The 59,858-nt window shown below is 54.4% G+C and overlaps 2 protein-coding genes across 2 annotated transcripts; both read left to right on the plus strand.

The window, feature by feature from the left end:
- Positions 1–8,703: 8,703 nt before the first annotated feature.
- On the plus strand, positions 8,704–21,768 carry LOC149867875 (C-type lectin domain family 1 member A-like). Its single transcript, XM_090037482.1, has 8 exons — positions 8,704–8,817; positions 8,898–8,987; positions 17,309–17,398; positions 17,821–18,045; positions 18,382–18,530; positions 18,978–19,075; positions 19,864–20,022; positions 20,206–21,768. Exons 1-7 carry the CDS (start codon positions 8,724–8,726, stop codon positions 20,006–20,008), a joined length of 891 nt encoding a protein of 296 aa, XP_089893608.1. The 5' UTR covers positions 8,704–8,723; the 3' UTR covers positions 20,009–20,022; positions 20,206–21,768.
- A 29,704-nt stretch (positions 21,769–51,472) lies between these two features.
- Positions 51,473–54,507, plus strand: LOC149867876 (uncharacterized). Its single transcript, XM_090037185.1, has 3 exons — positions 51,473–52,312; positions 52,945–53,125; positions 54,002–54,507. The coding sequence occupies exons 1-3, from the start codon at positions 51,473–51,475 to the stop codon at positions 54,505–54,507; spliced, it is 1,527 nt and encodes a 508-aa protein (XP_089893311.1).
- The last annotated feature ends 5,351 nt before the right edge of the window (positions 54,508–59,858 follow it).

Below are 59,858 nucleotides of genomic sequence, written 5' to 3' on the forward strand. Positions count from 1 at the left end.
TGGGGCTACCGGACACCAATATATATGCTGAATAGAATCATCCGGTTGCAGGCAGTCTTGGAAGTAATTACTAACCAGACCGCCACTGCTCTCGAGTTGCTGGCCCGACAAAGTTCTCAGATGAGGGAAGCCATATACCAAAATCGAATGGCTTTAGACTATTTACTCGCAGAGGATGGCGGAGTCTGTGGAAAGTTCAACCTTTCTAATTGTTGCCTCCAAATAGATGATAACGGGAAGGTGGTCTTAGAGATTGCCAAAGAGATTAGGAAAATAGCCCATGTACCAATACAAACGTGGGAAACCACATGGAATAAAGACTGGTGGTTTCAATTATTTGGAGGACCCTGGTGGAAAAAGTAGGGTTTGTGCTTTTGTGTGCTCTAACTGGTTTGATTTTTATCCCTTGTCTCATTCCTTGTCTTACTAGATTGATAACCACCATGGTAGAAGGAATGCAGGTCGCAGCAGTCCCTCTAAAAGCACAGACTGTAGCAAAGGTCATGGTCCTCAGAAAAATTCCTCGTAATTATCTTGATATGCCCAAATGAAGTAAAGATCAGAAAGCATCTTGAGGGGGGATATTGTTAGAAATATTATTAAAAATGTATTATCAATAGCTGTTAGCTCCCATCAATAGTGTTGTCCTCTGGATAAGCACAGCTGCTTAGCTCTCCTTGTCTCCTTGGTGGGAGAAGGGGGGGTTGGAAATTGAAGGGAAAACTACCAAAGGGCTCTTTGTACTAAGGTATCACTCTCTCTTTGTTTTGCAAATTTACTATCTCTTTGTTACAGTAAAGCTTATACTCCTTAGCGTTCTCATGCAGATAAGAGTAAATTGCCATTTTTTTTGGCTCTGCCCTTGAAGGCAGCAGAGGTTTGAACTTTTGTAAACCAAGGTTTTTTCTAAGCACGCGCAATAAGCTAATACATATTAAGCCTATCCGCCCCGCATACTTAAGTAGTTAATTATAATATACATGCGATGTATGATCTGACGTATTCACATGCATGTTTGTATGAACCGGAAATGAGTTGTAAGAGTTCCTGCTTCTGTACACGTGCCAGAAGAGAGGGGATAAAAGCCTGCTAATGATTGTTCCGGGGGGGGGGGGGGGGGGGGGGGGGGGGGTGGAGGGCAGAGGGTTTTGATCTTTTGTCTTCTCTCTCTGACCCTATTTGCAAATATATATACCTTTTGTATCACCAACAATGTGTGCCTAAGGATTATTATTCACTGAGCCTCCAAAGAAACGAACCATGATTTTTACATCAGCACAATGAACCCAATTAGCAGGTCACAGGACTCTCTGCTATGTGCCCTTCCCCCCACACAAAGCCCATTGCTAGAGGGCAGTTATAGGGGTGCAGGCCCCCGGAACTGCCCTTTGGAAGATACTTTAAGTACGAGACTGCCTGGGCAGGGGGGAAGCCTCCCCCAGAGGGTGCAACGTATAGACTACACTTTGTAGCTGGGGATGTTTTAAATTGCATTTGGTGTTGTCCTTTGTTTTCTGTAATAAAGTTGTCTTCTGTATTCACACTGCTTGCAGAGAAGGAGTTTGTTTATGTGGGACCCGCCCCCAGCCAGATCCAGTGACCCCAGATTTATGGGTGGGGGCTTGAGCCACAGTGAAAATTATAGGGCTCTGAAAATTTGAACCTGGACCTTGTTGCTGCCAACCAGTGCCTGACAGAAGGGTCAAACCTCCAGCCCCTGCCCCCCCAGTGCCTGGGGCAGCCCCAACCCTGCCTGCACATTCCTGGCCCTGGGCTGACCCAGCACAGCCTCCTGGATGCTCTTGGCCCCACACATCCCAGCAGGGCTCAGCCAATAGCAGAGCTCAGCCTTTCTTCCACCACACACTTACACAGGCCCTTCCTGAGCGACTGCTCTGGTGACTTCCCCGGTACGCAGGTGAGGAGAACCAGACTATGGGTCCCCTGTTTGTCCTTTCCAGTAAGGGGCACTGCTCTGGCCCTTCTCCCAGCCTCTGCACCTCGCCTGTGTCCCACAACCTGGTTAACATTGTTCCAAGGGGCCAGTTCCTTCAGTCCTGCGGGGGAAGCTCCTGAAGCCGTGCTGGGCTGGATGCATTTAGACCCATCCAGCTGGCTAGGAACAGGCTTGTGGTGGGCGTTGGGGCTGGACAACCTGTCTATCTGGAGAGAGGGGATAGGAGCTGTGGCCTCAGCTCTGCACCTGATAAGGCTGAGAGCAGATAAACCACAGGGCGTGGGAGATCTCGTGACCTTCCTGGGCCAGGAAATATCATACATTTCCGGGACCATTGTGGTAACAGCGATGCTCCAGCCCTGCTGCAGAAATGGTGATGGTCTTTAGTGACTGTGCGCACAGAGCTCTGCTCCCGAGTACAGGAGGGTGTGGATGGTGGTGGGGTCTGTCTGGGGGAGGTTGCCCTGTGCCCAGGCACCTGTGAGCAGTAATGGGATCAGGTCCTGTCTTTGAGAGGGCCTTTTACACTCTCCTCCCTTTCAATGATGAGCCCCAGGGCCCAGGAGAGCCCGACATTGCAGCCTGTGCCCTGCTGACCTAGGCCATACTCAACCAAGGGGTGGGGAGCTGCCTGCCCCATGGGTTGTTGCAGGGGGAAGAGCTGTGTCCTGGAGCTCAAGGGGCCCAAGGGGCTGTGGGCTGGCCCAATCCTGAAGTGGGGGTAACTCGGAGGGGACAGAAATCTGGTCTCTCCATCTCTTGCTTCCCCATGCGTAGGGCAGCCCCAGCCCTGCATGCAGCTTCCCAGACTTGAGCTGACACAGCACAGCCTCCCGGATGCTCTTGGCCCCCCACGTGTCTGGCTAGCCTCTACCAGGCCTGTCTGTGCTGGGGAGGGCAGGGCCATGGCAGTTGCAGCCAATAGCAGGGCTGTGGCCCTGGATCTGTTTCAACCTTTGCCTGTGGTTGAGGCCACTTCTGGTTCTAGGTGATGCCGCAGCATTTCTTCTGCTCACTCCAGCATCCCAGCACTGCAGAGCCGCCTGCACTGTGAGCTGCTCTGTGCCCTGCAAGCAGGATGTATGAGGCCCTGCAGTTCTCCAGGGCTCCCCCGGGACAGGGGACAGGTAGGAGCCAGCACCTCTCCCCCACCCAGATCTGCTGCAGCCCCACACCCTGACCGGTGTCTGCACCCCCCAGGCCAGCACAAGGCTGATGACAACTACGAGACTCTCCAAGTGGGCCTAGTGGACCAAGGGCCAGCTGGGCATGGGGTTCACCAGTGCAAAGGTGAATGCAAGGGCATCCTCTACCCTTCCCAGGGCATTCTCAGCCTTTGCTCCTACACATGCTTGCAAAAGGCCTGCCTTTGCATCTGCTCAGCTAACTTCTTGAGGATTGAGATGAGATCAATGGGTCTATAATTCCCCAGGTGGCCTGTGTGTTTTCCAGAGAGGGGCAAATGTTGCCCATCTCCCATCCTCTGGAACGCCCCCTGTGTCCCATGACTTGGTCAGTGTGGCAGAAATGCCACCGTCCGTGTCTCTGTCCAGGAATCTGTCCCTGCCAGCTGGGGACACTGGGGCCGAATTTCTAAGGGACGGGGGATTTTCCTTCCTGCCTACATGACAAAAGCCTGGTGCCCAGGGGGTGGTCCTCTGGTACCTGAGTGGGGGGAGGGAAAGGCCCCTGCCCATCTGCCCAGTTCACCAGTGATGCTTTTTAAATTGGTCGGCTAGTTGCCAACACTCCTGGCTTCTATGGGACTGGGCTGCTGAGGTCAGAAAGGTGATATAAGGGCCTGGTCCAAGAAGAACTCATCCTCCTGCTGGCTGACACCAGCCCGGACATAGTGGGGATTACGGAAATGTGGTGGGACGCAACGCATGATTGGGCGGTGAATGTCAAGGGCTATAGGCTGTACAGGAGGGACAGGATAGGAAACAGAGGTCGGGGCGTAGCGCTCTATATTAAGGAGGAATACACATCCTCGTTAATTAGCAAGGAGTCGGGGAGGGGCACTCTGAAGTGCTTTGGGTTAGGGTACAAGGCAGTCGAGGGGAAAGGGACTTAACGGCGGGGGTCTACTACAGACCTCCCAACCAGGGAGAGGAGCTTGACCAGGAATTCTTGGGTCAGCTCACAGGGGTGGTGAGGGCTAAGGATGTGGTGGTCACGGGGGACCTGAACTTCCCGGACATCTGCTGGGAAAAGCGGACAGCCAGGTCTGACCGCTCACGTAGGGTCTTGGCCAGAGTGCAGGACCTCCACCTAACCCAGGAGGTGCACAGCCCCACCGGGGAGATGCCTTGTTGGACCTGGTGCTGGCCACAGGTGTTGACCTGGTGCGGGGGCTGTGGGTGCTCGACCGCCTGGGCGACAGCGATCATCGCCTGCCGGGATTCACCATCCAGCACAAGGTGGCAAAGGCCTGCAGTAGGGCAGCGGCCCTAGATTTTAGGAGGGCAGACTTCACCGAGCTAAGGAGGATAGTTGGAGAAGCGCTGAGGTCCCAGAGGGGAGGGGAGCCGGGTGTCCAAGGAGAGTGTTCGCTCCTTAAGGAGACGATCCTCCAAGCCCAAAGGAAGGTAATCCCAACCAGGATCAAAGGGAGCAGGAGAGCACACAAGCCTCCGTGGCTCACCAAAAGCATCCGGGAATGTCTCCTTGCTAAAAAGGAGGCATACACCCAATGGAAAGAAGGGGTCATCACCAGGGAGGGCTATTCTGTAGTTGCTCGGGGATGTAGCGGGGTACTTAGGAAGGCCAAGGCAGAGATGGAACTGGGGCTAGCTTCCCCGATTAAGGACAATAAGAAGTCTTTTTTTAAATACATAGGGGGTAAAAAGAAGGTCCCGGGTAACATGGGGCCCCTGCAGGACGCCATGGGAAACTTGGTCATCACACCAGACGGCAAAGCTAACATGTTTAACGATTTCTTTGCCTCCGTCTTCCTAAGTAGGGACCAGAACAGCCAACTCCATGCTGGCCCCCCCTCGGGCCCCAGGGGAGGCAGACCTGGGCCATGGGTTAGTGAGGATTTAGTTAGGGAGCTTCTGGAGGGGTTGGATGTATTCAGGTCAGCCGGGCCGGATGATCTCCACCCTAGAGTTCTAAAGGAACTGGCCGAGGTCATTGCAGGACCCCTGGCACGGCTTTACGAGCACTCGTGGTGCTCTGGTGAGGTACCAGAGGACTGGAAGAGGGCCAACATGGTCCCCATCTTCAAAAAAGGCAGGAAGGAGGACCCGTGAAACTATAGTCTGGTTAGTCCTACCTCAATCCTAGGCAAGCTGTTCGAGAAAATTATGCTGGCACACATCCAGGAGGGGCCAGCAGGGGACTGCATGCTCAGGGGCAACCAACATGGGTTCATCAGTGGCAGGTCCTGTCAGACCAACCTGGTGGCCTTTTACGATCAGATCACCAGATCATTAGACGCAGGGGTAGCAGTGGACTTCATCTTCCTGGACTTCCGGAAGGCTTTCGACACTGTCTCTCACCCCGTTCTCATTAGAAACTGGGGGGCTGTGGCGTCGACACCCACACAGTCAAATGGGTCGCCAACTGGCTGGCGGGCCGCACCCTGAGGGTGGTAGTGGACGGGTCCTTCTCAACGTGGGCAGTGGGGTCCCCCAGGGCTTGGTCCTCGGGCCCGCACTGTTCAACATCTTCATCAGTGATTTGGATGAGTGGGTAAAAAGCAAATTTGCTGATGACACTAAGATGTGGGGGGACGTGGGCACATTGGAAGGATGCAACAGGCTACAATCAGACTTAGACAGGTTACAGGGGTGGGCGGATGTGAATAGGATGGGATTCAACACTGACAAGTGCAAGGTGCTGCAGCTGGGGAGGAACAACCGGCACCATACCTACAGGCTGGGGAACTCCCGTCTTGTCAGCACGGAGGTGGAAAGGGATCTGGGGGTCATCATTGACTCCAAGATGAACATGGGCCGGCAGTTTGGGGACGCGGTCAGGAAGGCCAAACGCACCTTGTCCTGCATCCACAGATGCATCTCCAGCAGGTCCAGGGAGGTGATCCTCCCCCTCTGTGCGGCACTGGTCAGGCTGCAGCTGGAGCACTGCGTCCAGTTCTGGGCGCCACACTTCAAGAGGGATGTCGACAGCATAGAGAGGGTCCAGAGGAGGGCCGACTCGTATGATCAGGGGACAGCAGGGCAGGCCCTACGAGAAGAGGCGATGGGACCTGAACCTGTTCAGCCTCCACACGAGAAGGCTGAGGGGGATCTAGTGGCCTGTCATAAACTAGTCAGGGGGGATCAGCGGGCACTGGGGGAGTCCCTGTCCCCCGAGCACCACCAGGAGTGACCAGGAATAGCGGTCACAAGCTGGCAGAGGGTAGATTTAGGTTAGATATCAGGAGGCGCGACTTCACGGTCAGGGCGGCTAGGGTCTGGAACCAGCTTCCAAGAGAAGTCGTGCAGGTTCCTACCCTGGGGGTGTTTAAGAGGAGGTTGGATGAACACCTTGCTGGGGTCGTTTGAGCCCAGTACTCTTTCCTGCCATGGCGGGGGTTTGGACTAGATGATCTGCTCAGGTCCCTTTTGACTCTAGAAACTATGAAACTATGAAAGAAGGGAAGAAGCCATTTTACAAGCATGGCTCAAGCATCAGACACGGGGAGATAGTCCGATCCATCTGAAACCCTCTCTCTGGAAATGTCCGAGCGAGATCTCTACCATCTTCTGAATGATACTTGTAAGTGTTTCTAGAGAGCTAGTCAGCTCCCAGTGATGCATTTGTGTATCAAACGGCTACATCAGCCAGACTGTTTTGCTCAATGGCCATCCCTTGCTAGAGCTCTACCTCTTACCCTATTCTACCTCATCCTGTCAGGAGCAATAAAGTTCTCCTTTGTGACTGGTGTAGGAGACTTATTGAGGGGTGGGTTTAATTATGCCTAGGAGGCTCCTTGGGTCTGAGGACCAAGGGAGACTATTTTTGACCCCCGACTTGGGGAGGTCCCCCAAGTTCCTGTATTAGGTCAAGTACCTGTAGGACTATTAGGTCTGTGTTTCCCCAAGAACACAAGGCCAAAACAGTCCATTCTCAGGGTGGCAGCATCACACATTATCCCCAGACTCTGAGGTGGGGCTCGAGAGCGGGTCTGCCAGGGCTTAGGCGCCCCTGGGGAGACACGTGGCGTCCGGAAGGTGGATGCCCAATGGCCCCTCTGCCCAGCACTTTGGTGCCCTGGGGTGCAGTTCCTGAGGCCCTGATGAGCTGAGTTCATGCAGACCCATCAGACGCCGTCTGGGGAAGGGGCTTGGTGGGACGATCTCTTCTTGTGGACCGAGTACACGGTTGGGAGAGGCCACATGAGCTTTTGGGGCCAAAGTGCCTTTCCTGTGGGTTGATCTTATATCATTCACAGCATCAACTCAGTGTTGAAGACTGCAGAGAGTGGATTCTCAAAAATCACTTGGTGTGCCTGCTGCTTTAAGAGCTCAGGCAACCTGGGGTAGACCAGGACCAGAGGGGTCCAGAGGCCCAGAGAGGGGCCAGGAAGACCAGGACAAAGTGGGTCCAGAGTTTCAGCAAGACCAGCAAAGTGTGGGACCAGAAGTTCCAGTTGCCCAATGAGGGGCCAGGAGTTGTGCGGTGGGACCAGGAGGGTCCAATGGCCCAGAGAGGGGTAAGGAATAGGGCAATGGGACTACAAGGATCCAGCAGCTCAGTTAGGGGCTGGGAGTAGAAGCAGCCCAGTGAACGGCTGGGAATAGGATGGGACCAAAGAGCACGTAAGAAAGCAGAGGACCAGAGGGGACTAGGATGAGACACCAAAGATGCTGGCAGCCCAGAGGGTGGCTGGGTGAGAGACTGAGCGACTTGGTAGCCCAGAGGGATATTGTCTGAGGGGCCAGAGTGTGGACAGAGAAGAGACTGAGGAATCTGGCAGCCCAGGAAGGGCCTTTGCAGAGAGACTGAGGGGTCTAAGGGCCCAGAGTGGGGCTGAGGGAGGCCAATGGGTCGGGAGGCTTAGAGATGGCTGCATAAGCCACAGGTAGAACTTCCCTGAGGAGGCCACCTGCACGGGTTGGGGCGTGGTGTAGGGGTGGAATGGAGCCATGATATTGGCCCCTAAGGCCTTGACCACAAATATGGTAGCCACTACAATAAGACCAGGGCAGTCTCCTGCACTCTTCAGAACAAATAACGTCATCAGCTAACAGCCCAGGAGACCCAGGCCCTGCTCAGCCAAGGGCTGAGGGCGGCTGCCTGCCCCATGGTTTGTTGCTGCTGAGATCTTGCTTCCCAAGAAAACAAAGTCCATCAGAGCTGAGCCAGCTGGAGCTCCCCAGAGGGGTGGGGGGAAGAGCTGTGTCCTGGAGCTCAGGTTTTGGTGCCCAAGGGGCCATGGGTTCACTTTGCCCTGATCCTGAACTGGGCACGATTCTGAGAGGTTTCAGAGATGGTCCGTCCTACCTCTGACCCCCATGCCTGGAGCAGCCCCAGCCCTGCCTGCAGCTTCCCAGGACTGTGTTAAGATAGCCTGACCTCCTGAATGCTGTTCCCCGCTCACCTCCAACATCCCCGACCACCCCCACCAGGCCTGTATGTGCTGCAGAGGGTGGAGCCATGGGTGCCACAGCCAATGGAAGGGCTGTGGCTCCACATCCGGCCCTACTTGGCCACCCCCACCTGTGGTCGAGGCCACTTCTGCTTCTGGCTGATGCTTCCTTGCTGCTGGGATATGCAGCACCAGTCCCAGAAGCACAGGAGCCAGTCCAACTTCCCCATGGCTGGGACGGATGAGAGCGTGACATACGCTGAGCTGAAGTTCTCCAAGCCTCCCCCAGAACAGAGCGTGACACCCCAGGCACAGGGGCCAGGTAGGAGCCAGCACCCTCCACTACCTGGCCCTGCCCCAGCACCACACCCTGACTATAGCCCTTGTGTCTGCACCCCTCAGACCAGGGAGAGGCTGACGACACCTACGAGACCCTCCAGCCAGGATCAGTGGGCCAGGGAGTGGCCAGACGTGGGGCCCAGCAGCGGAGAGGTGAGTGCAAGGGCATCCCCTGACCGCTCCAAGGCTCCCCAGGAGGGATGCAGAGAGCTGCCGGGGTACACAGCTAAATCCGGTGTGAAACAGGACTGCAGATCCCAAGATCAGATGTCAGAGCGGGCAGGTGTTGGAGGGGCTGTCCTGCCCCAGGGCTGAGGGATGGCTCTGCTTGCTGTGCCCAGGTTGCAGGGCAGAGCAGGGTGTGTGGCTGCCCCAGGTCGGGGGTTTTGCTGGTGGCCACATGGGCCAGGAGGGCGTGTTTCCCCCTCCCCCATTGCTGCAGGCAACAGGGCTTCCTTTGCCTCCCTCAGAGGTGCTGGGTGGCGACTGCAGAGAGGTGCTGGGGTGTGTGGGTGTGAACGCAGGCAGGGACGGAGGTACCGTGCATACTTGCTTGTTCAGACACACTCATGCACTCGTTCATATAGAAGCAGCCCCCCCATGTTCAATGCTGCCACCTTCCCTGCAGCCCAGACTGGGGATGGGGATGGGGATGGGGCTGTGCCAGTGCTTCTGCTGGGATCAGTCCTGCACGATCCTGGTTACAGGGTCTTTCCCCTGCACTCAGGCTCAGCCCCAGGCTGTAGTGGGGGCAGGAAGGGCTGAGGCAGATGTGGGGGGAGCATCTTGTTACTCCTCAGCCCCTTCCTGCCCTTGCAGAGCTGCTCGCTGGCAGTGCTGGGGTGGGAGGTGTCCCAGGCCTAGGCTGACCCAGCACTGCCTCCCGGATGCTCTTGCCCCCCACCTCTCCGGCCATTCCCCGCCAGGCCTGTCTGTGCTGGGAGGGCAGGGCCGTTGCTCACTCAGTCAATGGCAGGGCTGTGCCCCACATCCAGCTGAGCTTGGATGCCTCTGCCCGTGGTCCAGGCCACTGGTCCTGAACGTTTTTTGTCCCAGGACCTATTTGTGAACATCGATGTCCAGTCCCAATCTAGTAAATAATTTAAGCAGAAAACACACAAGTCTTTTGGCCCCAGAATACTTATTACACACTTCAAGTTAAAGCAGCTTGACTGTCTTAATTTGAAAGAGAGAAATCAATATCAACAGAAACTATAAACAGCCATGGCAGCCTGGAGACCTCCGGTACTCCCAAGTGACATTCATCATTGTGCCATTTCTACAATGCAAATTGCTTGTGCCCCTCACTCCTGCCTACAGTTCCCCTGGTCCTCCCTGTGCCCTTCAGTCCATTTTCACAGCCGCCCCCCCAGCCCTGCTGGTGCCCCTCACTCCTGACCTGCTGACTCCTGCCCCAGGCCCTAGCCCCGCAGTGTGTGGGGAAGAGGCTGGGCGCAGGCGGGGGTGGGCACGCGCAGCAGCACAAGCCTGGCCGGACAGCATGAGCAGAAGCCACCTCCATGACCCAGCAGACAGGACCTGTAGTGAGGCTTGAAGACTTATCTCTGCTGCCACTGCCACTGCTGGGATCTCCGCGACACCAGCCGTGTGAGGAGTAACAGACGGTGGGGCACACGTCCCTCACCTCCTCCCACTGCCAGCTGCTTGTGCGCCGGGCCACGGCTCTACCCACACCATGACCAGGCTGCCACCACGCCGCTGGGGCCACCTGTGCTTCCTGCCACCCCAGCTCCTCTCCTGGGTAGAGCCCCAGGCTGAGGGAGGCAGTGGCGGTAGGAGGAGGTGAGGGCATTATGACCTCCATCCATTACTCCTTGCACAGTCTCACTGTCTAGCTTTGCCCTCCTCTGCCTGCTCCAGCCTACTGGACTGTGGAGGCAGCTTCTCCCTGTGTCTGGTCTGGCCAGGAGTCAGCTCCATGCCCAGTGTGGGCACAGATACCTGGGGGCGCGAGTGTCTCTGATAGTTTCATAGTTTCATAGTAGCTAGAGTCGGAAGGGACCTAGGTAGATCATCTAGTCCGACCCCCTGCCTTGGCAGGAAAGAGCACCGGGGTCAGATGACCCCGGCAAGGTGCTCATCTAACTTCCTTTTAAAAATCCCCAGGCTAGGAGCCTGCACCACTTCCCCTGGAAGCCGGTTCCAGGCCCTAGCCGCCCTGACTGTGAAGTAGCGCCTCCTAATATCTAATCTAAACCTACCCTCCGCCAGCTTGTGACCGCTATTCCTGGTCACTCCTGGCAGCGCACGGGGGAACAGGGACTCCCCCAATACCTGCTGATCCCCCCTGACCAGTTTGTAGCAGGCCACAAGGTCCCCCCTTAACCTGCTCTTGTGGAGGCTAAACAGGTTCAGGTCCCGCAGCCTCTCCTCATAAGGCCTGCCCTGCTGACCCCTGATCATACGAGTGGCCTCCTCTGGACTCTTTCCATATCGTCCACGTCCCTCTTGAAGTGCGGCGCCCAGAACTGGACGCAGTACTCCAGCTGCGGCCTGACCAGTGCCGCATAGAGGGGGAGGATCACCCCCCTGGACCTGCTCGAGATGCATCTGTGGATGCATGACAGGGTACGATTGGCCTTCTTGACTGCCTCCCCACACTGCCGGCCCATGTTCATCGTGGAGTCAATGACGACTCCAAGATCCTTTTCCGTCTCCGTGCTGGCAAGAGGGGAGTTCCCCAACCTGTAAGTGTGGTGCCGGTTCTTCCTCCCCATGTGCAACACCTTGCACTTATCAGTGTTAAACCCCATCCTATTCTCATCCGCCCACCGTTGCAACCTGTCAAGGTCAGCTTGTAGCCTATTGCACCCTTCTAGTGCACCCACATCCCCCCACATCTTAGTGTCATCAGCAAACTTGAACAGGGTGCTTTCTACCCCCTCATCCAAGTCACTGATGAAGATGTTGAACAGTGTGGGCCTGAGGACCGAGCCCTGGGAGACCCCACTGCCCACATCCTTCCAGGTCGAGAAGAACCCATCCACTACCACCCTCTGGGCGCGGCCCTCCAGCCAGTTGGCGACCCATTTGACCATGTGGGCATCGACACCACAGTCTCCCAGCTTTTTGATGAGGACAGGGTGAGAGACAGTGTCGAAAGCCTTCCGGAAGTCCAGAAAGACTACATCCACAGCAACCCCTGCGTCTAATGATTTGGTGACCTGATCGTAAAAGGCCACCAGGTTGGTCTGACAAGACCTGCCACTGATGAACCCATGTTGGTTGCCCCTGAGCATGCATTCCCCCGCAAGGCCCTCCTGGATGTGTGCCAGGATAATTTTTTCAAAGAGCTTACCCGGGATTGAGGTAAGACTAACTGGCCTGTAATTTCCTGGGTCCTCTTTTTTTCCCTTTTTGAAGATAGGGACCACATTGGCCCTCTTCCAGTCCTCCGGCACCTCACCAGAGCACCACGAGTGCTCATAGAGCCGCGCCAGGGGTCCCGCAATGACCTCGGCCAGTTCCTGTAGAACCCTAGGGTGAAGATCGTCCGGACCAGCGGACTTGAACACGTCCAGCCTCTCCAGAAGTACCCTAACTAACTCCTCGCTAACCCCTGGCCCAGGCGTGTCTCTCTCGGGGCCCGAGGGGGGCCCAGCAGGGAGGTGGCTGAACTGGTCCCTACTTAGGAAGACAGAGGCAAAGAAATCGTTAAATATGTTAGCTTTGTCATCTGGCGTGATGACTAAGTTGCCCGTCGTGTCCTGCAGGGGCCCCACATTACCTGGGACCCTCTTTTTACCCCCTATGTATTTGAAGAAGGACTTCTTATTGTCCTTAATCCGGGAAGCTAGTCCTATCTCCAACTCTGCCTTGGCCCTCCTGACTGCCCCCCTACATCCTCGGGCGACTGTAACATAGTCCTTCTTGGTGATGACCCCATCTCTCCATTGGGTATATGCCTCCCTTTTAGCAAGGAGACATTCCCGGATGCTCTTAGTGAGCCATGGGGGTTTATGTGCCCTCCTGCTCCCTTTGACCCTTGTTGGGATTACCTCCCTTTGGGCATGGAGGATCGTCTCCTTAAGGAGCAACCACTCACCTTGGACATCTGGCTCCCTTCCCCTCTGGGTCCTCAGCGCTTCCCCAACGATCCTCCTTAGCTTGGTGAAGTCAGCCCTCCTAAAGTCTAGGGCTGTTGCCTTGCTGCAGCCCTTTGCCACCTTACGCTGGATGGTGAATTCCAGCAAGCGATGATCGCTGTCTCCCAGGTGGCCCATCACCCGCAGCCCCCTCACCAGGTCATCACCCGTGGCCAGCACCAGGTCCAACAAGGTGTCTCCCCTGGTGGGGCTGTGCACCTCCTGGGTTAGATGGAGGTCCTGCACTCTGGCTAAGAACCGACGTGAGCGATCAGACTTGGCTGACTGCTCCTCCCAGCAGATGTCTGGGAAGTTCAGGTCCCCCATGATGACCACATCCTTAGCCCTCACTGCCTCTGTGAGCTGACCTAAGAATTCCTGGTCGAGCTCTTCTCCCTGGTTGGGAGGTCTATAGTAGACTCCCACCGTTAAGTCTCTCTCCCCTGGACTGCCTTTTACTCTAACCCAGAGCACCTCAGAGTGCCCCCCTCTACCCCCTTGCTAATTGACGAGGAAGTATATTCCTCCTTGATGTAGAGTGCTACTCCCCCACCTTTCCTTCCTATCCTGTCCCTCCTGTATAGCCTATAGCCCTTGACACTCACCGCCCAGTCATGCGATGAGTCCCACCACGTTTCTGTGATCCCTACTATGTCAGGGCTGGTGACAGCTAGGAGGAGGGCGAGTTCCTCCTGCTTCTTCCCCATACTTCGAGCATTCGTGTAGAGGCATTTGAGGCCTTCAGCGGTTGTGCCCACTGACCCCCTAGTCTCAGCAATGCCCCGTCCCCCATCACTTACCTGTTTCTCCCTTTTGACCATCGGTCTGGGCTCGCTGGCTGTTGCTGGGCCTGGTATCTCATCGTCTCCTCCGCCCTCATCTTCCCCCTCCCCCGACGAGCCTAGTTTAAAGCCCGCCGAAGGAGGTTCACCAACCTGGAAGAGAACACACGCTTACCTTTAGGGGAAAGGTGGAGCCCATCCCATCCCAGCATGTCTCTCATCACGATGTGCCGGTCATGGCTGAGGAAGCCAAAGCCCGCCTCGAAGCACCATTCCTGTAGCCTCCAGTTGGTCTCCGCAATGCACATCTCGTGACGTCTGCCGCGTCCGCTCACTGGCAGGATGGAAGAGAAGACCGCCTGTGCGCCCATCTCCCTCAGCACGCCTCCCAGAGCATGGTAGTCCTCCATCAGGCGATCAGGGGCTCTCCTGGCCGCATCGTTAGTACCCACATGGACAAGGACCATGGGGTAATAATCGGAGGGCTGGATGATGGACTGGAGCATCCCCTTCACATCCTGAATCTTCGCTCCGGGCAGGCAGTAGACCTCACGTGCTGAGGGATCCTGGCGACAGATGGGGCCCTCCGTACCTCTCAGGATGGAGTCACCAATCACGATGACGCGACGCTTCCTCCTCTTAGGCCTCTTGACTCCCGCCGCCCGCACAGGACATTGTGTGCGCAGAGTCTCCTCCCTGGTATCTTCCACTGCTCCCTCCTCCTCCAGGGCTGCCAGGGCCTCATATCTGTTCTCCAGATGGACAGGAGGAACTGGTGCCGCAACATGGTTAATAGCCCTGGCGCGGGAGACCGTCTGCCACTCAGCAGTGGAGGGCTCATCCCGGGCTGCCCTCTCCTCGGTCGTACCACCCTGCAGAGAAAGAAAATACCTATCAATTTCCTCCTCTGCCTCACGGATTCCCCTCAGCCTGCTAACCTCCTCCAGGAGCCCCCGCACCCGTTCCTCCAGGGTCCTAAGGCGGATACCTACAGGACAGGTGCAGGAGTCCCCAGTCCCTGCCCCCCCAGACCTTGCCGGGCAGTTCCCACAGGCCAGGGGGGTGGAGGACGGCAGCCCCCCCGCGGGCTCCGTCTGGGTGGAGGCCTCGGACAAGCCCCGGGAAGGCTGCGCCCCCCGGGCAGGGGCCCTGGCAGCACTCCGTGTCGACACCATCGCAGGAGTTGCTGCCCTTACTAGCAGAGCAGGGGTCAGCCTCTGGGCCCCGCCGGCGCAAACGCCGGCGCGCTCTTACAGACCGCGCCTGTTTGCGTGCTCTGTTCGCGCGGCTCAGGAGCGCGGCTCCCTACTGGGTCGGCTAAGAGGGACCCGGGGGGCTTCCCCTCCGGATCCGGCTCAGCTGCGCCGGCCCCTCAGTCCCTCAGCCCCACTTACCTTAGGGGGATCAGCTGCTGCTGCCCCCTCAGCTGCTCCGCTCGCCGCCGCCACTGCTACTGCTGCACTCTCCTCCGCTCCAGGTCCAGAAAGGAGGCACACGTGTGGGAAGGACACACGTGCGCCTGTGTCCCTCTTCTCCCCACTGCTCCTGACCTCCAATCATGATAGTTTCATAGTTTCATAGTAGCTAGAGTCGGAAGGGACCTAGGTAGATCATCTAGTCCGACCCCCTGCCTTGGCAGGAAAGAGCCCCGGGGTCAGATGACCCCGGCAAGGTGCTCATCTAACTTCCTTTTAAAAATCCCCAGGCTAGGAGCCTGCACCACTTCCCCTGGAAGCCGGTTCCAGGCCCTAGCCGCCCTGACTGTGAAGTAGCGCCTCCTAATATCTAATCTAAACTTACCCTCCGCCAGTTTGTGACCGTTATTCCTGGTCACTCCTGGCAGCGCACGGGGGAACAGGGACTCCCCCAATACCTGCTGATCCCCCCTGACCAGTTTGTAGCAGGCCACAAGGTCCCCCCTTTACCTTCTCTTGTGGAGGCTAAACAGGTTCAGGTCCCGTAGCCTCTCCTCATAAGGCCTGCCCTGCTGACCCCTGATCATACGAGTGGCCCTCCTCTGGACTCTTTCCATATCGTCCACGTCCCTCTTGAAGTGCGGCGCCCAGAACTGGACGCAGTACTCCAGCTGCGGCCTGACCAGTGCCGCATAGAGGGGGAGGATCACCTCCCTGGACCTGCTCGAGATGCATCTGTGGATGCATGACAGGGTACGGTTGGCCTTCTTGACTGCCTCCCCACACTGCCGGCCCATGTTCATCGTGGAGTCAATGACGACTCCAAGATCCTTTTCCGTCTCCGTGCTGGCAAGAGGGGAGTTCCCCAACCTGTAAGTGTGGTGCCGGTTCTTCCTCCCCATGTGCAACACCTTGCACTTATCAGTGTTAAACCCCATCCTATTCTCATCCGCCCACCGTTGCAACCTGTCAAGGTCAGCTTGTAGCCTATAGCACCCTTCTAGTGCACCCACATCCCCCCACAACTTAGTGTCATCAGCAAACTTGAACAGGGTGCTTTCTACCCCCTCATCCAAGTCACCGATGAAGATGTTGAGCAGTGCGGGCCTGAGGACCGAGCCCTGGGGGACCCACTGCCCACGTCCTTCCAGGTCGAGAAGAACCCATCCACTACCACCCTCTGGGTGCGGCCCTCCGGCCAGTTGGCGACCCATTTGACCGTGTGGGCATCGACACCACAGTCTCCCAGCTTTTTGATGAGGACAGGGTGAGAGACAGTGTCGAAAGCCTTCCGGAAGTCCAAAAAGACTACATCCACAGCAACCCCTGCATCTAATGATTTGGTGACCTGATCGTAAAAGGCCACCAGGTTGGTCTGACAAGACCTGCCACTGATGAACCCATGTTGGTTGCCCCTGAGCATGCATTCCCCCGCAAGGCCCTCCTGGATGTGTGCCAGGAGAATTTTTTCAAAGAGCTTACCCGGGATTGAGGTAAGACTAACTGGCCTGTAATTTCCTGGGTCCTCTTTTTTTCCCTTTTTGAAGATAGGGACCACATTGGCCCTCTTCCAGTCCTCCGGCACCTTGCCAGAGCACCACGAGTGCTCATAGAGCCGCGCCAGGGGTCCCGCAATGACCTCGGCCAGTTCCTGTAGAACCCTAGGGTGAAGATCGTCCGGACCAGCGGACTTGAACACGTCCAGCATCTCCAGAAGTACCCTAACTAACTCCTCGCTAACCCCTGGCCCAGGCGTGTCTCTCCCGGGGCCCGAGGGGGGTGTACGCCCCTACGCATCATCTATGCCCTCCTGTGCCCCACAGACTTACTTGTGGGGAGCTGCAGAAGCTGCTCTCACACTGCCTGGCTGCCACGTGCATATGTGCAAACACGGGTGTATGTGGGACACCCAGCCTGATCACCCTCCTCCCAGTCCCCCAGCGCCAAGGAGCCCCAGCCTGCAAGTGGAATCCCTCTGTTTCCTGTGTTTTTCTCCTTTAAAGGAGTATACCCATGATTTTACACATTTTTCAGGCCCCTTTCATATAGTCTTGCAACCTGATTTATGTTGTGGGCCACTGGCTGAGAAACACTGATCAAAGCCACAGGCACAGCAGGACACGGGAGCTGCAGGTGCCAGGGCTGGTCCCAAGGCAGCTCGTCTCTTGCAGAGCCCCGGTGGAGCACGCGGCCCCTGCCCCTGGTCCTGCTGGCAGCCTTCCTGGCCCTGCTGGCCACCACCATCGCCCTGGGGGTTTTCTGTGAGTAGGGGCCCACAGGGATGGCAAGGGGTGCGGGGTGGGGGGAGATGGGCAGGCCTTGGAGCATCATGGGGACACGGGGCAGCTTTGCCTGGGGGCATGAACTGTGCAGGGGGAAAAGGCAGCTGGGGGGAAGGGGCAGGTCCCCAAGCCAAGGAGGAGCTGTAGTGACTTTGGAGATAGCTCTTGTGTGTATCTGCACTGGGGGGTGTCATCTAGGGACACCCAGTGCTGGGGCCAGTGCCCATGAGAGGGGGCAGTGCAGAGGGGGCCTGGCTGGTGCCCTGGTGCCAGGCTGCCTTCAGGTGCTGCTGCCTTGGGAGACTCCCACTGGCTGCATGGTACCCGTGTCCAGAGGGGCTGGGTGGAGGTGTGACTACTGGGGCCCGCCCATGTCGTGGCCACAGCACCTTTGCCTGCAGGCTGGCAGCAGTGGCAGCGGCTGGGGAAGGCAGATGCAGAATTGACGAAGATCCAGGAGCAGGCCCAAGAGAAGCTGGTACAAGCAGTGCAGGAGAGGAACCACAGCCAGGCACAGCTGCATGAGACCAGGGTGGAGCTGGCACAGGTGAAGAAGCAGGCCCAGGACCTTGGGCGCAAGCTGAATGCATCTTTGAGAGCCCGAGGACAGACCTGCCAGGTCAAAGGTACCCCAGAGTGGGGCAAGGAGGGGAGTGGGACACCTCCAGGGTTGGAGGTTCGGGCTGGATGGCCCTTCCTCACCTGGGCAGCGCTGAGCCCAGGCCCTGTGTAGGGTGGGTGGGGGCACTGCTGCGGGAGGGAACCTGGGTGTCCTCGCCTGGCTCTCCGGACCTTCTGACCTCCCCTCCCCTGCTTCCCTGTGGCCTGGGCACTGCCGGCCTCCCACCACATCCAACCCAGGGCTGGGCTGTGGGCAGCCCCTGGGCTCTGTAGCACCCCGGCGGTAGCCTGTGGCATTGGCACTGATAGAGGTGCGGGTGTGAGCGGCTGCGTGTGCACAGACAGCTGCTTGAAGCCCTGGGTGAGGCACTGCGGGAAGTGTCTGCTCTTCTCCAGTGAGAAGAAAACCTGGACAGAAAGCCAAGAGGCGTGTACTGGTCAATTCTCCCAGCTCCTCATCCTCCGGGACTGGACCTGCATAACCATGCAGGTATGGGGCCACGGGGTCTGGGGGAACAGTGGGGAGGTGGTGCCTGGTGGAGGCTGGGATTGAAAACCTGCCTGGAAGTGAGATGCTGGGGGCAGGACGGGGCAGGACAGCCACCCCAGGGGCATTTCCCTGGGTCTGGACACAGCTAAAGCATTATGGAGGGGCTGGTGCAGCGCTGGCTGCCGGGGTGGCCCATCTGTACCATCTCTGTCCACTGTGTCCTGCAAGGGGCTGGGGCCAGGAACAGCTGGAGCTGATGTGGGGGTCCTCGATGTGTGCAGCCACCCAGGGCAGGGGCAGGAGCTGCGGGGGCTGCTGCAACCAATGACCCTGCCCCGCTGCTCCCCTCCTGCTGCCCATCCATGGGGAGTATGGCCTCAGCTGCCCCCTGTCCTCCAGCCCTGGGCCAGGCCTGGGGCTGTTTCTGACGGGTCGCTTCCTTCTCAGAAATTCCTTTCCAAAACACATCCCGGGTACTGGATCGGGCTTCGGTATAACCAGGGCACTGAAAGATGGACTTGGATCGACGGGACTCTGTACCAAGGGTGAGCTGCATCCGGGTCCTCGGCCTGTGATAGCGCTCAGCTCCTCTGACACACAATGTGCAGGGAGTGGAGTCAAGATGGGGCTGCGCTGGGTGGGAGGACAGGATCCGTGCAGTGCGGGCAGGGGAGGCTGCCAGGAGTTGATCCCGGGCTGCGCCTGTGCCGGGAGCTGCCTGCACGGACTGGGCTCGGCTCTGGCAGCCCCGCCGCAGCCCAGCTATGATCAGGGGGCCGCTCAATGCTGGGGCCGTGCAATGCCTTTTTGGTTAGGGGCACCAGACAAACCAACAAACCCCTGCTCCCCCCATCCCCCCCCCACCTCCCACCGCCGATTTCTTCCTTTATGTTTTAATGTTTTTTCCTGATGTCCTGAATGCATTTTTGGGACATTACCTGGGACGTACGCACAGGCAATTGACGTAATGACACATGTCAGTTAGAAGCATCACGTCAGACGCAAACAAAGCAGACATATAGCTTGCTATTTATCTAGCTGCACAGTTAAAAAATAGGTATACAGTTTTAGCCAGAATGACAATCGCACATTTGTGGGTTATATAAATGAACAGGCTAAAGGTTGGTCGGGCCATGGCTTGGGTGGCCCAGCCCGTTCTGTGGCCTATGGCTGAGTGGCCCCGTGGGCAGGGGGAGTGGGGTCGGACCCGGGCAGGGCGCTGCATGGGTCAGACTGGCTGGAATGGGGCCTGAGCTGTGGCTGCAGTAAGATGGGTGGGGACTTGCAGGGGCTGGGATGGTCTGGGGTGCTTACCTGGCCTCTTTCTTTGAAGAGGTGACACACTTCAAGGTTCTGGTTCTTATGGAGTAATTAGAAGGGGCAACATAGAGAGAGCAGGCCATGGAGATCTCAGTTGGGTGTGTGAGAAGGCAGCCACTTACACCGAGAGAGCTGCAGAGGCTGACCCCGGCTTATGAGGACAGGAGTCTCTGTGAGTACGAGAGTGTCTGCCCACAGTGGTGCCCTCGCTGTACCCTTGTGCCCAGGGACTCATGTGCCCTTCTCCTCCCCTGGCAGCGAGAGCCCTGCGCCCCTATGCATGAGCCTGGCTGGGGGAGAGGGGCAGCAGCCCCAGCTCACCCCGCCCCTTGCCTCCCATCTCCCCCCACTCCAGCACGGCCGCACCTGACGCGCTTCCCTCCCTGCTCCCAGCACGCAGCGTTGCCTGCTCTCCTGGACCTGTCCCAGACTGGCTGCCCCTGCCCAGCCACCTCCACCTCCAGCACCTTCATCCTGTCCATCCCACTGCCCTGACCCGTGCAGGCTACTTCGTCCAGCTGCAGCACGCTGCAAATTCCTCTTGAGTCTGGCACTTCCCGAGACGCCCAGGACGTTCTCCGTAGTGCTGCCCCCAGCCGTGTCTCACCCACTCTGTAGCTGTGTCCATGACCTTTCCTCCCAAGGGCAGCGACGTGCATGTGTCCGCACTGACTTGCATCCTGTCATCTCCAGCCTGGCTTTCCAGTCTTTTTGAGGTCTGTCGGCATTGCACTCCAGTGCCCTGCAGCATGTTCACAGCCCTTCCCAGTGTCATGTCATTCATAACTTGCTCCAGAAGCTTTCTGTGCCAGCATGCAGACCGTGAATGGACACACTGAGCAGCCCCAGGCCCAGGACAGACCCCTGTGGGGCTGCACTTGAAGCCACTGGCTGTCCTGACATGGACCCTGTCAGAACTACAGATTCCTTTGCTGGAGGTGATGAAGCCAGTTGTCTGCCTACCATATGGGAACTTTGTGCAGCCCACGATTTTCCGCTTGGTTTATGAGGAGGTTGTGCATGAGCTTGTTCAAATGCTTGCTGAATTGCACACACACAACACCCACAGCAGGACCTTCATCCACCCCCACAGTTACTCTGTCGTAGCAGGAGATCAAGCTTGTTGGACATGATTTGTTGGTTGGGACCAGCCTTTCCTCTTCCACATGCTTGCAAATGGTCTTCCTTAGTATCTGCCCCCTACCCCTACCTCAGGTAGCTTCCTGGGGATCGAGTGGAGGGTGATTGTTACCTTTTTTGTTGGATTTGTGGTTAGGAGAGAGATTGATTGATCAATGAGACCACTGTAGTCACAACTTGATAGCTGCATTAGGATAAAGACTTACTGGTACTAATGAAGATAATGCTTATGCAGCCTTGGGGTTGGAAAGAGCAGGTGTGCTACCCAGGTCTCTGCTTCCTTGGGGACTCTCACTGAACTGTTTGGTGGTTTTTTTGATAAGGTATAGGAAACATTCAATTTGTTGCTTGCCCCAGGTCCAATATTTATGAATGGTTGAGTTGACATGTTAATTATTGATCTGTCATTGACTTATTTAAATATCTTTGTTTCACTGGGACCTTTTGAACAGGATGGAAACAGTTTGGAGTGGTCCTGGGAGAGGGGTCAGGGGATCAACTAGCTAAGGCAGTTTATTTGTAGGTGTCTGACCCCAGTCTGTTAATCATCTGGTAATCCTTACTGTAATCAAGATAATGTTCATCAATTGTAAAGTATATTTTTTGTGATAGCAGAAGGACAGATTTCCCATCTCCTTTATGGCTTGCCTTTTGACCCTTGCTCTGTTATCTACTAACTGTGGCCTGACAAGGTGGCTTCACTCTTTCCATCCTCCAGGCTGCCGTTTGTGTCTAGGATCATTTGAACATGTTAGCAAAAATAAAATAGACCCCTTATAGCACAATAACTATTAATGCATTTGCTCACCTGATGTTTTAGGATGTAATTGTAACATGGTGTATATAGGATACAGGTTCTCTGCTTCAGATTCCTGAAGTTTTGATTTAGGTTCCTTGAAAACAGCTAAGCCTTCACACTTTCCCTGCAATTTGGTCATGCTTTGGATAGCATGTGTTTGATGGAGTAATAGTGATGTTGGTCACCCATACATGGCAGGGGATTGGATTTGATGATCTGCTCGGGTCCCTTCTGACCCTACTAATTATGAAACTATAGCTTATGCTGCACAGGCCTATGCCTGACTACAGTGACTGCTCTTTAATCCCCCAGGTCCCCTCTTGGCTTTTTGAGAGAGGGGCCCCATGTCGCCCTTCTTGTGTCCTCTGAAACCTCATCTATGTGCCACAACTCTCTCACTGTCATTTCCAAGACCCCTGAGGTCCCCTCTGTCCAGCCCTTTGGTGTCCTGGGGTGCAGTTCCCGAGGCCCTGCTGACCTGAGTTCATGCAGACCCATAAGACGCTGTCTAGGATGGGGCTTGGTGGGGCAATCTTTTGTTGTGGACCAAGTCTGTGGCTAGGAGAGAGGCCAGATGAGCTCTCGGTGCCCTTTCCACAGCAGCTGCTGCCCCAGCTCAGTCCCAACGACCATGGAGACCAGACCAAACACAACGTATTGCAGGGGGAAGACAAAGTCGCGACAGTTTTATTACTGCCTCTCTCTCACCAGACAAGAGCTAGGGGCACAGAATGAAACCCTCAGGCTGGAAGTTGAAAACTGACACAGGGAAGTTCTTGTCCCCGCAGCGCCTCTTTATCGTGTGGAGCTTGTGGCCCCTGGTGCAGTGGGAGCCGAGAGCGCAGCCAGATTCACCAGGGGACTGGACATGTCCTTGGAGAAAAGGGACATCAGTGGGTGGCAAAGACCTGGCACAATCAAAACACGTGTGCTGGAGACAGAGCTAAGGGAGCAGGGCAGAGTCCCAGACGGCTTGGGCTGGGGGACCAAATGTTACCGGAGAACTACATTTCCATTTGAAGGCAGAAGCTGTAAGAGGTGAGACTGGAGTGTCTGAGAAGAGACAGAGACACTGAGTGAATGGGAGTGGTGCTGTGCTATAGGGGAGGGCAATGCTATATGGGACTACGGTCTGGGCACAGAAGAGGGGAGAAGGAGGTTCAGATTCACCTATAAAACCCCAAGCAGAGGGGATGTGTGTGGGGGACCTATGGATCCCCCAGAAGGACTCTCTGATCCCCTGGCTGTGACGAGACCTCTGCCTTTGGGGTTATGTGAGACTTTCTGTTTTCTTTGTGGCTTCCTGTATAACATTTCCAATCAGACAAAGCTGTGAGTGTGGTCAATGTGTCTCGCTGGGCCCTGTCTCAGTTTAAGGGACATTTCTGTTGTTCTTGGTTGTGGGCTTGAAGTTGCAGGTTGCTGTGCTCAATGAAAGCCCTCTTCAGAGCATGGGCTAACCTTGTTCATGCATCTATGAATTCAGTGCCATGGCTTAAAGTCTAATGTTTCATAGTTTCTAGGGTCGGAAGGGACCTGAGTAGATCATCTAGTCCGGCCCCCTGCCATGGCAGGAAAGAGTACTGGGGTCAAACGACCCCAGCAAGGTGTTCATCTAACCTCCTCTTAAAGCCCCCCAGGGTAGGAGCCAGCACAACTTCTCTTGGAAGTTGGTCCCAGACCCTAGCCGCCCTGAGTGTGAAGTCGCGCCTCCTGATGTCTAGCCTGAATCTCCCCTCTGCCAGCTTGTGACCATTATTCCTGGTCACTCCTGGCAGTGCTCAGGGGAACAGGGACTCCCCCAATACCTGCTGATCCCCCTTGGCCAGTTTGTAGATGGCCACCAGGTCCCCCCTCAGCCTTCTCTCATGGAGGCTGAACAGGTTCAGGTCCCGTCGCCTCTCCTCGTAGGGCCTGCCCAGCTCCCCCTGATCATGCGAGTGGCCTCCTCTGGCCCCTCTCCATGCTGTCCACATCCCTCCTGAAGTGCGGTGCCCAGACCTGGACGCAGGACTCCAGCTGCGGCCTGACCAGTGCCGCACAGAGGGGGAGGATCACCTCTCTGGCCCTGCTCGAGATGCATCTGTGGATGCACGACAAGGTGCGGTCGGCCTTCCTGACCGCGTCCCCACACTGCCGGCCCACATTCATCTTGGCATCAGTGATGACCCCCAGATCCTTTCCTGCCTCTGTGCTGATGAGAAGGGAGTTCCCCAGCCTGTAGGTATGGTGCTGGTTCTTCCCCCGCAGGTGCATCACTTTGCACTTGTCAGTGTTGAATCCCATCCTATTCTCGTCTGCCCACCCCTGTAACCTGTTTAGGTCCGATTGCAGCCTATTCCTCCCTTCTAGCGTGCCCACGTCCCCCCACATCTTAGTGTCATCAGCAAATTTGAACAGGTGCTTTTTATCCCCTCGTCCAAGTCACTGATGAAGATGTTGAACAGTGCGGGCCTGAGGACCGAGCCCTGGGTGACCCCACTGCCCACATCCCTCCAGGTAGCTCAGTGACTACTGGGCAGTGGCTAAGTCCGGTAGCTCAATGACTACTGACCAGGGAGTGAGAGACATAGGAGCAGTGTGGTCTATGGGTACTGGGGCTGGTCCCACAGTACCTTGAGTCTTGCAGAGCACTGAAGGAGCACATGGCCCCTGCCCCTGGGCCTGCTGGCAGCCAGTGTGGTCCTGCTGGTCACCACCATCACCCTGGGGGTCTGCTGTGAGCAGGGCCCCACCAGGCTAGCAGGGAGTGTGAGTTGGGAGGAGATGGGTGGGGTGGAGGCAGTGTGGGTGACAAAGGGGCTTCCTGGGCCTGGGGTCAGGGTAGCTGGGGGGTGGGGAGGAGCTGTAGTGACTCTGGAGATGTCCCCAGGGGTGACCTGCACTGGGTTGCGGGGGGTCTTCTGAGGAGACACAGCACTTCAAACAGTTCCCATTGGAGGGGGCCATGTAGATGGGCCCCGGCTGGGTCTCCAGCATCCAGCTGCCTGCCCAGGTCCTGCCAGCCCATGCCCTTGCCCTGTCTCTGCCTTGGGAGACTCCCACCAGGTGCACCATCCCCGAGGGCCTGGGGGGTTGGGTGGAGGTGTGAGCATGCAAACCTGCCAGGTCACAGGTACCCTAGGGCAGGTCAGGGCTGGGAGTGGGGCATCCCCATGCCTGGTGGTTCAGGGAGGACAGCCTTTCCCCAACAGGCAGCACTGGACCCAGGATCCATGGAAAGCAGGTGGGGACATCGTTGCGGGAGGGAACCTGGGGTCCTTGCTTGGCTCTCCCGGACCTTCTGTCCTCCACCTCCTCTGCTGCCCCATGGCCTGTGCACTGCTTGGCTCCACCACATCTGCACCACGGTTGGGCTGCTGGCAGAGGTTATTTTGGACCTCTGCTTGCTTCATTTGATTTCTCCCCCCCTCCTTCCCCACCGCCACTCAAGGCTGCCACCTGCCAGGGGTCTGAGGCAGCCACCCTCTTTCTCTTCTGGCCCTGACGGGCAGAGCTCCAGTGCCCTCGCTGAAGCACTGATTTTGTTCTATGAAACTGGAAATTTTATATGTAATATTGTATTTTTAACAAAGATAATATTACAAAAAGATGATATTACATGACTGTAAAGAAATAAAAACAATCCCCTCCGAGTCTGTAGGGAGGGAAGAATCACAGATGCAGAATGACCCAACAATGGGGAGCAAGAGGGGACCAGCCCGGTCCACGAGCAGCTGCTTCATCAAGCTCAGCCCCACTGACGCAGCACGAGGGTGTGGTGGCCGCTGCCAGGGACGAGGGATGGACACGGGGCCTGCTGGACATCTCTGGAGGGAGTGGAGCTGAGAAAGCTAAGTCCCAGGAGCCTGGAGGGGCTCCAATGTTTAAGGAAGAGCTATGAAGGCTGGGGCAGCGGGAAGGCAGGAAACACCGGCAGGAGGATGTGCCAGAGGAATTGGCTGTCAGAATCCCTGGCAGCGCATGCCCAGTTTGGTTTACTTTAGGGTTTTTTAAAATTGCTTTAAAGCCCAGAAAGCCCTGGGGGAAAGTGGAACTGGGGGCTCCCTACTGGTGCCAGACAGCTGGCAAGAGAATTAGGCTCCCGGCTAGCTAGAAGCTTAGTAGTGGAGGGCAGAAGGCCTATCTCGATTTAAGTGCCATTGAGGCCCTCCCTAAACAGACACAGAAATGCGGTGTGCATCCCACACACCTGGGTTGTGTGTGCAAGTGTGGTCCCTGGACATCTGTGTGTGTGTGTGTGTGTGTGTGTGACCATGCACATGATAAGCCTGGGGGTGGGTGGGGGAAGGCTGAGACTGTAGGGGAGTCTTTTACGCTGGTGGGATGAAGGTGGTGGCCAGTCCCAGTTGCAAGTGTGGCACTGCTGCACAAAACGGTCAGTACATATACTGAGGCATGTGCCTTGCTCCACACCCAGGCACTCTGGATTCAGCTCACTTCACTGCAGTTTTTCAAATGCAAAAAGTCATAGGAAGTAAAAATGGGCTGCAATCTGGGCGTGGAGGGGTTTCCAAAATGTTGACAGTCAGAGGGAACAAAAGTGGCTGCAGCCCAAGACTTTGCATTTATGTTATTTATCCGGGCATATCACTGGGCACCCAGTGCCTGCCTGTCCTCCCCACATGTGGGTTCTGTGTGTGACTCCCTCTGCATGCATGTGTGTGTCTGTGTGCCCCTGTCTACATGTGTATGCCTGTGTCTGTTTGTGGCCAGGGGTCAGGATGCCTAGCTTCTCTCCCCATATGGAACAGGGACTTAGACAACTGCAGTTTTTGGGAGGGGAGAGGGTTGTGGGGGGGTGAAAGCAGGGGAGCCCAGATGCCTGGGTTCCTTGGGAGGGGAGGGGAGCTGGGGGGTGAGAGCAGGGGGTCCTGTAAGGCAACATAGGGAACATCAGAGGCCAAGCGTGACCCCATAGTCAGTCCCCTCACACAAGTCCAGCATCCTGGGGAATCACCTCTGTCTCTATCCATCTGTCTGTCCGCACTTCTGATATCTGTGTAAGACTCCCAGGGAAATTCCACTTCTGTCCTCCTCCTTTCAGATTTTTTTTTAAAGTAAAATTTTTTATGTTCCAAGCCAAATCAGCCAAAACTATTCCAAATCCATGAGTCATTCAAAAATCATGTGGTCCTAATATCGGCAAACACCTTCCACCCCACCTGGGGCTTCAGACGTTTCTATATTACTTGATAGACATCCTATGTGCAAGCCAAAGCCGAGAAACTTGGAGATCAGATGCCCCCAAGTTTTGCTTGCCTTCAGCTGTATGACTGCGGGAATAAACTAGGGAGGAGTCTCTTATTTCCATAAAATGGGCATAAAGCCAAGATCTTCCCATGGGAAATGGACATGGCAGGTTAACTATACATTACCTCCACCTGGAAATTACCCCATGACAAAAAAGCATCTTTTTTTAGACATCTGTGTAAGCACAAAATGACTAGGAGTGGGGCTTAGCAGCTGTTTGCTACTTTCAGATGGAGAGCAAGGTGCCCCGTGCTCGAGGACCACAGAGAGAGCAAGCGAGCCCCTAAGTGTAGTGTGTCAACTTCTTTGTACCCACCCCCATGTCCTACTGAGCCCAGCACCCACCCCAGAGGCAGCCGCATCTTGGCCCTATTCTTTCAGCCTCAGAAAAAGGGGTAAAGGGGCCAGAAGAGGGAATAGAAGATAAGGTCAGCCAGTCACCCTTCATTCTCCTCTGGAAGAGGAGGGCTCATCCTTGGGGTGGGGGTGGTTTCCCCTCCTCCTGCAGTGCCTGGGCTCACACCCCTGACTTCCCTGGCAGCAGCTTCTCTTTCTACTTCTTTCTCAATTGAAAAAACAAACCAAAAAAACCCAGGAGGTGGCTACAGGTTTCATGGTTGGGGGGGAGCTGCCAGGAAGGGTCAGGCCTTGACCAGGGCAGCCCGGTACTGGGGCTTGGTGGGAGCAGGGAGCCCACACCCAGGGGGGCAGTGGGAGTGTGAACCTCAAGTAGGCAGGCAGGGTGTGGGTGTGAAGGAGGCGGGGGGTATGGGCATCCGCCACATGTTCCCACCCCCCACCTTGGCGTGCAGCTCGTGCAGGTGGCGGCAGGAGTGCTCGGGGTGCTCCTGTGGCAGAAATGCCACCGTCCGTGTCTGTCTCCAGGAATCTGTCCCTGCCAGCCGGGGACACTGGGGCCGAATTCCTAAGGCAGGGGGGATTTTCCTCCCTGCCTAGGTGACAAAAGCTGGTGCCCAGGGGGTGGTCCCTCTGGTCACCTGGGTGGGGGGAGGGAAAGCTCCCTGCCCACCTGCCCAGTTCACCAGTGATGCTTTTTAAATGGGTCGGCTAGTTGCCAACACTGCTGGCTTCTATGGGACTGGGCTGCTGAGGTCAGAAAGGCGATAAAAGGGCCTGGTCCAAGAAGAAGAAGGAGAGAAGCTGTTTTACCAGCATGGCCCAAGCATCAGGACACAGGGAGAGAGTCTGATCCATCTGAAACCCTCTCTCTGCAAATCTCTGAGCCAGATCTCTACCGTCTTCTGCATGGTACTTGTAAGTGTTTCTAGAGAGATAGTCAGCTCCCAGTGATGCATTTGCGTACCGAATGGCTACCTCAGCCCGACTGTTTTGCTCAATGGTCATCCCTTGCTAGTGCTCTACCTCTTACCCTATTCTGCCTCATCCTGTCAGGAGCAATAAAGTTCTCCTTTGTGACTGGTGTAGGAGACTTATTGAGGAGTGGGTTTAATTATGCCTAGGAGGCCCCTTGGGTCTGTGGACTAAGGGAGACTACTTTTGGCCCCCGACTTGAGGAGGTCCCCCAAGTGCCTGTACTGGGTCGAGTACCCGTCGGACTATTACCCCCTGAGGACACAGGACTGAGACAGTCCCTTCTTGGGGTGGTGGCATTACATGTTACCCCTGGACTCTGCAGTGAGGCTCGAAAGCAGGTCTGTCTGGGTTTGGGCGCCCCTGGGGAGACACGTGGAGTCCAGAAGGTGGTCGGGCGCAGGGAGGTGGGCGGCTCAATGCAGGAGCGCCCCCTACTGGCCCGCCACACGTGGTGGGAGCCGTGGGATACAAATACCCTGCTGTATTAGAGGCTTAATTTGGAAGAAGGAATAGAGTCACTGAAAACCCTTGAGCAAACAATTATCCATTTGGTATTGGGTCGACTGGACAGTGTAGATAGCCAGGATGGCAGACAACTACATCCAAATGACCGTGCCCGAACTAAGAGACCTGGCGAAAGGGAGAGGTCTTCATGTGAAGAAAGGGCTAAAGAAGAAAGAGCTGATTAAACTCCTGTGCGACCATGACTCAGCCACAGAGCCCCCTTCAAGCACACCAACTCATGAGCCCTCCCCAGAATCACATCCCCTCCCACCAAGTCCGCAGCCCTCCGAGGGATCACCCCCTACAGAGCAATGCTGGAGGTCCCAGATGTGGCTAGAAGCTGAGGAGCGGAAGTGAGAGATCAAGCGCAGGTATGAGCTGGAACTGAAAAATCTGGAGCAGGAAGCCCGGTGTGAAGAGGCCGAGCAGCAGGAGAGAGAGGGAGACAGGGAACACCAGTGCCAAGAGGAAGAAGCCAAGCACAAGCGTGAACTAGAGGTACTCCATCTGCAGCCCAACGGGGGAGATGCGGGCCTTCCACGAGTGCCCGGGGAACACCCCAAACCGAACTCCCCAGCCTTCTCTCACTGCCGAGTCGGAGAAAATCCTGACGTATTCCTCAGCATCTTCAAAAACAAGCCCGATGCTGGAAGGTGCCAGAGGAAGAGTTCAGGATGCACATGGCTGCTCTGGTAGGAGGCGACATGGCGGTGGTCCTGAACAGCCTGCCTGTGAAGAAATCAGATGACTGCAAGACCTTTAAGGAGGCAGTGCAGCTAAGGTTTAAGCTGGGTCCAGAGTTCTTCCACAACCGGTTCCATACGACTGTCCCGCAGCCGGGAATGTCCATACACGAATTTGCGACCCTGATATGGGACTCGCTCCAAAAGTGGAAGAAAGGGGCTTCAGCAGATGCAGTGGAGAAGATGGACATGCTGATTGGACTGGAACAGTTCTGTGTTCAATGCCCAAGGGGGATTAAAATCCTTGTCCAGGACAGAGGGCCTGAAACCCTGTGGGAGGCAGCTAAAATTGCAGATGAGATGTTGCTACACTGACAGGCACAGGGGCTGAACCAAAAGCCCTCCTACCCAAGGAAGGCACAGATGGGGTTCCCCAAGGGAGGGTATAACCCAAAAGGGGGAAAAGGACCGTCCCAGACTGAGCGTAAGGAGGCCCCAGATCTGACCAAACCGCCTAATTTGGGAAAGAGAAGCTGTTATGGTTGTGGGGAACCAGGTCCCCTCAAGCCCAATTGCCCAAAACCAAGCAGCCAACCCAAGCCCGTCCATCGTGCAGTTGATGTAAGCAGAGCGGCAGGGGACCTAAGCCACTCTGAGGGGCATGCTTGTTGCTACAAGATCACAGAGGTGACGGCTTCTCACCGAACTGAAATAGTGGTGAAGGGGAGAACCGTTGTTGGGGAGGTGGACTCTGGGGCTGCCGTGACACTAATCAGCACCGATCTGGTTGCATCCACTCACCATCAGAGGGATGGGGTCCCAGACCTTCGAGGTACCTGTGGCCTGCCGCCCCGTCGAGTGGAGAGGTTGCAGAAAGTGCGTAGACCTGGGGGTGCTGGAAGAGGCCCCTGTACCCGTTCTAGTGGGGCAAGATATTCTGGGCCTCGAACTCCTTCAACGGTGGGGGACGAGCTCGTGGAGCCCTGACATGTGAATGAGGTGACCCACCAGCAAAGCTGAAAGGCTAAAGGGGGAGGGTTAGAAACTCCCCAAGAGACAGCCACACCTGCTGGGGGTCATGTGGCCCCAGCACTCGTTCCTGCCTAGGCAGGGGGTTGGACTCGATGATCTGTTGAGGTCCCTTCCAATCCTAGCATCTATGAATCTATGAACTCCTTAATCTACACCCAAGAAAAGCTTGTTATTTGTGAATGATGTGCCACCGCCTGTGTCTCTCGCCAGGAATCTGTCCTGCTAGCTGGGGACACTGGGGCCAAATTCCTAAGGGAGGGGGGATTTTCCTCCCTGCCTACATGCCAAAAAGCCTGGTGCCCAGGATGTGGTCCCTTTGGTCACCTGAGTGGGGGGAGGAAAAGGCCCCTGCCCATCTGCCCAGTTCACCAGTGATGCTTTTTAAATTGGTCGGCTAGTTGCCAACACTGCTAGCTTCTATTGGACTGGGCTGCTGAAGTCAGAAAGGTGATAAAAGGGCCTGGACCAAGAAGAAGAAGAAGCATGGCACTAGCATCAGGACACAGGGAGAGAGTCTGATCCATCTGAAACGCTCTCTCTGGAAATGTCTGAGCCAGATCTCTACCATCTTCTGCATGGTACTTGTAAGTGTTTCTAGAGAGCTAGTCAGCTCCCAGTGATGCATTTGTGCATCATAGAATCATAGAATCATAGAAGTCGGGTCGGAGGGACCTTGTAGATCTTCAAGTCTGACCCCTGCCTGGGCAGGAGAAAAACTGGGCTCATACGACTCCAGCCAGGTAGGCATCATGGCTCCTTTTAAAGACCTCCAGGGTAGGAGCCAACACCACTTCCCTAGGAAGTTGGTTTGAGATCCTAGCTGCCCTGACCGTGAAGTCATTCTTACAGATGTCTAATCTAAACCTCCTCTCCAACAGCTTGTGGCTGTTATTCCTTGTTATACGAGGGGGCGCTAGGGGAAACAAGGTCTCTCCCAAACCCTTCTGGTCCCCCTAGTGAGTTTATAGACAGTTACCAGGTCCCCCCTCAGTCTTCTCTTGTGGAGGCTAAACAGGCTCCGGTCCCACAGTCTCTCATTGTAGGGCCTGCCCTGTTGTCCCCGGATCATGCGAGTGGCCTCCTCTGGACCCTCTCCATGTTGTCCACATCCCTCCTGAAGTGCAGCGCCCAGAACTGGACGCAGGACTGCAGCTGCGGCCTGACCAGTGTTGCATTGTTGCAAATGGCTACCTCAGCCAGACTGTTTTGCTCAATGGTCATCCCTTGCTAGTGCTCTACCTCTTACCTTATTCTACCTCATCCTGTCAGGAGCAATCAAGTTCTCCTTTGTGACTGGTGTAGGAGACTAATTGAGGGGTGGGTTTAATTATGCCTAGGAGGCCCCTTGGGTCTGAGGACTAAGGGAGACTGTTTTTGGCCCCCATCTTGGGGAGGTCCCCCAAGTTCTTGTACTGGGTCGAGTACCCATAAGACTATTAGGCCTGTGTTTCCCCGAGGACACAGGACCTAGAGAGTCCCTTCTCGGGGTGGTGGCAGTGCACCTTACCCCCAGGCTCTGCAGTGGGGCTCGAAAGCGGATCTGCCCAGGCTTAGGCACCCCTGGGGAGACACATGGAGTCTGGAAGGTGGACAGGCGTAGTGAGGCTCAATGCAGGAGTGCTCCTACTGACCCACTACATGTGACACATTCTATAGTGAATTTCATTAGCTATATATGTTTACTAATTAATATGTCAAATATTATCCTGCATTAAGTACAATACCTCAAATGAAGATCAGAGGAGGATGGGATTATGGGGCAAAATACCTCTTGCAGCACCCCAAACTTCTTGTTAATGCACCAGACACTTTCTCTGGCCTGAAAACTCTGGGCTTGCTGCAGTTGTCACCAGAGCTAGCCGGGCTTTCCACTGTACATTATTCCCTCGTCTGTGGAGCCTATCCACTCGATCCACCCAACTGTTTCAAGAGCAGTGTTAACTACCTTATCCATAGAGTCATAGATGTTTGGGTTGGAAGGGATCTTAGCAGATCTTTGAGTCTGACCCCCTGCCCTTGGCAGGAAAGAGTGCTGGGGTCAAATGACCCTAGCCAGGTGCATGTCCAGCCTCCTTTTGAAGACCTCCAAGGTATGGGACCTCCCCTGGAAGCCCGTTCCAGATTCTGGCCACCCTTACCATGAAGAAATTTTTCCTGATGTCTGACTTGAATCTGCTCTCCATCAGTTTGTGGCCACTGTTCCTAGTTACGCCAAGGGGTGCCCTGGTAAACACAGCCTCTCCTATTCCTTGCTGCCGCACCTTATGAATTTGTAGGTGGCTACAAGATCACCTCTCAGCCTTCTCTTGCGGAGGCTAAAGAGATCCAGGGCCCTCAATCGCTCCTTGTAGGGCTTTGCCTGCAGGCACCTAACCTTATGAGTGTCCATTCTCTGAACCCTCTCGAGGTAGTTCACATCCCTCTTGGACTGCAGCGCCCAGAACTGTATGCCCTACTCCAACCACAGCCTGACCAATGCCACATCAAGGTGAAGCAGTACCTCCCTGGACCTGTTCATGATGCACCTGCCAATGCATGATTAAGTGCGGTTAGCTTTACTGATCGCTTCATCACATTGACGACTCATGTTCATCTTGGAGTCAACAGTGACTCCGAGATCCCTTTCTGTTGCTGTGCTGTTGAGAAGGTCATCCCCCAGCCTGGAAATGTGTTGGTGATTCCTTCTCCCCAGGTGCAGCACTTTGCACTTGTCCTTATTAAATTGCATCCTATTCTGTTCCATCTCATTTCCAACCTGTCCAGAGCCTCCTAGATTCGTTCCTTACCCTCTGGTGTGCTAACTTTACCCCATAATTTTGTATCATCTGCAAATTTGGACAGAGTGCTTTCCATGCTCTCATCGAAGTCACTGATGAAGACATTGAATAGCACTGGCCCAAGGACCGAGCCTTGTGGGACTCCACTGCCCACATCTTCCCATGTTGATACCAACCTGTTCAACACCACTCTCTGGGTGTGACCCTTAAGCCAACATGCCACCCAGGTGACTGTGTAATCATCTATGTCACAGCCAGCACACGGCTTGTGGTGTGTTGATCCTAGGTTCTCTCTTGTGGCATTGATCACATTGACGTGCATGTTTTCTATCTTAAATATCACATAGATGATGTCAGCAAATTAACACACCCTCTGTTGCATGGTGGAAAGATGAAGATACCCCTACCCCACACTGAGCTGAGTGAAAGAGTGACTGGTGGGAGTTGATACGGGGGGGGAGGGGGGGCACAAAGTACCTCCTGGAAGGTTGTGGGGCCTAATGCCTGAGGTGCCTGGTTTCTGTTCAGATGGTGCGAGTCCCTCAATGGTCTTTTTTCTACTTTCAGTTAAAAAATATGATGTTCAGCTTGCAGCAAGTTGAGCAGGGGGAGGGGATACAGCAGCCAGGCCCAGCACCCTTCCTCTGCTTCTACCTGTGGGAGTGGGGGGGGCATGGAGGAAGGGGCGGGCGGGGGGAGAAGGCAGAGGTCAGGGTACTGGGGCTGAGAGGGGAGAGGAGTGTATGTGTGTGTGTGTGTGTGTGTGTCCTGGAAGCCTGGGTCCTGTGCAAGTGTGTGTACATATCTGAGAAGCATACAGTCTGCATGTGTGCATCTGCATGTGTGTGTGCATGTGTGGGTGCATGTATACATGTCTGGGAAGCCTGCGTTCTGTGTGTGTGTGTTTGTGTGTGTGTGTGTGAGTGGGTCTGTTTGTGTCTGTGTGTATACAAGTATGCAGGTGCTAGAAGCCTGCAGTGTGTGTGTGTGTGTGTGTGTGTGTGTGTGTCTGTCTGATTGTCTGCCCAGGAAGACTGGGTTTTGTGTGCGTGTGTGAGTGTGTGCACGTGTGCATGTGCATGTGTCCTGGAAGATGAGGCTTTGTGTATGTCAGTGTTTGTGTGAGTCTGCTGAAAGACCGGGTTGTGTGTGTCTGTGTGTCCATGTATCCTGGAAGACTGACTTGTGTGTTTGAGTCCTGGAAAAATGGGTTGTGTGTGTGTGTCCTGAAAGACTGGGATGTGTAAGTGTGTATACCTGCGTGTTTGTGAGCTGGAAGACTGGGTTGTGTGTGTGTGTGTGTATGTGTGTGTGTTGGAGGACTGGGTTCTGTGTATATGTGTGTGTGTTCTGGAGCACTGGTGCATGTGCATGCGTGCACATGCATGCATGTGCTAGAAGACTGGGGGAGTGTACTGGAAGACTGGTGTGTGTGGGTGTGTCCGTGTGTGTATCCTGGGAAATTGGGATGTGTGTTTCCTGGAAGACTGGGGGTTGTGTATGTGTGTGTGTGCGCGCGTCCTGGAAGAGTGGGTTGTGTAGTTCCTGGAAGATTGATATGTGTGTGTGTGTGTGTGTGCGTGTGTGTGTGTGTGTGCGCGCGCATGCTGGAAGACTACATTATGCATGTGCATGTCCTGGAAGACTGGGTTGTATGTGTGTGTGGGTGTGTGCCTGGGAAGAGTGGTGTTTGTGTGTCCTGCAAGAGTGGTGTTGACATGTGTGTGTGCTTGTCCTGGAAGACTGGGTTGTATGTGTATGGCTGTGTGTGTCTGGGAAGAGTGGTATTTGTGTGTCCTGGAAATGTGTGCGTGTGTGTGTCCGTGCGCATGTTGGAAGACTACATTATGTGTGTTCATGCCCTGGAAGACTGGATAGTATGTCTGTCTGTGTGTGTGTGTGCACACATACCTTGGAAGAGTGGCATTTGTGTGTCCTGCAAGACTGGTGTGTGCATGTGTGTGTGTGTGTGTCCTGGAAGACTGAGTTGTATGTGTGTTTGTGTGTGCATACTGGAAGACTACATTACGTGTGTGCATGCCCTGGAAGACTGGGTTGTGTGTGTGTGTGTTTGTGTGTGTGTCTGGGAAGAGTGGTATCCTTGTGTGAATTGAGAGTATGAACTGAGAAATATGAGCCACTGACCAGGTCTGAGACTAACGTTGGATTCAGCCACCCCAAGGCTGTCCAGAAGGGCAGTTTTGAATGCAAGGGGGCCCAACTGGAACCTCGTGACCAGTGGACAGGTTTACCCTTTCCCCACCCTCATAATGAGCCGTGTCTAACCGTGAGTAACTGCATTGTGTGCTGTTATTGCAGTGGAGTCTTGTCTTTGGACTTTAGCCACACAACCCTGTCTTCCAGGATATGCACACATATAACAGTCTTCCATCACACACACAAACACAACCACTATTCCAGGACACATGTACACACATGCTATCCCTTCTTCCAGGACACAGACACACACACAAACACACCTACAACCCACTCTTCCAGGACACGGACACACACACCCACACCAGTCTTCCAGGACTTATCCAGAATGCAGTCTCTCTGGGCATGTGTGCACACATGCACAGCGGTCTTCAAGGCAACACCCACACACATACACACCAGTCTTCCAGGAGGCATACAGACATATAAACCACTCTTTCAGGACATACACACATAGAACACATGTTTCCAGTACACACACACACACGCACGCATGCACGCACACATGCACCAATCTTCCAGGAAACACACACACACAAACACACCCACAACCCACTCTTCCAAGACACACAAACACCACTCTTCCCAGACACTCACACACACACACAATCTTCCAGGACACCCCCCAATCCTCCAAGTCTCCAGGACACCTTCCCCACAGTCTTCCAGGACACACACACACACGCGCACGCGCACATCTTCAGGACACACAAATACCATCAGGTTCTCGTCCGCCCATTTGCTGAGTTTGTCCAGGTCAGCCTGGATCACCCACCTATCTTGTGGCGTGGATGCTTTGCCCCAAAGTTTGGTGTCATCGGCGAACTTGGCCAGTCCACTCCTGACTCCAATGTCCACATCGTTAATGAAGATGTTGAACAGGATGGGTCCCAGGACAGAGCCTTGAGGGACCCCACTGGTCACAGGGCACCACGATGAGTGACTGCCATCAATCACAACCCTCTGGGTCCGACCACGGAGCCGATTCCCCAGCCAGCGGATCGTGGTGGAGCCAAGGCCACAACTGGGCAGTTTGGCCAAGAGGTGATCATGGGATACCAGATCAAAAGCTTTTTTGAAGTCAAGATATATGACATCAACCTCTTCTCCCTTGTCCAGGTGATAGGTCACCTGGTCGTAGAAGGAAATGAGATTGGTCAAACAAGACCTACCCGCAACAAACCCGTGCTGGCTGTCCCTTAGGATGTTAGCCTGGGCCAGTCCCTCAAGGATGGCCTCCTTAATAAACTTTTCTAAGATCTTCCCCAGGATAGAAGTCAGGCTAATGGGCCTGTAGTTAGCCGGATCCACTCTCCTCCCTTTCTTGAAGATCGGCACCACATTGGCCTTCTCCCAGTCTTCGGGCACTACACCAGAGCGCCAGGAGCTCTCGAAGACCCGTGCCAGGGGCTGGGCTATGACGCTCGCCAGCTCCTTGAGTACCCTGGGGTGCAGACTGTCAGGGCCGGCTGACTTGAAGGTATCCAGCTTCTCAAGGTGTTCCTTCACGAGGTCAGCATTGATGGAGGGTAGGGGATCCCCCTCACCCAGATCTCCCTGTCCCATAGCAGGCATGGGCGTCCCATGTGACTGATGAAAGACTGACGCAAAGTACTTATTTAATAGGTTGGCTTTTTCCTGGGCATCAGTTGTCAGTTGCCCCATCTGGTTTAGCAGGGGTCCAACATTGCCCTTGCTTTTCCTCTGGCTCCCCACATATCTGAAAAAGGACTTTTTGTTGTCCTTGATGCTTGAAGCTAGTTGGAGTTCAGTTGCAGCCTTGGGTTTCCTGGTTTGCTCCCTGCAGGACCGGACCAGTGCAGAATAATCCTCCTTGGAGGTGAATCCCGTCCTCCATCCTTTGTAGGCTTTCTTTTTTAGCCGCAGGAGGTCCGCTAGGTGTCTGGAGAGCCAGGGGGGCTGCTGTGCCTTCTTGCTGCCTTTCCTCCGTGTTGGAACAGATTTAGCTTGTGCACTGAGGATCGCTTCCTTGAGAAGCAACCACTCTTCTTGAACTCCCATCTCCCTGGGGTCACGGTCCCTGAGGGCCTGACCGACTAGCCTCTTGAGCTTGTCAAAGTCGGCCTTCCTGAAGTCAAGGACTTCTGTGTTGCTGACTGACTTGCCAGCTTTCCGGCGGATGGTGAAGGTGATCAGCTCGTGGTCGCTGTCACCCAGCTTCCCATCGATCACTAGGTCGCCGATTAGGTCGTCCCCCGTAGCCAGTACCAGGTCGAGCAGCGCTTTGCCTCTCGTTGGCCCATAGACTTTTTGAGTCAGGTAGAGGTCATCCACGCACGAGAGAAAGCTTTGCGCCCGCTCAGATTTTGCTGAGTGATCTTCCCACGAGATGTCCGGGTGATTGAAGTCACCCATGACCACCAAGGTCCTGGAGCAAGTGGCCTCAGTCAGTTCCCGGGCGAACTCCTGGTCAAGCTCAGGACTTTGAGTGGGAGGTCTGTAGTAGACTCCCACCGTTGTGTCCCCTGTGCTGTATTCCCCATGAATTTTTAACCAGAGGGTCTCTAGCTGTCCATGCCGGCACCAACATCAGCTTGCAGGGACATGTAACTTTCCTTCACATAGAGAGCTACACCCCCGCCCCTTTTGCCAACACGATCCCTCCTGTACAGGGTACAGCCCTCTATCCCCGTGGTCCAGTCCTGGGTGGAGTCCCACCAGGTCTCCGTTATCCCAATGACATCGTATTTCTTTGCACTGAGCAGGAGGACGAGCTCGTCCTGCTTGTTGCCCAGGCTCCCGGCATTAGTGTACAGGCAGGCAAGTGTGCCCTTGGGGGCTCTTGCCTTGCCCACAGATTGTGCCAGGGCTGGGGCAGGGGTGGGCTCCCTTAAGTGCCCCCTTAAGTGCCTTGGTCTGCTGGCTTTGCAAGGGTCGCTCAGTGGCCCAGCAGTGGCGGTAGTCCCCCCATCCCCCAGCGGGCTTAGTTTAAAGCCCGGTGAAGCAGGTCAGCCAGCCTGGCTGAGAAGAGCCTCCTCCCCAGGGGAGAGAGGCGGAGGCCATCTCTTCCCAGCAGCTCGCTGCCTCTCTCGCCAAAGAGCGGGCTGTGGTCATGGAAGCCAAAGCCTTCCCGATGGCACCAGCGCCGCAGTCTTTGGTTCACCGCGTGGATCCTCCTCTCCCTCCTCAGCCCATAGCCCGAGCCTGGGAGGATCGATGAAAACACCACCTGAGCTCCCAGACCCCCAAGCCCCGCTCCCAACTCCCTGTAGCACCTCATGACCTGGCTGGGGGTGCTCCGAGCTGTGTCATCGGTGCCCACGTGAATAAGGAGCATGGGGTAGTGGTCTGTGGGCCGGAGGAGCTGCGGGATCCTCTCTGCAATGGCTCGGATGTGGGCCCCCGGGAAGCAGCAGACTTCCCGGGCTAAGGGGTCGGGGCGGCAGATTGCCCCTCAGTGCCCGCAGGATGGAGTCTCCCACAACAAACACCTTACGCTTTGTCTTGGGGAGAGTGGGGCCAGTAACTGCGGTCGAGCCTGGGATGCCTGCGGGAGCCGGCAACTGCGTGGGCTCTGCTGGGGCTGCAAGAGGTGCGAACCTGTTGCTAAGCTCCAGCGGGGCGGGGGGCCTTGGTGCGGCGGGCCTTGGGGCCCTTGACCACCTCGGTCCATGCCCCTGACTGGGCAGAGCGGGAGGTCCCAGAGTCCTCCTTAGTCGCGGAGGGAGACGGAGCTCTCCCCTGCGGCTCCCGGGGGAGAAGGGCCTGGCAGGAGGAGTCTGTCTCCTGCTCGCAGTCCCTGATGGCACCCAGTCTCTGGACTGTGGCCTGGAGCTCCTCCCGCTGGTGCGCCAGAGACCCCAGTAGGGAGCAGACCCCGCAAGGGGAGGTGGCCATGCTCCCAGGCCCCAGAGCCTGAGAAAGGGACAGGCAGCCCCCGCAGCCAAGAGCCAGGGGCTCCGTCTGCGTGGAGCCCGGGACCGTGGGCTCCGTCTGGGCGGCCGTCTCTGAGGTGCCCGATGGGGGGGCCACAGACCCCGAGGGGACCCTCGGGGTGCGGCGCGTGCCCATCCGTGTCATGCCTCTGCCTGGGATTTGGGGGGCCCTGCCCTACAGGAGGGGGACTGGTGAGTACCCCACTCTCTCTTGTCACTCCCTGGGGGGCTGGGCCAAGTAGGGGCCCGGGCGGGGGCTTGATCCAGCCTGGCACGAGGCAGTGGCCTCCTCCCAGGGAGCGAGGAGTTAACCCCTTCCCACCACGAGCCCGCTTACCTCCGGCTGTGCTGGGGGTTGGCAGGGGGCTCGGTGGCTGCTGAGGGGGTGTCTGGGGGGCTTTGGGGGAGCGGGGGTGCAGCGGACTTCACCCGCGCGTCTCTCACCGCTCCGGAGCCTAACTCCAACTAGCTTCAAATATCAAGGACAATAAAAAGTCCTTTTTTAGATATGTGGGGAGCCGGGGGAAAAGCAAGGACAACATTGGATCCCTGCTATACCAGATGGGACAACTAACAACCAATGCCCAGGAAAAAGCAAACTTGCTAAATGGGTAATTTGAATCAGTTTTTTACCAGTCCCATGGGATGCCCCTGCCCACTATGGGTTAGGGAGGCCCGGGTGAGGGAGAATCCTTACCTTTCATCAATGCTGACCTCATAAAGTAACACCTTGACAGGCTGGATACCTTGAAGTCAGACGGCCCTAATGGTTTATACCCCAGAGTACTCAAGGGGCTGGCGAGCATCATAGCTCAGCCCCTGGCATGGATCTGCAAGAACTCCTGGTGCTCTGGTGAAGTGCCTGAAGACTGGAAGAAGGCCAATGTGGTGACTATCTTCAAGGAAGGGAGGAAAGTGGATCCGGCAAACTACAGGCACATCAGCCTGACCTCTGTCCTGGGAAAAGTCTTGAAAAAGATTATCAAGGAGGCCATCCTTAGCAGGCTAGCTGAAGGCAATATCCTGAGGGATACCCAGCACAGGTTTGTTGTGGGTAGGTCTTGCTTGACCAATCTCATTTCCTTTTATGACCAGGTGACCTATCCCCTGGACAAGGGAGAGGAGATTGATGTCATATATCTTGACTTTAAAAAAGCCTTAGATCTGGTATCCCATGATCACTTCTTGGCAAAATTGGCCAACTGGCCAACCCACTGGAGGAGGCGGGGTGCAGAGGGAAAACACAGTGGCCCCTTTCCACTGCAACAAGAATTTCTCCCTGTCATTTCACTCACACTAAGTCATCCCCACTGCGATTTGAACTCAGATGTTCCACACAGGGGTCAGAAAGACTACCACACAGCTACCAGTGCTGGTACTGTGCTAACCTGCTAGGGGTCTTGACTGTCCCATAACCCCTGCCTCATATTGAGCTTCCTGGCCTTTTGCTGGAGGAGCTGGAAGTAGGGTTGGGAACCTCTCAGGTCACTGCTCAGATCCTTGCTGGAGCTAGGGAGTCTCTCCCGCTGGCTGCAGCCTCTCATAGGCAATCCTGGATTCCAGTGGGGAGTCTCTCCTGCTGGCTGCTCAGGGTCCAACTGCTGCCTGCAGGTCCCACTCCTTCAGGGTCTTCTGGGGCAACTGCTCCCACTCTGCTGGCTCAACTCTTGCCAGCTCTTTGAAGCTCCTTCCTTGTGGTCCCTCGCTGGTCTCCCTGAGTCAGCCATGCTGCCCCTTTTATCTCCCTCCAGGTGACCCAAGGGGCCAATCAGGGGACATGGAGGGCCAGTCTCTGGGGCCTGATTGGTGAGGAAAGGGACTTTCAAGTCCTCCAATAATCTTTTACCCTTCATAAACCCCTGGGCCAAATCACTACCAGCCTCCCATCACATAAGTAAAGAGCACCCTCAAGTGCCTCATCTCGAAGCTGTACAGGCCTAGATCAACCCAGGGATTTCCAAGAGGGCTCCAGAGTGTTACCAATGTCTCAGTCTGGTTTGGGTTTGCAGAATCTGTTGTGAAAGTGGAATTTCTCTAGCATTGCTCCATAGTAATGAAACAGATGGAAGCCAAGAGCTGGCACTGGCTGAGGGGCCCTGAGTTGACCAAGGCTAAGAAACCCCAGAGGTAAAACTGACTTCTCAGCCAGGAAGAGTTTTTCCAAGAAAGGGCTTTAAAATGCTTTGAGATCCTATGGCTGAAATCCCATGAGAGGAATCTGCAGCAGAGGAGTGGAAGACTGTCATCTCTGGACCCAGGCAGCAAGATCCAGCATCTGGTTCCCCCTTGCATCTGGGGAACAGGTACAGGGCCCTGGCAGCCTTGGTGGAGGAGGCAGTGGAGGAACATTCTCTAGCAGAAGTGGATGGAGAGGAGGTGGTCCCTGCAGCCCCCACTGGGCAGGCTGGGAGACCATTGCTCAGGCAGAAGAAGAAATGCTGAGTTATTGTGGTGGGTGACTCAATGCTGAGACTGAGGGACCTGACCCTGTTCAGCCTCAGCAAGAGGAGGCTGAGGGGGGACCTGGTGGCTGCCTACAAACTCATCAGGGTAGATCAACAGCAAATAGGTCAAGCTCTTTTCTCCCCAGCACCACCTGGGGTGATGCGGAACAATGGGAATAAACTGATGGAGAATAGGTTTAGGTTAGAGATCCTTGCTGAGGTCTCCACCTCCCCTATAGCCTCATCTGGAAATCACTGGTTAAGTTTAAACTTAAGTTGAACCTTGCTTACAAGGGCAGTAAAGCTCCAGGAGCTTTACAAGGTATCCAAGGCTAGGAGATACACTGCCCTAGGGGGATGTTTTCTTTTTAAAGAGTTGTTTATGCTATAGCCCAGGGGTTTATGATTTATGTTATTGTTTAACCAGTGGCTTGCAGATGAGGCTATAAGGGAAGGGGAGCCCTTATTAGAGTCAGGAGGGGCACTTGACTGCCTTGAGCCCTGCCAGGGGCAGGTTCAGGGCCAGAATAATTATTGAGTGCAGAGCAATGTCTGAAGGGGTGCAGCCACGTGGGGGCCAGGGGTCTGGCACCAGAGGGGGCAGCTATACAGGGTCCTGGCATACAGGAGCCAGGAGCTCAGTGACTTGAAGGAACAAATGAAGCTAGAACCTTAAAGCCAGTTCCTATTCAGTGGTGGCAAGGCTGAGGAGGCCAGGGCCCCAACACAGGGACAGCATACTGGTAACACCTACGAGACATGGGGTGTGGTAAAGGGGTGGTTTGGAGCCACTCAATTATCCCATAAGGTTTGGGTGCCCAGCTGGGCACAGTGAACTAGAGGGGACCAACCAGGGGCCATCAAGTTGTGGCAGAAGAGATAGGAAGGTGTCTAGGGGTGGAGCAGGGCATGGTCATGAAGCCCCCAGGGGAGATCACGGCTACCCTTAAGGACTCCAGAATGTTACAACGATCAACCCTTTTGCTGGTGGTGATGGAGCCAGTTTTCTGCCCAGCATGTAGTAGCTTTGCGCAGGCCATGCTTCTTCAGTTGTTTTATGAGGAGGTTGTGCTAGACCTTGTCCAAAGCCTTTCTGAAGTGCAGACACACATCACCTACAGCAGGTCGGAAATCCACCCCTGCAGTTACTCTGTTGTAACAGGAGATAAAGCTTGTTGAACATGATTTGTAGTAAACCCGTGTTGGCTGCTTGGGACCTACTTTAACTCCTCCATGTGCTTGCAAATGTCCTTCCTTAACATCTGCCCTACTACATTCCTGGGGAGGGGCTGTACATTACCCTTCTCCCATCCTCTAATACCCCACCTCTGTCCTGTAAATGATTCAGTGTCATCACCAAAGGCCCTGAGGTCCCCTGTTCCCAGCCCTTTGGTGCCCTGCGGGGAAGTTCCTGAAACCTTACTGACTTGAGATCATGCAAAGTGTGACCAGGCCCTTGGAGCACCTGTGACTTTAAGAGAGGAGGCTGTGGCAGAAAGCCACCTTGGTTTCTCCCCAAAATCTCTGCCCTGCGACAATGTGATCAAGATGGGCCAGCACAGAGGAGTCACACCTCAGCCTGTCTCTTTAGGGAACCTGAGCTGGCTGCAGTCCTGAGGGCAGGGGGAACCTGTTACCTCTGCCCACATGACTGGCATCAGGCACCTGGGTGAGGGGCATCTACCTGGGGAGCTGGAATCTGCCCGGTAACAGGTGATGCATTTCGAGTTGGTTGGCGGAGAGCCAACTGGGGCTGGCCTCCACTGGACCAGGTGAATGAGGTCACAGGGGCTATATACTTTTGGGGGGGAAGGAGGCGCACTCTCTTCGGCCATGAGGTGAAGCAGCAGCAAAGCAGGGGACACAGAGAAGCCTTGCCATCGGGACCTAGCTCTCTCTCACCCCAAGACTCTGGAAGATGCTTGTGAGTGAGCTACTCGAGATCTGATTAGATATCTAGCTGGCAGTAACACAGATGCGTGATCAAAAGGTTATCTCAGCCACACTGTTTGCTCTTTAGGATTTCTAAGATATTGCTCAATCCTGTACCCTAGCTTCCCCTACCCCTCGTAATCAATAAAGTTCTCCTTTTTGACTGGTGTGGGAGACTTATTGAGGGGTGGGTCTAAATTATGCCTAAGAGACCCCTTAGGTCTGCGGACTAAGGGAGACTTTGCTTTGTGCCCCCTGACTTGGGGAAGTGCCCCAAGTGCCTGTACTGGGTCGAGTACCCGTCGGACTATTAGGCCTGTGTTTCCCTGAGGACACAGGGCCGAGACAGTCCCTTCTCGGGGTGGTGGGGGCGGCACGTTACCCCCAGACTAGCGAGTGTGCTCTTGGAGAGGGGTCAGCCAAGCATAAGGCGCCCCAGGGAGGCATTCGGAGCCGGGACGGTGGTCCGGCGCAGGGAGGTGGGCGGCGCAACGCAGGAGCGCCCCCTACTGGCCCGCTACAGAGGCTGTCTGAGGAGCAGCCAGCTGGTGCATGGGGGGAGGGGAAGAGCTGACTAGGGGGTCAGCTGGCCAGAAAGGGGTGCAGCTTGAGGTATATGAGCCCAGAAACCAGTTCTCAGGTAGTCTAATCCTGGGTGCCAGGGGGAGAGGAGCTCCTGGGCATCAGGGCTGCAGCAGGGCTTCATATAACCATGGAGCTGGGTAAAGAGCCATAAGTCCAGGAACAGACCAGACCCTGGAACAGACAGGCCTGGGAGCAGGAATGCATGAGCCTTAGCCTGGAGAAGAGCAGCAGTGAGCAGAAGGCCAGGGAGCCTGAAGCCTGACTAATTAATGTGCAATGTCTGAGAGGGGCAAAGCCAGCCTTCGAACTGATTGGCCTTGGGAAAGAGGCTATAACCTGAGATGCCTTGTGGTGAACAAGCATGGGTAGTTGTGGAAGGGGATGAAGAGGATGTACAGAGATACCAACTGGCCCAGAAAGACAGGAAGAGGGGCCAGAAGAAGAGATAGTCCTGTGGACTGCACAGAGAGAAAGAGCTTGAGCCCAGGAAGGACTAGGTACTTGGGAGACGGTCTGGTGGCTGTGGGGGGACTAGGAGGGTCCAGTGCCTGGGAGGACTAGGGTGCAACAAGGGAAGTTCCAGTACCTGGGGCCTGTCTAAGGGCAGAGTATGGGGGGCAAAGGGCCCAAGCACAGAGGCAGGGTGGTGTGGCAGCAGTGCTAGAGATTTCAGAGGTCTGGAAATCAGGAGGGGTGAGGCCTGGATCGGGGAGCCCATTGCTCATGAGGGGCAGATGTTAGCAGTTCACCTGCGTGTCATGGGAGTGGGTACTGGGGAGGATGGAGCCCACAATATGAGCCCTTAAGGCAGTGACCACAAGCACTTGTGGTCCTAAATGTTAGACCAAGCTTGGGAAACCCTGGGGCAGCCTTCCCTTCCTCAGAAGGTAATAACACAAAGGTGCAGCAGGCAAGTAAGAGGGAGAGCATCCCCAGGGGATCCAGGATGGCACAGGCTGAAGGGCAACCAGGGTGCAGTATTACTACCCCGGGAAGATTACTGGGAAGGGGCTTTGTGGGGTGATCTCTTGTGGACCAGGTCTGTGGCTTGGAGAGAAGCCAGTTGAGCTTGTGGTCCCACAGTGTCTTACCTGTGGGCGGCAGCCATAGCAGCAGCCTTGGCTCAATCCTGATGACCTCAGAGATGAGACAAACCACAGTGTATTACAGGGGGAAGAGGAAGCCACTAGGCATTTATGACTGACCCTTTCTCACCAGGAAACAACTAGAGAATGAAACCAGTAGGTCAGAAGTTGAAAACCAAAAAAATGAAATTATTTTCTTCCCAGCACATCATTCAGTGTGGAGCTCATGGCCATCAGTCGTGGTGGGAGTGCAGCCACATCCTCGCAAGAAAGGAGCATCAGTTGTTGGCAAAGAAGTGGCACAGTCATTACATGTGTGTGCTGGCGACTGAGCTATGGGAGCAGGGAAGTGTCCCTGACTGCTTGGGCTGGGGGGACCAAAGAAAGCATTTCCATTGCAAAGCAGAGCCTGTAAGAGGTGAGACAGGAGTGCCTGAGAAGAGACAGACACTGAGTGCATGAGAGTCAGGTTGCTATAGGTGTGGGCCATGCTATATGGCACGAGGCTCCAAGCACCCAGGGGGAGAAGGAGGTGCAGATTCACCTATAAAAGCCCAAGCAGAGAGGAGGCCTATGGGATCTCCACTCCAAAGCCTAAGATGACCTGCACATCCTACATAAGGGCTCTTTGAACCCCTGGCTGTGAGGAGATGATCTGCCCTCAGAATGACATCAGAGCTATGCGCAGCTTCCTGTTGTCTTTGTGGCTTTTTGCTGTCCTTGTGGCTTCTTCTATTGCATTTTCAGTCAGACAAAGTTTTATGTGTTGTCACTGCATCTCACCGGACCATGTCTTAGCTTAGGGGAAGCTTTGTTTTGTTCACGGTTGTAGGCTTGAAGTTGCAGATTGCTGTGCTCAATAAATGCTCTTTTCAGAAAATGAATGGTCCTTGTTTAAGCATCAATGAATTCAGTGCCATGACCTGAAGTCTAATGTTCATAGATTCATAGATTTCTAGGGTCAGAAGGGACCTATTAGATCATCAAGTCTGACCCCCTGCCTTGGCCAGGAAACAGCGCTGAGTAGAGATGACCCCAGCCAGGTATTTGTCCAATCTCCTCTTAAATATCTCCTAGGAAGGGGAAAGCACCACCTCCCTTGGAAGCATATACCATATCTTGACAAGCCTGACTATAAAGAATTTTTTCCCGATGTCAATCTGAATTTGCTCTCCTTCAGTTTGTGGCCATTATTTCTACTTACCCTGATGGGCAGCCTGGTAAACATTGTATCCCCAATTTCCTGCTGTCCCCCCCCAATGAGTTTGTATACAGCCACAAAATCACGTTTCAGCCTCCCCTTGTGGAGGCTGAAGAGATTCAGGACCCTCAATTGGTCCTCAGGGTTTTTTCTGTAGGCCATTAACCAGATGGGTGGCCCTCCTCTGAAACCTTTCCAGGTTATCTACATCCCTCCTGAAGTGCAGAGCCCAGAACTGGACGCAGTACTCCAGCTGTGGCCTGACCAGTGTCACATAGAGGGGAAACATCACCTCCCTAGACCTGTTTGTGATGCACCTACTTATGCAAGAAAGAGTGCGGTTAGCTTTACTTATTACTTCACCACATTGGTGACCCACATTCATTTTGAAGTCGACTACAACTCTTAGATCACTTTCCACAGTTGTGCTACTCAGAACGGTGCCTCCCAGGTTATGGGTGTGTTGATGATTTTTCCTCCCCAGGTGCCACACATGACACTTGTCCTTGTTAAACTGCATCCTATCCTTTTCTGCCCACTTCCCCAGTCTGTCCAAATCTTTCTGGATTTGCTCCCTGCCCTCTAGTTTTTTACCTCCCACCATGGTCTGGTGTCATCTGCAAACTTGGAGAGGGTGCTTTCTACTCCCTCCTCCAAGTCACTAATGAAGATATTGAACAGCACCGGTCCCAGGACAGAGTCTTGGGGGACTCCGCTGCCCACATTTCTCCAGATAGAAGCTGACCTGTCCACCACCAGCCTCTGGGTGCGTCCCATAAGCCAATTTTCTATCCACCAGATAGTGTGATAATCTACATTGCAACTGTTTAGTTTATTTATAAGGATTGTGTGTAACGCTGTGTCAAAGGCCTTTTAAGAATCTAAGCAAATAACATCTGTGGCAGGAAGCCACCTTTGTTTCTCCCCCAAATATCTACCCTGTGACAATTTGATTAGGATGGGCCCAGCAGAGGAGACACCTTTACCCTCTCTCTTTAGGTAACCTGAGCTGGATACAATCCTGGGGGGGGGGGGGGGACGACGACCTGCTCCCTCTGCCTATGTGACTGGTACCTGGGTGAGGGGCATCTACCTGGGGGGCTGGGATCTGCCCAGCAACTAGTGATGTATTTCAGATTGGTTGGCTGACAGCCAACAAATGCTGGCCTCCATGGGACCAGGTGAACGAGGTCACAGGGGCTATATAAGTTAAAACTGCCCAGAAGAAGGGGGCAACAGCCATGCGGGGGACTCAGAGAGGAGTTTTACCATCGGAAACTGGCTCTCTCCCCCATAACTCATGAGCAAGGAACGGCCTCCCTCCAGAGGGGATCTCCAACAGCCTCGGGATGATGCTTGTGAGTAAGCTACTCGAGATCTGGGTAGATATCTAGCTGGTAGTAACTCCAGTGTGATCAAAAGGCTACCTCAGCCAGACGGTCTTGCTCAATGGGATTTCTATGATATTGCTTGATCTTGTACCCTATTCTTACCCTACCCCTGGAATCAATAAGGTTCTCCTTTGTGACCAGTGTAGGAGACTTCTTGAGTGGTGGGTCTAAATTATGCCCAAGAGGCCCCTTAGGTCTGCGAACTAAGGGAGACTTTCCTTTTTGGCCCCCTTGACTTGGGGAAGTGCCCCAAGTGCCTGTACTGGGTCGAGCAACCGTAGGACTATTAGACTTGTGTTTCCCTGAGGACACAGGGCCAAGACAGTCCCCTCTTGGGGTTGTTACCAGATTTGCCACTACTTTGGGGTGTGCTCATTTATTAGGGCTAGGGTCTTGGTAATTCTATCAATGTGCTGCTTGTGTTACTAGTGTTTCTATTGTCAGCAAAGCCCGAGTTAGATGCCCAAACAAGAAAGGATAGCTTGGTCTTGTGTCGTGGGCACTAGCCGTGATAATATGAGTCAAGAGACAAAAGAGTGCCAGTAGAAAATTTATTGCTTCTGCAGAAGGGTAGACTCTCGGTCCTTAAGACAGGAGCTACGCCTGAGAGGGGTTGAACCCTCTATATTTATATGTTTGTCTTACATATGGTATAATGAGGTTAGTCATCATTACATATTTTTCTGTTAGTTATAATTATCTCTTGCGATTGTCATCATCGTAAGGGCATCTTCCTCTTTTCCACTGAGGGTGCCTTCCTCTTTCCAGTCGGGTCAGGGTCACCTTCCTTTTTCCAGTTGGGTCAGGTCAAGCATCAGAATAGATGTCTTCTGTATTAGCACTTACATTTTCGTAAGATTATATTTAGTATTAGTATTACACATCTTAGTCATAGATGCTTGGATTAAAACTGCCTACTAGTCAGTTTGTTAGACAAATATTTAAAATACTGAACTTATGAACTTATAAACTACTCATGCTTGAACTTATGACTTACTCAATTAAGCAAGTTAGCCTATCTTTTATATCACTATATGGAGCTGTATCTCTCCCTTCTGCAAGACCTCACCCCCCAATGGAGCTATCTTGCAGGACTCAGTTCAGTGGGGCTGGGTTCCTCCAGTCCCCAAAACAGTCATACACACAAACACACGCAGATTAACATGACACGCCTGACCTGGCCAGGTTGATCAGTGTGGACAGGCTGACACCCTCATATGCCAAGAATCAGTTAACCAGAGCAACAATAACCACAGTCAGACACAAGCACACACTTAAACAGAAGACCTCTGAATCTGGCTGGGTGTCCAGATGACCCCCTCCTGGGCCAGCATTCAGTTCGTTAGGGCACGTCTGAGCCAAACTGGGTCAATCAGCCTGTACAAGCTGATCCCCTGATGTATTTCGAACTCAGCACGTCCCAATCTTTTAGTCTCTTGATGAGCAGACCCCACAGTATTTCTGGGCTGCACAGGGATCTTTAGCTTAGGTAAGAGGGCCGTTGCTACAGAGCAAGTGGGGAAAGAGAAGTAAAGAAGGCAAAATATACCCAGTTACCACCACTTTGACTATAAAAGTTATTTATTGCTAAGTAGATGAAATATATATTGACACTAGTAGTGACAGACATGCAAAGGAAAAACAAACACAAACAGTCACAGTATACCCTGGTTTCACTCAGTATTTGGGGAAACTTAGCTCAAGCTTAACTAATACAGTTCAGGTTCAGAAATCTGTGCTTAGAGGGAGAGAAGAGAAAAGAGAGAGGGAGCTGGGATCTCACCAGCCCAAGGCACGCGGGTTGCAGAGCCGACGGATCGAAGTTCTCAGCACGATCCTTGAAGGGAGACGATCTTCCTCCTGCCGCCTCTCCAGAAGAAAGCGAGTGGTGTCAGCACACACTGCTGCTTCTTTTACAGATTTTTATACCCCCAGTTCAGTTTCTTTCAAGTATTCTCAGTAGTGTAAATCAAATTGTCCTCTCTATTGAGAAGGGGTTATCTGGGTGGAACATCTCAGGAACTTGATTGATACTCAGGAAACACCTACTTGGAGCCAGCTTGATAGCAGATATACTTGATGGGATCTCTCTTGGTGTCTTCAGAAACAATAGATTGCAGCATCAGGGTTTTTGGATTTTTACTTGCTGTGAACAAGCCTCAGCTTAGCATGACTTTTCCAGATCTTACTATAGTCTTTTAACAGACTTCAGGCAATTACTGGAGTGTTCATAACCTGTTGCGAAGAGGACTTCCACCCGTCGTCTCGGGAAAAGTATGACAACACTTGTGGACAGGGCTCCCATGAGCTGGACCCGGTGATGAACCCTGTACCATTGTTCAAATGTTGCCCATACCCCCTCGGACTCAGTCTATTGCCTCAGCGCTCCCTAACCCGGCAACCGAGTTGTAGCCAATTAAGTTTCCATCGGCCTCCCATAGCGGGACCGGGGAATGTACGGCCCGAGATGCCCAATAAACTTACTTTTGCTTAGAGGTGTGTGTGTGGGAGGGAGGGGGAAGGAAAAGTCCTTTGTAAATCCAGATTAGAACTGGTCTGATAAATGCTGAGCTGGGTGTGGGGGTTGATGAGCATTTGGAGCACAGATTCCCATCATGCAGTGCTTCCCTGCTTCGCTGATCCCAGAATTCACTGCAGTCTCTGCTTCAGGCTGTCTGTTCTCCATCTCTCATGTAAATGAATGGTCATCTGTTCCCATCTCAGATGCAAATGAGACCTAGGCCAGTTGTTTCACTTTTGTCACCCTTATCTGGAGGGTTTTAGGTGTGTCTCGCACTGCATCTTAATCAGCTGCATCTAAATTATGCCTAAGAGACCCCTTAGGTCTGCGGACTAAGGGTGACTTTGCTTTGTGCCCCCTTGACTTGGGGAAGTGCCCCAAGTGCCTGTACTGGGTCGAGTACCCGTCGGACTATTAGGCCTGTGTTTCCCCAAGGACACAGGGCCGAGACAGTTCCTTCTCAGGGTGGGAGCGACGTTACCCCCAGACTAGCAAGTGTGCTCCGGGAGAGGGGTCGGCCGAGCATAAGGTGCCCCTAGGGAGGCATGCGGAGCCTGGCAGGTGGGCGGGCGCAGGGAGGTGGGCGGCTCAACGCAGGAGCACCCCCTACTGCCCACCACATGTGTTGGGAGGGTGGGATATGAATACCCATCTGTTTTACTGAGGTGGGATCCCTGCACTCGCCATACATGGTGGCAGAGGTGGGATCCGAATAACGCTGCAGTTTTACAGGCATAATTTGGGAAGAGTAATAGAGTCACTGAAATCCCTTGAGCAAACAATTTCTAATTTGGCATCGGGTCGACTGGATAGTGTAGGTAGCCAGGATGGTGGAGCAGTACACCCAAACGAGTGTGCCTGAACTGAAAGAGCTGGCGAAAGAGAGAGGCCTTCATGTGAAGAAAGGGCTAAAGAAGGAGGAACTGATTAACTTCCTGTGTGATAATGACTCAGCCATAGAGCAAGCTCCATACACGTCAACTCCTGAGTCCTCCCCAGAATCCCAGCACCGCACGCCAAGTCCACAGTCCCCAGAGGGATCAACCCCTACGGAGGAACGCTGGAAGTACCAGATGCGGCTAGAAGCTGAAGAGCGGGAGCGACAGAGCAAGCTCAAGTATGAGCTAGAATTGAAAAGGATGGAGTTAGAGACCCAGATAGAATTGAAAAAGACGGAGCTGGTGGAGAAGACAGCACAGCGCAAGGCGGAGGCCCGAGAGGCAGAGGCCAAGCGCAAGCACGATCTTGAGGTACTCCATCGGCAGACCAAGGGGGTAGATGCGGCCCCTCCGCGAGCGCCCAGGGAACGCCCCAAACTGAACTCCTCAGCCTTTGCTCGCTACCGACCCGGAGATGACCCCGACGTATTCCTCAGCATCTTTGAAAGGCAAGCCCGACGGTTAAAGGTGCCCGAGGAGTACATGCTGCACATAGCCGCTTTGGTAGATGGTGACCTGGCGGTGGTCCTGAACAGCCTGCCCACAGATGCAGTTGAGGACTATGATACCTTTAAAGAGGCCGTGTCTATAAGGTTCAAGTTAGGACTGGACTATTTCAGGAAAAAATTCTGGAATCTCGTCCCGCAGCACGAGAAGTCAATGACTGATTTTATGGCCCTGTCATGGGATGCACTCGTTAAATGGGCAGACGGAGCCAAGGCTGACACTGTAGAGAAGTTGCTCCTTCTCATGGCACTGGACCAATTTTACTACCAATGTCCAAGGGAGATTAAAACACTAGTTAAGGACAGGGGCCCCAAAACCGGCCATGAGGCCGCTGAAATTGTGGATCAGCTGTTGCTTAATGGTGAGGGGTCAGACAAGGAGCCTCCCTACTCCGAGAACGAACATAAAGGGGTCCAGAGAGGGGGGAAGGGAGGGCCAGGTCCAAAAGGGGAAAAGGGGCCGTCCCAGACCGAGCAGAAGGAGGCCCCTGATTCAACCAAACTTCCCAATTCGGAAAAGAGGGGGTACTATAACTGCGGGGAGCCGGGCCACATCAAGCCCAACTGCCCAAAGTTAAGCAACAAGCCCAAGCCCATCAGACATGCAACAGCTGTAAGCAATGAGGGGGGAGACCCGAGCCCCTCTGAGGGGCGTGCCTGTTGCTACAGGATCACAAACCCAGGGGAGGTGATGGCCCCCACCGGACCAAGATAACGGTCAATGGGAGAACCCTTATTGGGGAACTGGACACGGGGTCCAGAGTGACATTAATCGATGCCAACCTAGTTTCACCTGCAGATATAATCCCAGGGAAAACCCTTACCATTCAAGGGGTGGAGTCTCCACCATTCAAGGTACAGGTAACCCGGTCACCCATCGAGTGGAGAGGCTGCGTGATGTGCGTAGAAATGGGGGTGCTGGAAGGGGCTCCGGTCTCCATGCTGTTGGGACGGGATATCATAGAGCTAGAACTCCTGCACCAGGAAGTGGACCAGGCCCTAGATCTAGAGCCGTACTGCATCAACGCGGTGACACGTCTGCAGAGCGAAAAGGCTAGACGGGGAGGTTTAGAAACTTCCCAAGAGACAGCCACAGCATTGGCTGCAGTGGGAGAGGCCACTGTGGAGCGCGATCGCACACCAGACCCTGAGGGAACTAGCAACCCCGAGGGTGGGCTAAGTGACAGTCCCAGGGAGGTGTCTAGTCCGTCAGTGGCAGAGGAAGGAGAGACTCTCAGGGAGGAGTCCAGGGAAGCCCCTGAGGGTGAAGATGCACTCCCCGCAGGAGCCCCCGAACTCTCTGCTGATGGCTTAGCCGGGCGAGAGGAGTTCAAGCAGGAGGTTCTGGTGGACCCCAACCCGGAGGACCTCCAGCAGATGGCTCAGGAGCAAGAGACCAAGTTCACCCCAGAGAAGAGGGAACAGGTGATCTGGGATAAGGGACTTCTCTACCAGTTGTGCGTGCCAAAGAGCCGCGCCCAGACCTGGGAACCCCGTCGCCAGATCATAGTACCTTGCAAATACAGACAGCGATTGCTCTCCATGGCTCACGATTTACCGTGTGCTGGTCACATGGGCAGGGAACGGACACGCCAGTGGCTGCAGGCAAACTTTTATTGGCCCCGAATTGCCCAAAATGTGACGGACTATTGCAAATCTTCCAAGATATGCCAGCGGAAGGGCAAAAGTGGGGACAAGAGAAAGGCTCCCCTACAGCCTCTCCCTGCTCCCGTGTGGGACAAGATCAAGGCCATAAAGGACTGGCCACCTCCACAAACCAAGAAGCAAGTCAGAGCCTTCCTCGGCCTGGCTGGATATTACAGACGGTTTGTCCTGGGATTTTGGGCGACGGCGGCTCCCCTGCATGAGCTGAACAAGAAGGGCAGCCCTGACCCCGTGGTCTGGAGGCCAGGGTGCCAAGAAGCATTCAACACCCTAAAGGCCGCCCTGGTCAAACACCCGATCCTGAAGGCACCGCTCTCGGATGAACCCTTCTACGTCGCCACGGATGCCTCCGACACGGGACTAGCAGCCGTGCTCCTACAAGAGCACCAAGAGACACGGCACCCCGTGGTGTACCTCAGCCGGAAGTTAATTCCTCGGGAGCGAAACCTGTCGTCTATGGAGAAGGAGTCTCTGGCGATCGTCTGGGCACTGAAGAAGCTGAGGCCCTCTCTATGGGGGCAGCAGTTCACCGTCCTATCGGACCATGCTCCACTGCAGTGGTTAAAGGCGGTGCAAAACTCCACTGCCAATCTTCAGCGATGGGCCTGGCAACTTCAGGAGTTTGACTTCACCATCGAGCACATAAAAAAAAGCCAGAATGTGGTCGCAGATGCCCTGTCACGAAAGGACTCGGGGTCGTGGGTCGGGTGGACTCAGACCTGCTTGAGAGCACTCGGGCGGGGAAGTTCCTGAAGGTGCTGTTATGTGTTATATGTTTTATTGTTAGGATCAGTATTATGTGGTAGGTAATTTCTCTTTAGGGGTGAAAGGTGACCCCTCCAAACTAGCACGCTTGTCTCCATACCTCTGTGAAGCTACGGATCCAAGCTTTATAAAGAGGGAGGGGAAGTGTGGCAGAAAGCCACCTTGTTTCTCCCCAAAAATCTCTGCCCTGTGACACTGTGACTAAAATCTCTGGGCTGCAACCATTTGATTAGGATGGGCCCTGCAGACAGGGGACCGCACCCTGGGCCTGTCTCTTTAGGTAACCTGAGCTGGCTGCAGTCCTGAGGGAGGGGGGAAACCTGCTCCCTCTGCCCACGGGACTTGCATCAATTACCTGGGTGTGGGGTTTCTACCTGGGGAGCTGGAATCTGCCTGGTAACAGGTGATGTATTTCGAATTGGTTGGCTGACAGCCAGCTGGGGCCGACCTCCACTGGACCAGGTGAATGAGGTCACAGGAGCTATATAGGTTGGGGGGGGAAGGAGGCGGGCTCTCTTCGGCCATGAGGTGAGGCAGCAGCCATGCGAGGGACACAGAGAAGCCTTGCCATCTGGACCTAACTCTCTCTCACCCCAAAACTCATGATCAAGGAACTGCCTGCCTCCAAAGGGGAACTTCACGTGCCTCTGGAAGATGCTTGTGAGTACGCTACTCGAGATCCGGTTAGACATCTAGCTGGCAGTAACACAGATGCGTGATCAAAAGGCTACCTCAGCCACACTGTTTGCTCTTTAGGATTGCTAAGATATTGCTCAGTCCTGTACCCTAGTTTCCCCTATCCCTTGTAATCAATAAAGTTCTCCTTTTTGACTGGTGTGGGAGACTTATTGAGGGGTGGGTCTAAATTATGCCTAAGAGACCCCTTAGGTCTGCGGACTAAGGGAGACTTTGCTTTTTGCTCCCAGACTTGGGGAAGTGCCCCGAGTGCCTGTACTGGGTCAAGTACCCGTAGGACTCTTAGGCCTGTGTTTCCCCAAGGACACAGGGCCGAGACAGTCTCTTATTGGGGTGGTGGCGGTGACATTACCCCCAGACTAGCGAGTGTGCTCTGGGAGGGGGGTTGGCCGAGCATAAGGCGCCCCCAGGGAGGCATTTGGAGCCTGGCAGGTGGTCGGGCACAGGGAGGTGAGTGGCTCAATGCAGGAGCGCCCCCCACTGGCCTGCCACACTCCTGTGGGGCTCCACTCAAAAACTATTCCTGTCCTGACATCGGCCTGGTCAGAATTACTGATCCCTTTGCTGGCAGCTGTGGAGCCAGTTTTCTGTCCCCCATGTAGTAATTCTGTGCAGGCCAAGAGCCTCCACTTGGTATATGAGGACATCATGTGTGACCTAATCCAAAGCCTGGCTGAAGTGCACACACATGACACCCACAGCAAGCCCTCCATTCACACCTGCACTTACTCTGTCATAGCAGGAGATCAAGTTTGTTGGACATTGCTCCTTGGAACCGGCCTTTCCTCCTCCTCATGCTTGCAAATGGACCACCTTAGTGTGTACTCCATTAACTTCCAAGGGATTGAGGCAACAAGTCTATAATTCCTTAGGACCACCTATTGCTTTTTTTTTTTCTAGAGACAGACCCCATTTTTCCCTTCTCCAGTCCTCTGGCACTTATCTGTGTCCCATGACTCAGTCAATGTCATGGCCAAGGACACTGAGGTCTCTTTGCTCAGCCCTTCAATGCCCTTCTGTGCAGTTCCTGAGGTCCTGCTGACCTGAGTTCATGCAGACTGTGAAAGGCACTTGGAGCACCTCTGACTTTAAGAGAGGAGGTTGCCTAAGGAGCAGCCTGCAGCTGTGGCAATTGGGGGTGAGGGGCATTTATAGGAACTCAATGGCTATTTGAACCAAAGACAATAAAAAGTTATTCTTCAAATATGAGGGAAATCAGAAAAAAAAAAAAGTCACTACCAGGAGTGACTAGAAACAATGGTCACAAGCTGGCAGAGGGTAGATTTAGGTTAGATATCAGGAGGCGCGACTTCACAGTCAGGGCGGCTAGGATCTGGAACCAACTTCCAAGAGAAGTGGTGCTGGCTTCTACCCTGGGGGTCTTTAAGAGGAGGCTAGACAAATATCTTGCTGGGGTTGTTTGACCCCAGTACTTTTTCCTGCCCAGGGGTTGGACTTGATAATCTTCTCAGGTCCCTTCTGACCCTACAAACTATGACACTATTCATATCACATTGTTAGAATCAAATTTCAATTCAAATGAACAGTTACTAGACAATCATTGACCATCACAGCAGGGAGTGCTGGCTATACAGTCTATGCACTTGAAAGCCATTAAGAGACCCAATTTTCAGCCTATCTTATGCATGACTAGAAGGCCATAATATGCCTGTTTAAGCACTACTACATCATTGCAAATCCACTGAGATTTATCTAAAGTGTTGTTGCAGAAGCCATAGTGTACAATTGACCTGATGTTGTTTGTACATTTGACTTTGTAAAGATGTTACTTTGTACCTGAAAGCCCCAGTTGTGTTTCAAAAACTCCCAAAAGAGTTTCCTTTGTGGAACTGGGTTTTCGGTTGTAGCCTTGTTCATCTTAGGACGTAGGCAGGCAAGATACTTTGGGGAGAGGTGGTATCTTTTAGGGCTGTGTTAAGCTTTGGGTGGTGATTTGATTTGGAGGAGATTTGGCTCAAGTCAGGGCTGAATCTCTGAATCTGAATTGAATCAGGTGACCAATTGAAGGGCCCAAATCGATTTGAAGCTCTCTGAATCTTTGGAAAAGATTTGAAGAGCTTTGATGATTTGGATAGTCCCAAGTGCCTGCAGCAGGATCTGCAGCTGTACTAGGATCTGGTAAGTAGGGGTGAGAAAAGCCCAGGGATTCACCAACTCCTGCAGTGGCCATGGGGCTTCAGGGGGCTCCTGGAAGAGCCCCTGACATGGTGCGGGGCAGCGGGGATCAGCCCCCCCAGCAGGAATGGTGAGTGTGGGGGGTTTTCTTTTTTTTTTTTTTCTTAAAGGGCTATAGCTGGGATGGATGGGGCAGCATGGGGGGCCTGGGACAGTGGAGGGAGGTTGGGGGGCTTGTGCAGAGCCCCCCACACAGTGGGGGGTAGTGGTGGACAGTGGGGCTAGCCCTGTCCCCATGCCCAGAAGCACCCAATGAGTCAGAGCTTTTATTTTCTAAGTGCTGGGAGCTAGGGTGGGTGGGTAGCCATTGTAGGGCTGGGAGAGCAGGCTGGGGATGGGTCTGGGTAATTTGGAGATTTGTCAGCAGCCGAATCTCTGAATCGGATTTGGCCGAATCAATTCGGAACAGTGATTCAAATCACCAGAACGAATCACTGTCCCCCAAATTGGCCAAATCGAATCTGAAGTGAATACTAGCCACTTCATACAGGCCTATCATCTTTAATTAGACCAACTTAGTTGGGAAAAAAGTTCTTTGCAAGCTTTCAGGTGCAATAAACCTTCTTCAGGCATGGGAAGTCTCTGCTGTTTTGAGACTCCAAGGAATTAGAGAAGCTAAAAGTGTGACAGGATGTCAGTGAGAATGTAAATAGGTAGAAATTAGGAAAACAAAAGGTAGAGCAGGGAAAGGATGAAGAGAAAAAGTGGGAGGGGAGCAGAACAAGCCAAAGTGAGTAAGGGAGACTCCACAGCAGTTGTAATTCAAGGTAGAAATGAGGCTATGAAAAAGGAAATAGCTAGAAATTAGGAAGACAGAAGGCAGAAAAGGAGGGGAGGGGAGGGGAGGGGAGGGGAGAAGTGTAGAAGGGCAGGTCTGGCAGGTACCTGGTGAATCTGACATCAGGCAGGTTGGAATTTGTCATAAAACCAGTGTCTATATTGAGTCCATGTTTTTTTTTTTTTAACTGTTGCCCTGTGGGGTGAGGCCAACTCTCAGGATCTCCCTGTTCAAATCTGCTGATTACACTAAGATGTGGGGGATGTGGGCACGCTAGAAGGGAGCAATAGGCTGCAATCGGACCTAGACAGGTTACAGGGGTGGGCGGATAAGAATAGGATGGGATTCAACACCGACAAGTGCAAAGTGCTGCACCTGGGGAGGAACAACCGGCACCATACCTACAGGCTGGGGAACTCCCTTCTTGTCAGTACAGAGGCGGAAAAGGATCTTGGAGTCATCACAGATGCCAAGATGAACATGGGCCGGCAGTGTGGGGACGCGGTCAGGAAGGCCAACCGCACCTTGGCATGCATCCACAGATGCATCTCGAGCAGGTCCAGGGAGGTGATCCTCCCCCTCGATGCGGCACTGGTCAGGCCGCAGCTGGAGTACTGCGTCCAGTTCTGGGCGGCACACTTCAGGAGGGATGTGGACAGCATGGAGAGGGTCCAGAGGAGGGCACTCGCATGGTCGGGGGCAGCAGGGCAGGCCCTACGAGGAGAGGTGACGGGACCTGAACCTGTTCAGCCTCCACAAGAGAAGGCTGAGGGGGATCTTGTGGCCTGTTACAAACTAGTCAGGGGGGACCAGCAGGCATTGGGGGAGTCCCTGTTCCCCCCGAGCACTGCCAAGAGTGACCAGGAATAGCGGTCACAAGCTGGCAGAGGGCAGATTCAGACTAGATATCAGGAGGCGCGACTTCACGGTCAGGGCGGCTAGGGTCTGGAACCAACTTCCAAGAGAAGTGGTGCTGGCTCCTACCCTGGGGGTGTTTAAGAGGAGGCTGGATGTACACCTTGCTGGGGTCGTTTGACCCCAGTACTCTTTCCTGCCGTGGCAGGGGGTCGGACTAGATGATCTGCTCAGGTCCCTTCCGACCCTAGAAACTATGAAACTGTGATCTCGATAGTGCTCTGTTAGACAGGAGGGTGTTACACTATTGCACATATACAAACACACAAATCAATTAGGTGTATACACACACACACACACTACCAGCTCAGGCACATACACATCCAAACCAGCCTAGGCATATGCATATGTAGCAGCACGGGGCCCTAGGGGTGGCCATGAACTCCCCTAGTGCCCCGTACCGTGCCAATGTGATATTAAAAGCACCCTCACATCTCACCCGCCACGTCTTTGATGTCAACAATGTAAGGGGAGGCTGCCGTTAGTCCTCTCTAACACGGTGTCCTGATGTATCCCAGTCTTTGTTCTATCTTAGGTGACTCGGTGCACCCCAGCCTTAGGGGCTATGCGTGGCTCCAACCATCCCTATACCATGCCCCAAGCCTCACAGATGTACTGGACGTTGTTTGGGCAATTTCCCTTTCCGTGCCCCACTGGCATTTGCTGGCTTGTCTTGCACTGCCTGCTCTGCAGCTTCTCGCACTTAGGGCTCAGGTGGCCTTGGTCTTACCTGGCCCCTGTCACATCCAAGAAC

Source organism: Crocodylus siamensis, chromosome 3, assembly GCF_052110815.1.
Source record: "Crocodylus siamensis isolate JL-2025a chromosome 3, ASM5211081v1, whole genome shotgun sequence".
Classification (NCBI taxonomy): domain Eukaryota; kingdom Metazoa; phylum Chordata; order Crocodylia; family Crocodylidae; genus Crocodylus; species Crocodylus siamensis.

Coding starts and splice junctions, on each gene's coding strand:
- LOC149867875 (XM_090037482.1), top strand. CDS start 8,724: ATGGCTGGGACGGATGAGAGCGTGACATACGCTGAGCTGAAGTTCTCC. Junction 18,046..18,381: donor ACAGACCTGCCAGGTCAAAG/GTACCCCAGAGT, acceptor GCGTGTGCACAG/ACAGCTGCTTGAAGCCCTGG. Junction 19,076..19,863: donor GACGGGACTCTGTACCAAGG/GTGAGCTGCATC, acceptor CTTTCTTTGAAG/AGGTGACACACTTCAAGGTT.
- LOC149867876 (XM_090037185.1), top strand. CDS start 51,473: ATGGTGGAGCAGTACACCCAAACGAGTGTGCCTGAACTGAAAGAGCTG. Junction 52,313..52,944: donor ACGGAGCCAAGGCTGACACT/GTAGAGAAGTTG, acceptor CCACCATTCAAG/GTACAGGTAACCCGGTCACC. Junction 53,126..54,001: donor CTGCATCAACGCGGTGACAC/GTCTGCAGAGCG, acceptor TCTGGAGGCCAG/GGTGCCAAGAAGCATTCAAC.